Source organism: Monodon monoceros, unplaced genomic scaffold, assembly GCF_005190385.1.
Source record: "Monodon monoceros isolate NGI ecotype Baffin Bay Population unplaced genomic scaffold, NGI_Narwhal_1 Super_Scaffold_14, whole genome shotgun sequence".
In the NCBI taxonomy this organism is placed as follows: domain Eukaryota; kingdom Metazoa; phylum Chordata; class Mammalia; order Artiodactyla; family Monodontidae; genus Monodon; species Monodon monoceros.
In genome coordinates, this window is record NW_021703770.1 from 72890303 (window position 1) to 72962391 (window position 72089).

The 72089-nt window shown below is 44.4% G+C and overlaps 1 protein-coding gene, 1 long non-coding RNA gene and 1 pseudogene across 2 annotated transcripts; 2 read left to right on the plus strand and 1 right to left on the minus strand.

Annotated features, from left to right (window-relative positions):
- Window positions 1–396: 396 nt before the first annotated feature.
- Window positions 397–2780, minus strand: SOX17 (SRY-box 17). The gene is made up of 2 exons (XM_029222826.1): window positions 2278–2780; window positions 397–1700 (listed from the first exon to the last, which is right to left on the minus strand). Exons 1-2 carry the CDS (start codon window positions 2582–2584, stop codon window positions 781–783), a joined length of 1227 nt encoding a protein of 408 aa, XP_029078659.1. The 5' UTR covers window positions 2585–2780; the 3' UTR covers window positions 397–780.
- Window positions 2781–15313: 12533 nt separating this feature from the next.
- Window positions 15314–31854, plus strand: LOC114895218. Its single transcript, XR_003793455.1, has 4 exons — window positions 15314–15575; window positions 16555–16744; window positions 29812–29962; window positions 31631–31854. It is a non-coding gene; the product is annotated as an uncharacterized LOC114895218 (long non-coding RNA).
- Window positions 31855–54185: 22331 nt separating this feature from the next.
- On the plus strand, window positions 54186–54711 carry LOC114895623 (annotated as a pseudogene).
- The last annotated feature ends 17378 nt before the right edge of the window (window positions 54712–72089 follow it).

Here is a 72089-nt window from a genome sequence, read left to right on the forward strand (position 1 = left end):
AAAGACAATCCAAAAGCCTCTTTAGTCAGATCTCAAGATTCAACAAGAAAACCGAAATTACCTGGATGTTCTCCTCTGATTTAGAAAGTGATACACTAAAATTGAAAATATTTAGTGTTACGATTCACCATTACTTTGTAGAACTAGGGTCACTTGAAATGCACAGCAGGCTCATTCTGTGAGGGTTTTTTTCCCCTAGCAAAGACAACCTGGGACGCCCAAATGTTCATCTGAGGGCTTCTCCTTCAAGGCATTCAAGTCTACTATTACAGGAGAATGAGAAATTTACAGTGACTATATAGTGTCATCATTAAAATATTTCTAATTATATTAAATACTTAACAGTGATCTCAAAAATTGGCTTTTGTGACAGAGGCGCTAGCAGAGTGAAAAAGTAGGATTCCAGATTTTATTTATTTATTTATTTTTAAGATTGAAAAAACACACCCGGGATAAAATTTCTTAGATCAATAAAGCTTCGGGAAACGGAGCGAGCTGTTCCGGGACCCACTGAAAACTGGTGAACTTGAACTTGGAAGTGGGGTTTTGACAACGCAACTGTGGGAAACAAGTGTCTGAACCAATCTTCAAACACCACCTCAACATTTTTCTCCCCCCAAGTGTTCGAGTGGCAGACAAAATAAATTACCATAAATTATACGCCAAGGCAACTTCAAAACAACATGACACGACATGAGGCTGAGGATTTCCTTAGCCCCTCCAGGAAGTGTGTAACACTGTTTGTGCTTCTGGCCTGCAGGCTGGGTCGGAAGGGGCCCGTCAGACGTCGGGGTAGTTGCAGTAATACACCGCGGAGCTGGCGTCGGACACCACCGAGGAGATGGCCCCGTGGCTGTCCGCCAGATTCACGCCGGAGTCGTGTCCCTGGTAGGGGAGCCCCATCTCGGGCTTGCACACAAAGTGCAGGTACTGTTCGAATTCCGTGCGGTCCACCTCCCCGAGGAGCTCGGCCGGCTGGCCTGGGTCCGCGCCGTCCCGGCAGGGCAGCGCCTCGGGCGGCGGCGACGGCTGCCCCGGGCCCGGCGGGGGCGGCTGCGGTGGCATCTGGAAGCCGCGCCCGCCGCCCGCCGCCGCCGGCGAGCCCATCGCGCCGTAGTACATGTGTAGGGCGCTGGGGGGCGCCAGGAGGCCCGGCATCGCGGGGCCCGCGGGCTCCGGGCCGAGCCGGGCGTGCAGGGGCCCGGCGGCGGGCGGCTCCGGGGGCCCCGCGTAGTCCGCGGCCTGCGCGTAGCTGTAGGGCCCGGCGGCCGGACAGTCCCCAGGCAGCGGCGCGGCGAAGAAGGCGGGGTCGGGCTCAACGCCGTCCAGCGGGGACGTGTCTGGCGTGGGCAACGGGTAGCCGTCGAGCGGGGGCGCGCCCAGAGCCTGGCAGTCGCGGTAGTGGCCGCCCATGTGCGGGGGCAGCAGCGGCGGGCCCGCGGGGAAGCCCTGCTCGGGGAAGGGCAGGCCCAGGCCGTCCATGGCCACGCGGCCGCCCTCGGGGCCCAGCGCGGCCGCCGGCGTCTCGGCGAGGCCGTGCAGGAAGCCGCCCTCCACCCGCTTCAGCCGCTTCACCTGCTTGCGCCGCCGCGGCCGGTACTTGTAGTTCGGGTGGTCCTGCATGTGCTGCACGCGCAGCCGCTCGGCCTCCTCCACGAAGGGCCGCTTCTCCGCCAGCGTCAGCGCCTTCCATGACTTGCCTGCGGGAGGTGGAGAGGCGCGCGGGCTTAGGGTCGGAGCCCCGCTCCCGGGCCCCAGCTGGTCCCACCGCCCTCGCCTCCGACCTCGGATTGTGCAGCCCGGGCAGGGAGGGGAAGGGGTCCAGGTGAAGGTGAACGCTGGGCCCGCGGAGGCCGAGCACGCGAGGAAGACGCGAGGCCTCGGTGCCTTCCTGTGGCCTCCTGGAAGCGGCTTCCCGCTCAACCGCTCGCGGTCGTCCGAGGAACCGAGAGCGTCCCCACCCGGGCAAGGAGTCGGGGGGACGGGCGCGACCAAGCCAGCTCCGCGCCAGGGTACCCTCGCCGCCACTCCGACGCGCGGGGAAGCCGCCTCCCGGGGCCGCTGCACCCGCGCCCCGGCCACCCGGGGAAGCCGGGCGCCGAGGCCCAAAGCCGTTCGGAGACTCGGAGAGCGGGAAGCGGGAAGGGACCGAGGGCCCCAGGGAAGGACGTGGCGGCCGCGCACCCCCAGCCTCCTCCGGCGCGAGGCCCACACCCCGTGAGACTCAAGGAAGTGGCTCCACGATTCGCACTCTCTGGGTCCCGGCCTCGGACTCACCCAGCATCTTGCTCAGCTCGGCGTTGTGCAGGTCCGGGTTCTGCTGCGCCAGGCGCTTGCGTTCGTCCTTCGCCCACACCATGAAGGCGTTCATCGGCCGCCGGATGCGAGACTCGCCCTTGGCTCGACCCGCCGTCCCGGCCGGCGCCCCGCTGCTCGCCGCCGCCTCGCCCTTCATCTTCATGTCCCCGAGGGGACTCAGCGACTCGGCCCAGGGGCAGGGGCCCAGCCCGGCCATCACGGCGGGCAGCGCGCTCCGGGGCTGGCTCTGCTCGTCACTGGCGTACCCCGCATCCGGGCTGCTCATGGCGCTCCAGCCCTGCCCCGCGCCCCGCGCCCCTCCGCCGGACACGCCGCCTCCCCCGACCGGGGGGAGGGAGGGGGTGGGGAGCGAGATTGGGAGATGCCCCGCGGGCCGCTCGCGCCCCCCGGCCCGACCCCGCCGCCGGCGTCCCTGGCAGATCGCAGACCCGGCGCAGCTAGCGTCCCCGCCGGCCCAGTGACACTGCGGGCGCCCCTAGGCCGCGGGGCCTTTTCTGCACAGACGTGGCCAATAGAGCGACGGGGGCGGGCCGGGCCGGCGTCTCTAGGCCCACGCCCAGCTCGCCGCCCAAGTCCCAAGTCCCAGCTCAACCCCAAACCCGCCCTTTCCCCTCCCCCGCCCCGACCCCGCGCCCAGGGCTACACCTGCCCCTGGGAAAACTGGCTGGAGCCGGGCTTAGGCGCCACGTCCTCTCCTACCCGGGGAGAGGGACTTCTGAAAAACTTTCCCGGGTGCTGATCGCACTGCTGCACAGGAGCACTTGGTCCCGGCAGTTCGGATCAACACACGAAGCATCCACTAAACCAGGAGCTGAGGGTGTTTCAGCGGTGGGTGACCTAGCCTTCTTCCGAGAGACCTACGGACGTCTTAAAATTGCAAAATACTTTCTCTTCCCAAGGATTCAACGTGCTTGTTGTACTATACTCAAAATGCTATGTCCGAGGTAAATTCTACTTTCTAAAACAAGATTACAAACGTCATTCCGAAGAAATGAAAACGTTTACCCAAAAAAGACGAACCAACCCTTGACAATTTGTACGTGAAATGTACAGTAAACAAAGTTTTCTCATATGTGTTCAGTAAAAGAGGCAAGGCTTAGTTTTGATTTCTAAAATGTGGTAAAGACAGCAGTGATATTTATCTAAATGCCTGCCGATTAGAGGAAAGAAAGCAACTCCTGAGGAGCGAAATAACTGTAGCTTGGAGGGTCAGTTTGAGGTGGTGACCCTCACAGATGACTGGGGGATTCCTCTATGTTTCTCTAGACTGCAATGAAAATCTGAATGACCGTTAAACTTCTGTATCAATCTGAGAAACCTTCTGAGTGGGATTTGTAAACAAGCCCTTATATTGTTCTTATATACAGCACACCATCCCTCCAAACGTCAGCAAACTAGTTTATCCTTATAACCCTACGAGGTAGAGGCTATTATATCTTACAGGAGAGGAAACTGGGGCACGGAGAGGTTAAGGACCTTGTCCGAGATCACAGCAAGTGGAATTCATCTCCAGTAGTCTGCCCTCAGACTTGGAGCTCTTAACCTTTAAGCCAAGCTGTTGTATTCGTGTACTTGTTTGTGTGTTGCGTTGTTTTCTACAGCAACGAACACGGCCATTCCTGCATAATTAGATAACTTTGCAAAGAAACCAATATATCAATCTCTACAACAGACTTTGTTTACTGTGAAGGGGTGATGAAAAACTAGGGCTTACAGCCGGGATCTGGGAGGTAAGTGCTGCAGTTTCTAGTGTGATACGACAGGGACAAGTAATCTATCAAGTCCGCTTGTTAGTGGCATTCATAAAAACAAAGAAACAGAAGCTTTGAAAACACTTGGCCTTCGGTTTCTCTGACTTTGCTATTTCTCCAAAGAACTTCTGCACACTTGTTTTAAGCCAGCTTGAACTCCGTGAGGATCTGTGACGTTGGCTTCCCTCCCTCACCTTCAGCGGCCAGAAAGTGGTTCTAGTTCCTGGGTCGCTGAGGTTCAGACAAGAATTTAAAAAGTAATCTGCTTAAGGAAATAATAGAGAGGTGTTATTTTTAATTGGTGGTTTTGAAGCAGTTGATAATCTTAAACACATTTAACTGATTATGTACTTTTCCTTTAAGAGTTTATTTTTCTGAAAAAGAAAAATATGGGCTTGAAAATTAAGCAAGACTGCATTACAGCTGGTTATCTGATAAGGAAACTATAGAAGTAGAGAGAACAAGTTTATCACGCGGCGCCTGGCTCCTTGTTTTCTTGGTGATCTTCTCTAACTTTGCTGCAAAGTAATATCTTCTCAGAGATCTCAAAGCAGGACTTTCTATCAGCGTGAAAGTTTCTATGAACAAATGGGAGTTTTCTCAGAATAGAGATTGAAAACCAAACAAAAATAATCCCTGTTCGAGAATACATGTTATCTGTCTAGATGAATCTATATGACTAATTCCATAAAAACATAACATAGGGTGCAGGAAATACAATCCACGTGTGAGTCCAAAACATGTATATGCACGGATTTACCCTTGTACACTTTCTTCATCCTCGTGTACCTCCTCGGAACCTCATTGCAGAGAGAGGTGCCACAAGGGTCGAGAAAGTGACGGGGAAAAAAATGCGGGGGGGGGCAGTTTTCCCCATTATTATTTGCACTTGTTCTGGAGACTAACAACTGACTTTTCTTGGGTAAGATACTGAGAATTCAAGTGAGAGCACAGGATCCATAGGATGGAGCTGGAGCTACAGATTTTAGCGCCCCTCCCCCTACTGCTTATAACACCCTCCCTGGAAGTTATGAAGTAGCAATTTACTTCTATTTATAGGAAGGAATTGTGGTGCCTTTCCAAGACTAGGCCCTTCTATACTATACCGTTGCCTGTATCTAATCTCTTCTGATCCTTCACTTGTCATAGATTTGGGGGGAGCGTGTTGGGGCTGGTGGCGCCGCAGACCGGTCTGCGCAGTGTGTGGACTCTTCTATTTCGGTCCCTTTACTAAACGCGGTGTTGGAAGTCGAGCTCGGGCCGTTATCAGAGCCAGCCACAAATGCCACATGAAAAGCAGCAAACATCCGGAGTGGCTTCCTGCGAGCCTTGCTTTTCTCATCACGAGAGATTTACGCGGGGGGAGGGGGGCAAACAAGTGCGCGAGGAAGAGCCGTGTACACGCGGCCGGCCGGGCGCGCCCGCAGTGCACGGACCGAGATCTCTGGGCTCCTGGCTACTAATGGCACGCCCGGTCCCCAGGCCAGACCCGAGGCCCAAGGGCTGGGCGAGGACGCGACTAGCGCGGCACGAGGCCGTGCCCGTTGCCCCTCGGGGCCCGTGGCCGGCGGGCGCAGAAATGAACCCGGGTAGGTGGCGAGCCGCGGCTCGGACCCCTGAGTGACCAGGCACAGGCCGGGGGTTTCCGGCAGGCTTTTGTGTTTCGATGCTCGGGAAGCGGGAGCCGGACGAAGGACACTCCGGCGGCCGGGGAAGGCCGTGGGCACCGGGGCAGATCCGGGTCGCCTCCGGAGAGCTAGTGCGCGGGAGCGGGGAGGGAGCGCGCGCCGCCGACGCCGGGAACGGACAGACAATGGTATCCCCGGAACAGAGAACAATAATAAGGCCTTTGCGTTTGTAAGTCGCGCGCCCGCGTCGGCCTCCGGGAGCCGAGCGGAAGGCGGCGCGCGGCACGCAGCGCGCCCGGGGCTCCGCACCGCCCAGGTAGGGCCGCGGGCCGGCTCTGCGTACCTCGCGCGTTTCCTTCCCGTCCCCGCGCCGGTCCCCCGCGGGTCCGGGATGCGAGGTCCAAAGTCGCGGGCGGGATGGGAGAGGTGGGGAGGAAGGAGGGCCCGAGAGATGGCGGTCGCCGGCTCCGGCCCGGGAGGCCCCCGAGGGTCGGAGCCCCGCGGACCCCGCATCTGGCGTCCGACGCTGACCTTCGGGGCACCCGCCTCTCCCGCGGGGCCGAGAGTGTCTTTGGGGACGCTCGCTGGGCACGAGGATGGGAGGCGTGCGTTCTGCTCCCACGCCCTCCGCCTGCATCCCGCCCCGGCCTCTCGCCCTGGTCCGCGGACCCCCTCGAGGCCGCCCCGAACCCCGCCCTGGCAGCCGGCGACTCCTCGACCGTAACCCTGTTCCCGCTCGGCCCCGCCTGGGGTTTGCACAGGCGAAGCAGGAAATGCGCTGTTCCCGGTCCACTTTCCTGCTCAGAAACTAGTCCGCGGGGGTGTTTCTTATATTCTGCACCCGCCTCCCGCCCCAGCTCGGGTCCCGGGGTTGGAGTGTTGGCTCCTTCCCTTTATTCCCCGACGTAGGGAACCTCAGACTTCTGAGGTGAGAGGGCGTTGGGGGTTAAGGAAAGGCAGCCCAGCTCGTCCCCAGGACAGATTACAGCCACACACTGGCTTGCTCGTCCCCTCCATCTCGGCCTCTCAACTCTAAAGGGAATTTCAATAGCGGCTTCTGTGCACCCACTTCTTCCGACCTTCCCACCTTCCTCGCACCCAGAAGAGGCCAGGGCTTTCGTTGTAGAGTTGTGTCGTCAACTAAGCAGACAGTCTTATCAGCAACATGTCCATTGTGAGCCGAACACTTGCAGTCCCCCCCAGAGGGGAGCAGACACGGCCCCTGCGTCGGAGGGATGCACAGCGCGGTACCATTAGCCTTCCTCTCTGATTGATTCACGTCCAGCCGGGGGTTCTAGGCCTTCTGTACCGCAATCATTTGTTCCTGGCAAGTAAAGGTGATCCTGACATCAGTAGGCCAAGCGCTCTGAGATATTTTTTTCTAGTAGAAGTACTGTAATAGGTGGCCTTTCTACCCTGGAAACTCTGGCTTGCCAAGTTTCTCTTGTCAGCAGGGCTGGATTTTGCCAGGTGGTTGGTTAGGGCAAGGTGTGCATTCTGTGATCATGGAAATGATCAAAGTGAATAGGTCATAGGACAGGCCACTCCTGACACACTCATTATCCACCTTTCTGTGCAACTCGAACCACAAGCATATCAGATTTTGAAATGGTACCCTAGTTGGCTTCCAAGGTTTCTAAACAGGAGAGAACATATTAGGAATCCTTGCTGGATTCCTCTGCAGTCAGTATTTGGTTGTCCTCTGTTACCTGAATTTTCTTCTATGCCCATTTCTTAACCTTGCCAACAACTTTGTCAACACTCTTGAACAGCCTCTTTATTTTATTTATTTATTTTATTGAAATATAGTTGATTTACATGTTGTGTTAGTTTCTGCTGTACAGCAAACTGAATCAGTTATACACATACATATATCCACTCTTTTAGATTCTTTTCCCATATAGGTCATTACAGAGTACTGAGTAGCGTTCCCTGTGCTACACAGTAGGTCCTTGTTGATTATCTCTTCTATATACAGTAGTGTGTATATGTCAATCCCAATCTCCTGATTTATCTTTCCCCGCCCTTAACAGCCTCTCTATATCCTCGAGCACACACAGTCCATTGGCATGTAATAAATGCTCAGGGGTACTATGACGGCTGTCTTTTATCCGGTCATGGGGTCATCTTCTTTGGCGGCAAGGCGCTGAATTATCTCCATAAACCTCAGTAAAGACTGTTCTCATCTAAGATGCATCTGTGTAGACATGCGGTCATCAGACTTCAGACCCACCCTATTCTCCCTCATCCTCTCCTTCCCCAGAGGTCCAGTGTCCAGGCACTAAGCCCTGAAGTGTCTCCTCTTCTGAGGTTTAACTCGAGTCCTCTGGCTTTTCTGAACCCACTCAGCATGGAAGTCCACGCCAAGAACGCACATGGAAATTTTTTCTTGTGGCTATATGCGTAAATAAATTTCTATCTTTGGGGGACTTTTCAAAAACAAAACCTTTAGTATTAATTTGTTTGTACTCATAGATTACAGTTTACAAAGCAGTTTCATGTACGGTAACTCGTCAGAGCTTCAGGACAGCCCTGGTGGTAGGCAGGGCAGCTTTTGTTATTATCCCCATTTTTCAGAAGAGGAGATTGAAACAGAAATAATAGGTCACCTGCTTGAGGTCAGATGACCAGGATGCTTGCATCACCTGTTTGCCCTTGCTGTTAACACGGATGGGCCTTGTTCTGAATTTCTTTCCATGCCATGTCTGTAACCAGTGAAGGACCTGAAGGGGTTTGTAGGAACCCAATAAAGCCAGCAGGTAGGTAGGGATGGATTAAGGACTCTTGGCACAGAAACTTCCAGTGTGGTTCCTAACCAGGTCACAATAATTTTTTTTAGTAGCAGAGATACAGGGCTGTAACAAGAAAGCATTTTCATTTAGAAGATCTATAATTAGGTATTTTTATTAGATCACATAATCTAAGCCGTAGATGACATCTCATTTAATTTGAGTATTATTTTTTACAAATTCTAATTCAGCTGAAAAAATGAAAACAGTTCAAAGTTATATGGGGATAAAGTTCACATATAAGGAAGTTTGGGTCTCTGAAGCTCTGCCCCTGTACTTCATTCAGACTGAAAGAGATGTAGTTAATTACGCCAAGTTGTGTGGTCTTGTCACATGTTTAAGATCTATGCTGTTGGTCTCCTCCAGATGTACCGCTGACCAAGTCTTTGGGTGCATAAAAACATACACGTAGCAGCTAGGTAAGGTAAATTCCTCCATTCGTACTGTCGTTTGGGAGAGAAATGGATGGCAAATATTATCAATTCTATTTTATGAAATGGAAAATTGAGATACAGAGCAATTGTGTAATTTGATTAATGTTTTCAAATCAGTATAAGAGACAAGAGAATCATCTATTCATTTAACCAACAAATAACTCCCCAGCACCTGTAAGTCTGCGGCTCAGTACGGCATGGTATATTGGTTATGAGCACAGATTTGGGAGTCAAACTGCTGGGTATCGAATCATAGTTCTGCAGCTTACCAGCTATGCATCCTTGGACATATTGCTACACCTCTCTGTATCTCCTCTGTAAAGTGAAGGGTAATTATAGCAATGACCTCAGAGAGTTTTATGTGGATGAAACGAGTTAATTGCTAGGACCTGGCACATAGCAAGCATTACCCAGGTATTGAATAATAAAATAAAATTTAAATTAATGCATGTTAGCATATGAAGACATATTGGGAGAATAAATAAGAAAAGGCTACTGTGATACTGAAGGTTAATGCATTGTAACAGATAAACAAATGTTTTCAAGGAAAAAATTAATGGAATTTTTTAATGTTGTAACATCTATGATAACTAGTAATAACCAATGTCATCATGCTTTAATCAAAATTATCTGTTACACTGGCAAAAGCTTTTCAGAGGTCTATAAACTATTGTGCATTTTCTAATTACATTTGAATGTCAACATTACTTTGGTGGTGACGTAAAAATCTTTGTTTTGTGCATGTCAACCTTCTAAAACTCTGTGAAGACTGGCCAGGAAACAAATAAATAGAATTGTAAAGCATTCGGTATTCCATTAAAAGATCTTTGAAATACAAAGACACCTTGCGATGAGCATTTAACCTGGATCAGGCTAGGTTCTTCTCCTAAAGGCATAGAGACAAAGTCCAATCGTGATAACTATGGCCGGAACTCGTGTTTAGAGGAAGAATAACCCACAAATGTACAAACCTTGTCTAGATCTTTCATTGTGAAAAGATCCCAAATTCTAGTCTTGGTTGTTCAGTAACTTGCTGCCAGGTACATTGCCAGTCACTTAAACTGTCTCAGCCTCAGTTTGCTCAAAAAAGGAAGAAGAAAATGCCCGATCTCTTCCCAACTGTTCCAGATAAAGAAGAGAATAAATAATCACGAAGTTTTGCAAAGTAAAAGTGCTCAGTGAAACTGGGTTAGTGTGTGTGTCTGCAGATGTCTGGGTGTATATGTGTTTACAGAAGATTCTTTGTACAGAAAAAAAAATGGCAAATTGAGATAAAATGGAAATAGGGATTGTAAAGAAGACTACTTTTCTGGCTTATAATGGAATGCTGCTGCTTTGAGAGCAAAAACTTTTTAAAAAACTACTGCACAAAGGGCCCCACCTTTGATCCAGGGCAAACCAGATTCTGTTTTTATGAACTAAGGCTATAGATTTACTGAATAACCATTATTTTAGTAAATATAGATTATTTCAGTGGTTAATTTTTTTTTCTTTCTTTCTTTTCCCCAGTGGTTAATTTAAAACTGAAATTTGGAGACAAATAGACAACCCATTCTTTTGGACACTTTCTTATGATGTAACATTTCCTTGGAACTCACCTGACATGTATGGAATCTTAGGGTTGAAAAGAACTGCATAACCCATCCCTGCTTTTCAAGTTCTGTAAAATTATCCTAGTGAGAGTTTGGAAACATGGGAATGCCTTACACAGGAAATATTACATATTACACTAATATATGAAAGCATTTGTTACTCATACAGCTATGTAAATACACAGCATTCTTTTTAAATCATTTATTTTGAAATAATTTCAAACTTACAGAGAAGTTGCAAGAATAGTATAAAGAACTGTATCACCTTCAAGGAGACTCTTCAATTTCTTAGCATTTTACCGCTTTTGCTCCATCTCAATTTAAAAAAAAAAAATTCCCCACATTTTCTAAAAATATGTAAATGGATATAACAATATAAATATGTAATCATATTTATCATAGAACATATTAACATATACCGATATGTTGTAGACACTACATAAATATGTAATACATCATTATAATATGTTATATCTTATGCATTAAAACATGTGTATGGGGCTTCCCTGGTGGCGCAGTGGTTGAGAGGCCGCCTGCCGACGCAGGGGATGCGGGTTCGTGCCCCGGTCCGGGAGGATCCCACATGCCACGGATCGGCTGGGCCCGTGAGCCATGGCCGCTGAGCCTGCGCTTCCGGAGCCTGTGCTCCGCAACGGGAGAGGCCACAGCAGTGAGAGGCCCGCGTACCGCAAAACAACAACAACAACAACAAAAACATGTGTATGTATGTCTGTATGTGTGTCATTAGCCTTTTTCTGAACCATTTGAGAGCAGGCTGTGACATGGTGTCTCACTCACTCTAAATACGCCAGAGGACACTCTCCCATATAACCAGACATAAAATAACCAAACAAGTCAGGAAATTAACATTCCTACCATACATCACTACCAGCTGAGCCACTTGCCCAATTCAAAGTTTGCAAACTGCTCCCACAAAGACTGTTTCTTTCCGGTCCAGCATTCCATCCAAGATCACACATGGCCCTTAGATATCATGTCTCTTTCGGTTTGCATCTGAAACAGTTCCTTTATGGTTTTAAAGAGTGAGGGGCTTTCGTTCCAATGGGGTCCCAGGACCAGTCTGTCTGGTATGGGCTCCTGCATTCTTGGCAGGAAAACCACGGACATGGTGGTGTGCCCTTCCCAGGGCATGATAGCCGCATCATCACTGCTGAGCTCACCTTGACCCCCTGATCAGGTTGGTATCTGTCCAGTTTCTCCAGCTTCAAGCCACCATTTTCCCCTGTGCAATTGATAAATGTTTTCTGTAGGGAGAACTCTGCTCTATATTATGCTAATATCCTCATCAAGCCCCCACCCCCCTGCCTTAGCATCTGGTTGCGTGGGTGAGGAGTGGTGGTTTTGTATTCCCATCATTTCTCTGTATTTATGTGTTCCTTCTACTGTAAGGATGTTTTCCTTTCCTTTAGATTAGTATGGGCTCATGGATTCCTTCTTTATTCAGTGGTTTATCATCCATAACTAATATTATTTGTTTGGATGGTCTGCTTGTCACTGATTTGGCCAGTGGCGCAACTTTCAAGATGGCTCCTGTATCCTTTTGATACGTCCTTATCATCCTTTGACTATTTCCTTAGTTTTGGGCATAACAGGATATTCCAGGCTCATCTTTTATTTTTCCTGCCTCAACCCTGATTCAGTCATTTGTCCAAGGAGTCAAGAGCATCTTTTAGTGGAGGACGGCGTTTAGAAACCAAAATCTGGGTTCTCGTTGGTACTGGGGTATCATGGCTTCTAGATACTCTCAGCAAAGAGAGCTAGGAAACATATGCATACGTGTGCGTGCATACGCACATATATCTATAGTTATTTCTATATCTATTAAAACCATGAGTTAATTGAAGATACCTCCAATTCCAATCCAACATCTCAGAATTCTCGCTAGGCTGCTTCCTTTCCGTATTTTTAAATCCCTTTTCTGACAGTAAGGAACCGCCTCCCACTATTCTCAATGTATCTGTTATTTGCTGGCTGTAACCCGTCTCCCAGCTACCCCACCTGCTTGCTTGGTTTCCGGGCACACCAGCACCTCTGTGCAGATCTCCTGCAATGCTCCACTGTTTTCATGTTCAAAAGCAAAGCAAAGAAATAATAATTACTCATTTAAATTGATTGTAAAATTATTTTAAGTATAAAATGTGACCATAAACTATAGTATCAAAATTTCCTTCTTTACTATCTTTCCTTGCTGGCAAATTCCTCAGGAGTCAATTAAAGACAAAAAAAACCCAAGGCACTATTTTTGTTTGTTTGGGGTGGGGTCACCCACACTTTTGAAAGTACAAGATTGTACCAAGAAGTGTTTCTTGGGCTTTCAGTCATGGCTAGAGCAAAACTAGAGACTGGCTTGACCTAGCAGGTTTTCTTTTGCTAAAAACGATAAGGAAGAAAGGGGAGTAAGGATTAAATAATATTTTCCAGAAGTGTTCATAGAATTTGTGGCAGCTTTGAGGAAATACTTCGTAAGTACAGTGCCTCTCCCCTCTGTCAGCCACACCCACACACATTACTCTCCATGATCTTAGACGGAGAAAATCATGCATACCAAGTCAGATTTCATGACTTGCCCCAAGTTCAGAGGTTGGCCAATCTAATTTACACTGCTTCTATGCATGACTGAATTCCCATGAGTCATTTTCATCTTTGGCGTGAGAGAGAGTTCTGTGGAACTGTATTAATATGAAAACCAACCCCTGAGCCTCCAAGTCAGGCTCGGCACCCCCAAACACTGCCCCCTCCATGGCTGCTCTCTGTCTGCAGAGCCCAGGAGATGCACCCCTGGCAGCTCCTGAAACCCTGCCGGTGAGCAGGTCCAAGTTCAGCTGCAATGGACAGCCAAGGGCACCTACCAAGCTCCTCTCTCCTTGGCATGTCTTTCCTCCTTTTCCAAAACTAAAACAGGAAAATCTTACTGGGTCATTTCTACAGAAAGGGTGATGATAAAACATCCCAGAACTAGAAGGGGCAGCCTCTGGTTAGGCAAAGACTTGAAGCATGAATGCTTTAACAAACATTAATCATACGTGTGTGTATTAACTGGTTTGGGCATTGTATGTAGTGAGACTTACAAAACATACCTAATATACCAGTTCAGTTTCAGGATGGTTGTTCAGACTGAAGCTTTAATTCTTGAGCAGTTTAAGTCTTCAGTAGTTCAAGGACCTCTGCTAATTTGATTTTGCCAATACTTATTCAATTTAACAAATGAATTATAATAGGATATTTATAAAGATAATTAGTAAATACTTTCCAACTTTTGCCTGGCCTTTAATTTGGGTACACTTTAATAGTGAACATTTCCAGTGCACGTACATGACATATAATCACCAATGCCAGTTCAATCACGTGTAAATACCTGTCCATTATGGCGCAGCCCCTATACACCCCGCATACAATGGTTCTTTCCTACCTCTCTACTCTCACCTCTCACTGCTCTCTTCCACCTCTGCTATATTCTGGCCTCTGGCTGCTTCTAAAACATGCCAAGCTCTTTCTTTCCTATGTTCTCTTCCCTCTGCATGGAACCGAGTTCCCCCAGATCTTCCTATGGCTAGCTCCCTCATCCGAGGACACCTACTCTGGGAGACCATCCTACCTAAAATAGCCGGTGTCTGCCACCACCTCCACAAACTTCTCATACTCTCTTCTCCCACTTGGTTTATAATTTCCTAAAGCACTATTCTTAGCAGGCATCATATTGTATATCTATCTGTTTATTGTCTCTCCCTCTCCGCATTACAATGCTAGCTCCCTGAAACGTTACCTGTGTTGTGCACTGCTGGATCCCTTTGCCCAGAACATCATAGGGCCTCAACAAGGTTTGTTGAATGAATGAAAGATGGTCTGAGACAGCTCATCAGAGGATTCCCCCTGCCCTCAGTGGGACCAAAACTGTGGACGCTTGGACTGCTGGCTGGCCTTTGTGCATTGTCATGTCTTTTTTCTGGAGAACACGCTTTTCTCTTAGAGTTTATATTGCTTTTATTGAAGCCTCATCCTGTCACTTTAAGAAGAGGAATGTTCCCTCTGGACACATATTTCATTAACAGAGCATTATCTCCCAAAGTAACTAAGGACTTTCAAAAGAAGGGTGACGGTTATAAGAGCCTCTAGATAATTTGGATTGATTAGGTATCTTAATCCAGTTGCCAGTTAATTGTGTTTGTTTGTGATTAAGAATATGATTTTCACCTCCTCCCCCCTCCACGATCTCGCTGTGTTTGGAGAAGGCCAATCTTCGTATCTGCAGCCGGCTCTTTGAACGTGTTTGCTGAAGGGATGAGACCACTGGCTCACCTGGAGCCAGGAGCTGGGAGGAAGGAATCTCTGCGCAGCCACCTGCAGGTTCACTAAGAAAGATCCCACCGCCCACCGCAAACAGGCGGGAGATCTGAGCACCCGCGCCCGTTCCCCACCCCCTCCCATCACGCCCGGGGTCACTCTTCTACGGAGAAAATGACTCCGTAGTTGAAATGCTGATCAGAATGAACCGTTCTCCAAAGCAGGGCTTCTCAAATAGTCGTGCAGAAGGATCCGGTTTTCCCTTTATTTCCAATCTGTCACCCGTTGATATTTTTAAAATACAACTTTTAAAAAATCACTAGAAAAATAAATAACGAAGTCATGAAAAATACAAGCTCACACTTTTTATTATGCGGGTCCTCAGACATCAACCTATCCTCAAATTGCTCCCAAAGTTCGGAGCTGCTTCCCGCCAGGCAGGGTACCGCATCCGCATCCTGCATCCCAGCCCCGACCCCCCACTCCACCCCCCGGGCTGCAGACCTCAGCACCGCCGCCCCCCGCCCCGGGGGGGAACCGGCCTTAAACCCGCAGCCCCTTCCTCACTTAGCCGTTTTAGGTCCCCAGTTCTTTCTTTCTTTTTTTTTTAAAGGAGATACTCAATGGATTATAAGAGTGATATTAGATGAGAACTTCTCCCACTGATAAGCACCAAGTCAACAATGAGCCGTTTATTGACATTATTCGCTGCTGAACAACGGGCTTGTTTGCCTTGACAGTCAGACCTGCGGCCGGGGCGGTGAGTGGGGATGAAAGCTTTCGGCTTCGCTGCTGGGGACTAGTGTCTGGGCAGGAGGGGAAGCCTGGCGAGCGAACTGGGGGCAAAGAGGAAAGCACTGGACCTCTTAGGGTCACGTAACCTTACGGTGACCTGCTTCTAAGTCACCGATGTGAATTCTTTCTTCTGATGCCAGCTATATTATTAGCTGTAACTACTCCCACGCATCATGTAGATAACAGAATCTATGGGATATAATATTTGTGATACAGTATAATTTCTATACATACACACACACACACACACACACACACACACACACACACACACACAATGTTGTTGTTGTTTTACCCATGGAGAAACTGAAGTTTCTAATAGTCAGTTTGGGGCATCTGATACCAGGAGCCAAAGCTAAAGGCTGCAGTCCTTCACCTAAAGTGTTTGCAGCTATGACAACACACAGGCTGCAGAGTACTCTTCCTGTAGACGGTGTGGGCTCCCTCCCTGACTTGTGGGGCGCCCTTCGTCTTGTAACAGGATCAGGCTTTTGGGCCAAATTCTGCTCACCCCATCCCCCAACTCATTCTGACTTCTAACTTGACCAGTACGCTTGGAATTCTGGCTGTCACAAATCCCCTCAGTTCCCATCTTCCTTTTGTTCCCATCACTATCGACAAAGAGCTGTGATCACAAGTTTCCATGTATTGAAAATATTTCCATATAATAAAATATTGACTTTTTTGGTATCACATATATTATTACCATACTAAGGCCTTTGTTCAGACAGAGGGTTTTAAATCGTTAATTGATGGGAATTTGTATTTTCCAGGCAGATACTGTTTCCAAAATATTTTCCATTCTAAATTGCAATTAGCTGGGCTCTCAAAGGTGTTTGAATTGTCTAGTGGTATTCCCTCAGTTGTAAATTTTTTTATAAATAGCTTTCTTGAATTCAAATGATCTTCAAATTCTCTTATTTTACTGTTTCATGTATCTGTAGGTTTTCTCTAAACCAGGCATCTACAAATGTCTTCAAGTCTTTTAGAGCAAGAACTTTCTGTAAGGAGGAGACCTAAAATTGTGACACTATCAAAACTGCTACAACCTGGAGTAATACACCAAAAAGAAAAATTGTTTCTTCTGTAGATTTATTTTCAGATATAATGGACTTGCATAGTACATTTAAAGTGGTATGTTGGTTCCTTAAAAAAAAAAAAGTATTGCTTTTTAAAGGACATGAATGTGGAAAAGTGATTTGTTGTTTTACATAACATAATAATTAATATTTATACAGTACTTCGAAAAGTATTTTTATATACAAACTTCAATTTAATCTTCAAAATAACCCTACTATAATATTCTTACTTCTTTTTAAAAAAATTTTATTGGAGTATAGTTGATTTACAATGTTGTGTTAGTTTCTGCTGTACAGAAAAGTGAATCAGTTACACATATATATATATCCACTCTTTTATAGATTCTTTTCCCATGTAGGTCATTACAGAGTATTGAGTAGAGTTCCCTGTTCTATACAGTAAGTTCTTTTTAGTTACCTATTTTATATATAGTAGTGTGTATATGTCAATCCCGATCTCCCAATTTATCCCTTCCCTCCTTTTTCCCCTGGTAACCAGAAGTTTGTTTTCTACATCTGTGACTCTATTTCTGTTTTGTAAATAGGTTCATTTGTACCGTTTTTTTAGATTCCACATATAAGCAATATCATATGGTATTTGTCTTTCTCTGTCTGACTTACTTCACTCAGTATGATAATCTCTAGGTCCATCCATGTCGCTGCAAATGGCATTATTTTGTTCTTTTTCATGGCTGAGTAATATTCCATTGTATCTATGTACCACATCTTCTTTATCCGTTCCTCCATTGATGGACATTTAGGTTACTTCCATGTCCTAACTATTGTAAACTTCTTTCTTTTCTTTTATTTTTCACAAGAGGAAAATGAGGTTCAGGGAGACGAAATGATTCACGAGAGTCACAAATCTAGGAAGGACCGGATCCTTTGATTCCACAATTTATGCTTTTCCACCATTCCGCACTGTCCACACAGCTTCACACATGCACAAACGCCGCTCTACCATCTTCCTTTTAGCCACTGATGATTCCTGCACTGCTGGAAAGGCCTTCAATTCCCTTAGGTTACTAGAGCACTCAGCCTGCCTTGAAGACTTAGGACAACATGCTTTTTATTCAATATTTTTGCAGTAACACTTTCCATGTCCATAAACTAAGTTTTGGTAATGAACATAGTAACACAGTACTCTAAATTTAGCTTATCATCATAAACTCCTAGGGGAACATGTTCCAAACAGTTTCCCAGACTTCTCTCAACAGAGATTCTGTTCAACCTGGAGATGGCCCCAGGAATTTGTAGTACAAGCATCCTAGTGGTCCTGGGCTGGGAAACACTGGGGCCATTTCCAGGTCTGGGAAACATTGCTTTAACATATTAAAAGTAGTAAACTGTAAATGGTGTGCACTAGAATTGTTGCAACATAGAGGAAAGCTGTAATGTATGCTAGTTTACATTTAGGGTACCCTGAGTACTATTTTTCCTAAAACACAAACTAAAAAAGCTGCCTTAGGTTCTTAGCTCCCTGATTATTTGTAAAATAATGAAACTTCAGGGGAAAAGACCTACTTAACTTCATCTTATCACTTTTTCCATAAAAAGACGTAGCCTGGGCCATCTTTAATTGTCTCAAAGCTTTCTTGAGGTACATCCCCTTCTGTGATTCCTACAGCATCTTCCTCCCAGAAAGAATTAATTATTTATGCTTCCCATAGCTATTTTTCATAATTTTGTTAACAGAGTCCAGGCCACAGTATAGTGCAGTTGGTTATTTTTGTGAAAACTGACCACCTGGCTTCTTCCTCTTTATATCACTTTATACCACTTTGGGACACAAAATAAGATGCTTACTAGATGCTGATTGATTGTAAGTCCAATCTGATAAGAATGGTGGGAAGGGGCGTGGTATCTTCCTGGCCACCTGAAATCCTGTTTCTTGTGTGTTCACTTCAGTTCATTTCAGTTTCTAAAGTCTTACAATCTCACGTACCGCTGGGCACATAACAAAAATCGGTTGGCCTGTATCAAGCGCATGTCTACCACCCAGTTAGCCCCTGGGTTTCAAGTCATGTTAAGAAGGTTCAAAATGGCAATCCAAAGTATTTACAAGCATTCATTAAATAAATATAATTTTTTTAAAAAAGGTTTTATTGCTGTGGTAACAGACACATAAAGCCTTTGGACATCTGATTAACAATAGATGAATATGGAAAAGTGATTTATGGACCTTTTCTGTGCAATTTTTTAAAAATTTATTTTATTGAAGTATAGTTGATTTACACCATTGTGTTAATTTCTACTCTACAGCAAAGTGATTCAGTTATACATATAATTCTTTTTCATATTCTTTTCCATTATGGTTTATCACAGCATATTAAATATAGTTCCCTGTGCTACACAGTAGGACCTTGCTGTTTATCCATTCTATAGGTAATAGTTTGCATCCGCGAATCCCAAACTCCCAGTCCATCCCTCCCCCACTCCCTTCCCCCTTTTTTGTACAATTTTTGTTTTAGTAACTCTTCTGTAAGTTTGAAATTCTTCCCAAATGAAAGTTGGTTTTTTTAATTAGACATTAAACCTTGAAAACACATGATGCTGAGTGAAGAAGCCAGTCACAAAAGATCACATCCTGTGTGATTCCATTTATATGAAATGTCTAGAATAGGTAACTCCATAGACAGAAAATAGATTATCAGTTGCTTAGGGCTGGGGAGGGGGGAGTAATAAAGGAGCTGGAATGGGGTTTCTTCTTGGGGTGATGAAAATGTTATAAACTTGATTGTGGTGATGATTGCACAACTGAACTTACTAAAAACCACTGAATTGTACACTTTAAATGGGTGAATTGTATGGTATGTAAATTATATCTCCATAAAGCTCTTACTTAAAAAATTAGAATTCAGGGACTATCTGGAAAAGACTCAGATATTAAACGTTTTATTTGAAATTGAACACTGGTTGGAAGACACACCTAGTTAGACAACACCAATCGGGACGGTTTTCCTCCCCAGGCACATTTCCACTTGGCAATGCATGGATTAGTTTCTCTCCCAGGGCAGTTGATAGAAAAGGGCTCTACACATACACTAATTGACTTACGATTAGTCATAGGACAATGTTATCATCTGACAAGCTTGCTTTTAAACTTTACTATTTCATGTCTTATTTTAAGCTTGGATTCATTGGTACTTTGGAGCTTCCTTAAAGCATTCTATAAATCTACTTCAGAATTCTAAATGTTTCCTCTCCTCCCACCCTCCTGCCTGGAATGGGTAAAATGAGTTTTCACCCTCTCTTTTCAGTCTTACTAAGATTAAATGGCAGTGAGGTTTGGGAACACTGATGAACTTTAAAAAGAGAAAAAAGATAAGTTTACCTTAAGTTAATCAACTTAAAAATGACACTTGTCAAAAAAAAAAATGACACTTGTCACACTACTATATGTAAAATAGATGATCAACAAGGACCTACTGTACAGCACAGGGAACTCTACTCAATACTCTGTAATGACCTATATGGGAAAAGAATCTGAAAAAGAGTGGATATATGTATATGTATAACTGAATCACTTGCTGTACACCTGAAACTAACACAACATTGTAAATCAACTATCCTCCAATATAAAATAAAGATTAAATTTTTGAAAATGACACTTGTAATTGTAGGAATGGCAAGAAATTTTAACATACAACCTTCTTTCCCTTCCCTAATAAGTGCTGGTTAGTGATTTTCCCCAATCTCACTTGTTCATTTTGGGACTTGATGAAATATTTCAGAAAATTTTTGTTTAATGTTTAGTGATATTAAGGTTGGGGGGGTAAATGAGCTTGAAAAATATTTGTGTAGGAGGAAATTTTCATCAGTAGTCAATATTTTATCTTTTTACATGAGAAGTGAAATAATTTTACAAATGGATTTTAAAAGATCATGACCATGTTCTGGGTGAAAAAGCTTTCTTTAGGTGCCTGAGGACTCAAAATGACAAAGAGAATAATTATTTCTCTACAAATCGAGCTCTATACTAACCAGAGTGTTTTCAGATTTAAGCATGGGTGTCCGTGGCAATATGCCCTAACGTCGGAGTTTCTAGAGGGTTCTACTTGGGTGCAAGAACACTGCCGTTTCATTGTGAAGCGAGGCGTCTCAGGTGTGGGGAATGTCGGCCTCCTTCCTCCACACCGAGGGTCTTTACTGGCTGCTGTTTAAACATCATATTTGTCCTTCTTGCCTCAAAGAGAAATATTTTTCTAAAATTGATTGTGGTAAGTTTTCTGTTTGGGAACGCTCGTTAGAAGATAAAACAAGAGTTCTTCTATTGGTAAACAAACCAAAAGCTTACTATTCAGTTTTGAAATCTGTGGGGTTTTTTCCTACTGAAATAAGCAGTGTACTGTGGTCAGAATGAAAATTTTACTCATTTTTGGTTCTTTTATTACCCCACACTTTGGGGAACTTAGTCACTTTTATTTTTGGCCAGGAAAAAAGGGGGGGCTGCAGCCTTAAAAAGAATCAAGATTTCTCAATAACCGAGTGGATGATTTAACTTTACCCACTTTAATCTATTTTTCCTCTTCCCATAAAAATGGAATTCTCTACTTTTATAGAACCAGTTAATTCCTACCATAAACAGAAAAACATTATGAATAAAACTTAATATCCAAGAAAAGACATGTTCCTTTTATGGTGCTTAAACAAAACAAACAAACCAACAACAACAAAAAATCCACAGTGAAAAATCTGAGTTTGAAAATTAAGTTAGAAATTTGCTATCACATGTGCTTATCATATACAGTCTCTCCATTTCTGATTTCAGAATGTTAATTGGTGGAGGAAGGTTTAATAATTATTGCTCTCTATACTATTCCCATTATTCAGATTCTTTTTAAAGCTTATACCTAATCTGAGAAAACAAAGATAACATTTAATTCAAATAGGCTGAATATCAGAGCACAATTCTGTTCTACACTGTGAACGACACTAAATAATTCTGTGTTCTGGTTTAGTCTCAATTTGAATTTTGACTCATCAGAGGCAGAGACATTTTGTAGAAGAGCCGAGTCACTGAAGGTTACTTGGAATCTGCTCTGAACTTGGAGACACTCATTCATCCCACTAATCAATCACAAAGTATTCGTTAGCAGAGGGACCTTCAAAATATCTAACAAAAAATCATCTTCTACCAAATTCATTCATCCCATTTAAAATAAATGCATTTCTCTTAGCCAAAAAAAAAAAAAAAAAAAAAAAGAACTTTGAATTTTAGAATGTCATCGTTTTGACCTCCTTTTTACACTGGAATTACTTTATTAAGTTAGATCAACTAAATGGACGTGCTACGCTGGTTCCCAGGCTGATGTGTGGAACTCATTACGGACTCACAAAGTGTTCAAGGTTACTTTTCAATTTGTTTCAGCCAGAATCAATAAATCTCTCACCTGGTTCCTTTGCTGTACGTATTGTACTGGTTAATCATGTATACACACAGCACAGCACATTAGACTCGGAGAAAGAGTTTTCTGATGGCAGCCAAGTTTTAACTACCGTGCTGTTGAAGTTGGAAAACAAAGGGAAACTGCTCCTGTTTATTATTAAGGTGTGATGTGAACCAGGGGCCATAAATAATCTTGCTGGCCAACTTCCAGGGCAGAAGAAGGAAGGGAAGATGGAGGGAGAGGGAGAGAACCATCTTGTGAAATTGTTTTCTGGAGGAATCACACCTTGTAGAAAATCCTTCCTAAGGAGCCACCAGTGCCCAACTAGGAAAGGGGAAATAGTCAACTCTACCAACACAGATGTAAGCTTTCTCACTTACATGCACACATAATAATTGAGACAGCATGAAATGCTTTCTAAAAACTAAATATTAAACTGAGTGAATGTAAAAAAGGTGTGGTAGAGAAAATGTTAAAATATCATCTCTACAGAGACCACCCCCCCTTTCCTCACGCGATTTCCGTCCTCTTTTCTCTGGAGCTTCCTATTTGTATTCAGAGCTAAGATTCAGCGTCCCACCTGATGGGGGATGGAGGGAGCCTGTACTTCCGTGGAGCCCAGTCCAGCTACTTCCGCCCCAGCGGATCCAGGACGCTGCCGTAGCAGCAGAACACGCTCTGCCTGGTCCCGGTGGCGCCCCTATCTACCTAGCAGTGTGGCTTTGGGTTAATCATCTCATTTCTTCTTCCATAAAATGAGAGGGTTGCACAAGAGGGCTCCTGGGTGCCTCTCAGTTTTCACATTCTGGGGTTCTGTAGTTCTCCATACAGCAGTAAAACTTCAAAAGTCCCACGTCTCTGATGAAGTAGGGAAGTAGAATATTTCCAAATCTACACATTCTAGGATGCATAAAAATCACCTGGGCGTGTGGTAAGCTAGAGGTAACGTCCAAGAATCTGCATTTTTACCAAAGCAGCCGAGGAAATTCTCACCCAGATGGTTCTTGAGAAGCTTGCCCTAGGGATTCTTTCAGCTTCTATTGTGGAAGAAGGCTGTGAAAATCAAGACTTTTAAAATGAGCTTACCTAGGGGTATCTTTAACATTCTGAATGAAAATAACAGCTTGTGCATTTAGGAAATTAACATATATGAAAGACAATCCCAGGAAGAGGGGCTGTAGTCTTAGCTGGGGGGAAAGTTTCTAGATTTAAGCTCGGTCGTTGCCGGTTGCGAAGAATGAGTCTGGGAGATAAAGAGTGAGAAGAGCAATGTCTCTATTTTCAATTTTAGTGGGAATTATTTACCGTAACAAAATAAAGTTCAAACTATGAATCACCGTAAAACCTCACATTCATTAAATCTAAACTCTTCACTTTATATACCTTAATACCATTAAGGGTGTTCAGCATTTCTCTTTCTAATCTTACTCTTTCTAAACTAGTCAATGTTTAATGAGGCTGAATCCAGTATTGACCCATCCACTCCCTCTTTTTTAAATAACAGCTCTTTTTGAGGTATATTTCACGTGCCATACGATTCCCTCTTTAAAAGTGTCCAATTCAATGGTTTTTTGTATACTCACAGATATCTGCAACCTTAACCATAATCAATTTTCAAAGATTCATCACCCCGAAAAGACACATTTAGCAGTCACCCCTCCTTCTCCTCCGGACCTCCAGGGCCCCAGGAAATCACTAATGGACTTTCTGTGTCTGCAGTTTTGCCTATTTTGGGCATTTCGTAGAAATGGAGTCACACACTATGTGGTCTTTCGTTACCGGCTTCTCTTACTTGGCAAGATGTTTTCAAGGCTCCTTGGGGCGGCAGCTGCCAGGACTTCATTCCTCTCTCTGGCTGGCTAATATTCCATTGAAGGGATATGCCACATTTGATTTATCCGTTCATCGGTTGATAGGCATTTAGGTTGTTTCTACTTTGGGGCTATTATGAATAATGCTGCTATGAACATTTGTATATATACAAGTTTTTATACAGATTCACGTTTTCAGTTCTCTTGGGGTGAACCATACAGTAAATTTGTGTTTAACCATCTGAGGAACTACCAGACTGTTTTCCAAAGTGGCTGCCCCATTTTAAAGTCCTACCAGCAGGGCTTCCCTGGTGACGCAGTGGTTGAGAGTCCGCCTGCCGATGCAGAGGACCCCGGTTCGTGCCCCGGTCCGGGAGGATCCCACATGCCGCGGAGTGGCTGGGCCCATGAGCCATGGCCGCTGAGCCTGTGCGTCCGGAGCCTGTGCTCTGCAATGGGAGAGGCCACAACAGTGAGAGGCCCGCGTACCGCAAGAAAAATAAATAAAATAAAATAAAATAAAATCCTACCAGCAATATGTGAGGGTTCTGGGAATTCCAGTGGTTAGGACTCGGTGCTTTCACTGCTGTGGCCCTGGGTTCAGTCCCTGGTTGGGGAACTAGATCCCACAAGCTGCAGGGTGCGGCAAAAAAAAGTGAGGGCTCCAATTTCTCTGCATCCTCACCAATACTTGTTATTATCAATCTTTTTGACTATGGCCATCAGAGTGGGTATGAACAGGTATTCTCATTGTGGTTTTGATTTGCATTTCCCTAATGACTAATGATACTGAGCATCTTTTCTTGTGCTTATTGGTGATTCGTATAACTTGCTTGGAGAAAGAGTCCTATTCAGACTCAAGCTCATTTTGAAATTAACTCGTCTTTTATTATTGACTTGTAAGAATTCTCTGTATATTCTAGATCCAGGTTTCTTATCAGATATATGATTTAAAAATGTTTCCTCCCAGGTTGTCTTTCACTCACTTGGTGGAGTCCTTGAAAGCACAAAAATTATCAATTTTGATGACGTCCATTTTTGTCTGTTTTTCCGTTGGTTGCTTGTGCTTTTTGTATCATATCTAAGAAACTATTTCCTAATCCAAGATCATGAAGATTTATGCCTATGTTTTCTTTTATGAATTTTATAATTTTAGCTATTACATTTATGTTTGATCTATTTCTCAGAATTATATTTATTTTTAGTGATTAAAAAAAATAACGAAGTTTACCATTTTGACTATTTTTAAGTGTACAGTTCAGTACACTCGCACTGTTGTGCAATTAATATCCAGAACCCTTTTCATCTTTCAAAACAGAAATTCTGGGCTTCCCCGGTGGCGCAGTGGTTGAGAGTCCGCCTGCCGATGCAGGGGACACGGGTTCGTGCCCCGGTCCGGGAAGATCCCACGTGCCGCGGAGCGGCTGGGCCCGTGAGCCGTGGCCGCGGAGCCTGGGCTTCGCAACGGGAGAGGCCACAACAGTGAGAGGCCCGCGTATTGCAAAACAAAAAACTGAAATTCTATAGCAATTAAACAAGAGCCAACCCCCGAGATGAAAGATGCAACCATCTTTCTACTTTCTGTTCCGTGAATCTGACTACCTCCTAAGAGTAGAATATTTGTCTTTTGTGACTGCCTTATATCACTTAGCATAATGCTCTCAAAGTCTATCTGTGTCGTAGCGTGCGTTAGAATTTCCTCCCTTTTTAAGGCTGAACACTATTTTATTGTATGTATAGACCACATTTTGTTAAGTGTTCAATGGTTTTGAGTTCATTGTTGTTTATGGTGTGAAGTAGTCCAATTTTATTTATTCTTTTGTATGTGGAAATCCAGTTGTCTCGGCACTATTTGTGGCACATTTATTCTTAGCACAGATGAGTAATTGAATTTATTTTTTATTTTTTAAAAATAAATTTATTTTTGGCTGCGCTGGGTCTTCGCTGCTGCGCACGGGCTTTCTCTAGTTGCGGCGAGCGGGGGCTGCTCTTCGTTGCGGTGCGCGGGCTTCTCATTGCGGTGGCTTCTCTTGTTGCAGAGCACGGGCTCTAGGGGCATGGCCTTCAGTAGTTGTGGCTTGTGGGCTCAGTAGCTGTGGCTCGTGGGCTCAGTAGTTGTGGCTCGCGGGCTCTAGAGCACAGGCTCAGTAGTTGTGGCGCACGAGCTTAGTTGCTCCGTGGCATGTGGGATCTTCCTGGACCAGGGATCGAACCCGTGTCCCCTGCATTGGCAGGCGGATTCTTAACCGCTGCGCCCCCAGGAAAGCCCAGTAATTGAACTTAAATGACCATTTTTTCAAACTCTTAAATCTCGGGGGCGGGGTGGGGAGGTAGGGTGGGATATCCAAAGTCTGTTTTAAAAGAAATAGAGCATGATTAAGATACTTTGTGTTGTGAGTGATCATCTGTATTTCAAGACAAGTATTATATATATTTTTAATGTGAAAATGTCATGTTTTTGCTTCTTCCTTGTACTCCAGAATCTTTCTACCTTTTTCACTTTACTATTGCAAAGCAGACCATCACTGCATGTGCTGCTTTAAGAGAATTGTGAAACTGAATAATTCAAACCATAACTTTAAAGTATTCGATAATAATTATTATTACCACCAATACTTAAATATACTGGGTATCATAAAGTATGCATATGGACATAGACATTGGGAAAAAAAGAGTCAAAATCACCTCTACTTACTGTTTAAAGGGAATATCAATCACCAAGATTCAATGTATACTTGACTACCAATAGGTGGCGCTAGACATTTAGTCAGCATTACACTCATTTTTACATTGCCTATAATATAAATAACTATAAAGTCTTTCATCGGAAAAGAAACCATCTCTACAGGGAATATAAAACCACTGGGAGAAAATGGACTCTCTCCTTCATAGTCACATTCAATCTGACAGTAAGTGAAGGCAGCTTTCAATTAAAGTGGCCTCACAGGGACACGTTTACAGGTTTGAGTTGCCCCAGCATCCAGTAAGAAACGTCCTCCTTACCCCTATTCAGGCAGCTCTTCAGGTCAAAGATGCAATCAGTCCCTCTGGAACCCACCGAGAAGTAGCCAGGAAACTTTGGAGGTATTGTTCTTCATTTCTTTAAGTCTTGAAAGAAAAAATGCAACCACAGCAGAAAAGAATTTGACTCCAGGTAGACAGTTACAGAACCAAACAAATGATGGAGAAAAGAACAGAATTCAGTCTCTTGTGTGTATGTCCTTTATTATTACAATAGCTGTTAATTTGATCACTGGTAGATTAAATATTATAAATACGTGTGTGTCTATTTATACACACTCACACATATCCTATTGATGATTGTCACATTAATATTGAAAAATGGAAATAATAAAAAAACTGACTTTTTACATTAAAAATCTACACATTACAGCCAGATTATACATTGAACATAGTCTTCTGGATCAACCTCATTTTTGTTTCTTGTACCTCATGCCATTGAGGGATTGTACTTTTTTTTTAAACAATCATTTAACGTACTCTAGGAAACAGAAGTCTAACATAGAAGAGAAAGGCACAAAACAAGTAACCTGTACTCTCCAACCTATCCCTAGAGTATGTTCAACTCCTTCTGTAGATTGATTGGTTTTGGATAAACTTGGGACAATGTGAGGATCGTTCCAGAGTCCCGAACCAAATGCTGTACCTAAGGATCCTCCCAGCTCTTTAGTCCTAGGACCTCACCTTAGTCCTAGATTCATCCAGCTTTGCAGATGACCTAGTACAAGGTGAAACTTTTTGAGATGTCTCTAAAACAGTGAAAACGCTCTTCCTCTGTTTTTCAGCATTCTTGGTGAGTCCCTGCCTTCTTTATTTTGCCTTTCTGAAGTACAACATACTCCCCAGCGAGATATCTGCACCCTCCCACCCAGCACCCCTACACCATTTGGAATAATATCAAGTGTAGCATCCTATAGTGGAAAGTATCCACTATGCTTACTAACACCAAATGAAAGAAATATATGGAGAGGATGAGCAAAATATTTTTTAATAGTTCCAGATAATGCAACACATGAAGCTTCTTCACAAATTGTTTTCCTTCCTGTGATGAAAGCCAGGCATTTAAAATTTCATGTGAATTCAATTCCAATCAAAACCACTGAGATTTCTTGGTTCATCTAAAAATTTTTATTGGTTAATTTTTCATTTACTTCCACTCATCTTTAGCAATTTAGGTTTGGTAATTTATTTAGCATTTATAAGAAACTATTGCCCTTCCTGGCAGGACTCCATGGGGTACTGAGTATACTTACATATTTTTGTTTTGCTTAGTTTATTTACTTATTTTTGGCTGCGTTGGGTCTTTGTTGCTGTGCGCGGGCTTTCTCTAGTTGCAGCGAGCAGGGGCTACTCTTCATTGCGTTGCGCAGGCTTCTCATTGAAATGGCTTCTCTTGTTGCAGAGCATGGGCTCTAGGCGTGCGGGCTTCAGTAGTTGTGGCACGTGGGCTCAGTAGTTGTGGCTCACGGGCTCTAGAGCGCAGGCTCAGTAGTTGTAGCACACAGGCTTAGTTGCTCTGCAGCATGTGGGATCTTCCCAGACCAGGGCTCAAACCCGTGTACCCTGCATTGATTGGCAGGCGGATTCTTAACCACTATGCCACCAGGGAATTCCTTATACTTATATTTTTATCACACCCCAGGTAACTCCTTAAAGGCAGGAGAGCTTTTGGTAGACTGCGTAAATTCATATGCTTGTCTAGTGTTTTTCAGAGTAGGATCCATGGACCTTAGGAAATTCCAGACATTCTTGGGGATCTATGGAATTTAGTAGTTTTTGTTTTTTGATTGGTATATATATATATATATATATATATATATATATATATATATATATATTTTTTTTTTTCCCTGTGTCATGAAGATAACCAGCTTATAATCACTGACAGTTTCAATTGTCAGGTTGGATTGGTGTCTACCCACAGTGGCACCAAGCAATATGACTTTAATTGTTAGGAGAAAAAGAAACTTGGTAGGTGGGCAGGGAGTGCGGGGTACCTCTTAGTAATGCTTTGTTGCTGTTTGAAATTACACTCCTCTAAGTTTTCAAATAAAATTTGAATGATGTTTAGTGTTTTCTAAACACTGTTTAAAACTTTTCTGTTTTAAAATATGGCAGGTTTTTAATAAAATTTAAGATAATTAAATAGTTAACATTTCTTAAAATTTCAGGGTTAGCTAGCATTTCACTATCTGAATCAGAAACTTCACTGTTGAGATACAGACTATTATATATAAAATAGATAAACAACACAGTCCCACTGTAGAGCACAGGGAGCTATATTCAATACCCTATAATAAAGCATAATGGAAAAGAATACGGAAAAGAATATATACGTATGTATGTATGTATATATATGTAACTGAGTCACTTTGCTGTACACCAGAAACTAACACAACATCGTTAATCAACTCTACTTCAATAAAAAATTTAAAAAAGAATCTTCGTTGAAATAGCTAGCAGGCGGTATACTACTAATACCTGCGCTAAAAATGTGTTTGTTAATCGGAATAAAATGTACTAAATAATTTTTTTGTTGGTAAAAGTTGTAGCGACTCAAAGGATTATGGCTCTTTTGTTCTTGCATAAATGAATTACAGCATCTTAATCCCCTCTTCCAAGCCTTCGGGGCCAAGTCGAAAGAGAATATGATGCGTATTAATTAACAACCCGCAGAGGTATGGGACAGCACCCTGTAAGCACACTCAAATTTCAGCACAAAACAGGAACATTCACACTCGGTGGATAAATGAAATTAGAAAGAACCCTCGGCATCAATTCTTTTCTGCCAAATAAGCTGTACAATTTGGCAGAATTGTTGTACAAATACTTTTGATTGTACAAAAGTTGTACAAATACTTTTGATTCTCCATGTTTTTTTTTTGTTTCTTGATGTTTAGAATTTCAGATGAGAGGCTGTGGACCAGGCAAAAGCTCCACCCAGCCCAGGTGGCCTTACATCAGAGTAAAGTGGCAAACTGTCATGTGGGTGCTTTTTGGAGTGACCGAGGACAGACAGGAAAGATTTCTTTGGGTCTAAAAGATCAGGAGGTACGACTTTTTAAATTAATTGTTAAACATTTATGCATTTGGCAGGATTTGGCCCAAGGTTTGCAAGTCTCACGAGAGAGACTGTACAGCCCCAAGTACCTCAAGTTGCGGGAGGTTATGATATTCATCAACGGTGCTCGGCCACGTGGGTTTGGTCAGCGGGCTCATCAGAAGTGGTGAAGCCTTCAAGCCCATTAAAGTGGGGAAGAGCGTGGGTGTTTTTGTCTCACCTACTTGAATTTTACATTAAGTCCTGTAAAAACTGCACGTAACCCCCGCATAACTGAGACCGGGTCCTGTCGGGAGTTTTTAGAGCTGCTTGAACATGGGATACAGAATGATGGACTTGAACACATTCCACCACCTGAGCTTTACGTGATTTTGAGAGAGTTACTACTTGATGCCTCAGGATCGTAGTTTATAAATTGGGAAATGATTCGTCATGAGGACTAAACCAGCTGGGGTCAAGCACAAGGCCATGAATTTTAGAAGAATTCCGAAGATGTGGGTTCTCTGGAGCGCCAGCGCCAGCAGTCAGATCAGAAGGGCATGGCGTGGAGCGCTGTAGGTAAATGAGAAAACCTGAAGGACGAGCTGAACCTCCGGGAGGGGTAGGAGCAGAGGAAGTGGGGTTGATGTGGAGGATAGGCTCCCGTGATCCCCTGGGTGTGTTACTCCAGCTAAGCTGGGCTCTGGAGCAGCACCAAGGCGGGGGCGGGGGGGCAGCACCTGCGCTGGAGGTGGAATCAGGGGCTGTTTCCATCCCTCCGTCTTTAATTTCTATACCAAGACCATGTCCTGTAAGAAGCAGCTCAGTTCCTGTGCCTTCCAGCTGCAATAAATAATTCATCACAAACTCAGGGGAAATGAGGAATAGGTGTCATTTATATAACACAACGTTTTAGAGTCTAATTCAAATCTTGGCCCTGCCGTTTATGTGTGTGACGTTGTGCAAATCACTCTGAGCCCCCTGTCTTTACAGCAGGTTATAGTGGTGCCTGCGTCCCACGGCTGTGGTCAGTGAGATGCTGGCTTGATGCACTTACACTGACCTCAGTGTTAACCTTGGCAGATTTCAAACGAAACATCTAACCAAGCAGGGTACATTTTCATGCATTTCTGTTGTATCTGTAGCTACCCTTGGGAGGGAACGCAGTTCACAAAGGTAAACACAGCAACCAGGGAATGAATAGGTGCACATCAAAGCCGCTCCCAGGGAGGGGGTCTGTGACAGCGGCTGGTTAACGTGTCACTAGGGGCTCTCCCGGGGCACAGTTCGGTTTCATTCTTTCCTTTCTTCCTTCCTTCCTTCCTCCAGTCCACTCCACTGCCAAGGGCTGGGTGGGTCACCAATGCTGGGGACACTTGGGGCTTAGAAATAGGTTTCAGACATGTTTTAAGATAATGCTAACTGATTCCCTCCTTTTGAATATTACTTATCTCACCAAAATAAAATGACTTGGATAAAGACATATATTAAAATACCTGCTTCTATATATTAAAAAAAAAAAACTACACCACAGACAAAAAAGAAAAGGCATGTTCTAACATCACAGATTATGTCAGGAGAGCAGAGGCATATTTGAGGTGATGAGAATTATCAATAAGGAAATTCAGTCCCGCAGGTTCTCGGTAGACACTCCACAGTCTTTCCTTATCTCTCAAAAGGTGATACAAGTCAGGAGTTGGAGGGTATCAAATCTGATAAGTTTGGTGGATAAAGGAGTCTGGAAGAAGAAAGGAAGAAAATGCTGAATTCTCAAAGGGCAGAAATTCCCTCTGCTTCCAAGTGTCCCGGTGGCGGCCGGCATCAGTGGATGGACAGACCACCCAGACTGCGTTTTCTCCTTGCTGGACTCTGTCTGAAGTTGTAACGACCGGAATTCTCCTGTTCTCAGGGCAGAAGGTGGAGTGGGGTGGGGGTGGGGGTGGGGGTGGGGGTGGGGGTGCCTCCCGCCCCTGGAGGGGGCAGAGAAGTGACCCCGTGGGATAAACCTGCTGGGCCATGCCTGTGACTCAAACTGTGGAGTGGAGATCCGAGGTGCAAGTGTGCTAGAAAACATCCCTGGGGGGGGAGCTAGAGCACACTTAAGGGACACCCGCCGCTTCGTCACGGTGTTTACTATTTTCAGTGGTTTTCAGCCAAGAAGTCCTTAGTTAGGGGCAGCTATGGAATCTGGCATCTCTACTTCCACCCCGGAAGGATGGGTTTCTCCACTGCTATGTCATCTACTTTCTCTAAAACAAGCAGTCAGAGGTAATCCCCAACCCAACCCAGCCAAACTGCGCTCTTCAGCCTGCTTGATAAGAGATGAGCGAAAACAGACCTTCTCTGAACAATCAAAGTAAATCTGAGGAATGTTTACAGGTCCAAGAGGCATAAATGGTCAGGGTGGTGATGGGGCCGGTCACTAAGGGACTAAGGGGGTCACTAAGACTAAGAGATGACAGGCTGGGAACACTGAATAAAGCCACGGGGGCGTGGTAGGTGCCAGCAGCCAGGCGGGAGGGAGACGGAGGGACAGAGGGCAGAGACCGCAGTCCTGATGCTACGCAGGGAAAGGAGCCCCTCAGAGGGCCTGGCTTGACCCCTGTAGGGAGATGATGATGTCTGGGGTGGCAGCGGGGTGGGAAGCAGCTGAGCTGGGCGACTGTGCCGTGGCCTAGGAAGAGCCAGCCAGGGTGGGAGGAGGTGTCACCCAGAGCCCGCTCTGCTGATTTGCTCTAAGGCAGCCCAGGTAGAGAGAGACCCACCCAAGGATACTGATCACAGCCAGAAATAAACAGGAAATCTGGAAGCATGGGCCCGCCTCTTGCTGAGCCATGTCCCAAACTGCTAGAACGCTTGTGAAGGGTAACCTAAAAGCTCAAGAACATTTCCTCTTCTTCAAATTCGTCTGTAGGCGATGTCACCTCTTTAGAAATGCCCTCTGATGTGATCTGTGAGCATGGCAAGCGTGTTGCTGTCCTGTCCTGCCCGGCTTTGTTCTCGGTAATTCACTCGTGTGTGGACTCACCTCAGTTCAGCTCAAATATCCAGGGAGACGGGCCTGTTCTCTTCAATCTCGGTCGCCCGCTTGGCCAGAGCCTATGAAAGTAGGCCTTTAAGTACCTTCTAATTTCGATGTTTATTATAATAGTGTAAGATTCTGATTCTATTTTTGAAAGGAAAACCAATGTGATGGTCACTGAGCAGTTCAATAAAAGAATTCCTGATGTGAAAAGGAGGAGTTTAGGGTTCTGAGCTCACAGGGGCATGGCCACTTGGAGCGGGAGAAAAAGGCTTTAATTCCCCAAATCAGTTCTGTGTGTAGACCATGTTTTACTTCTAACAATACCTCAAAAAATATTTTCCTGTTTTGGAAAGATCTTCTTTAATGACGTTGAGAAGGAGAATGATATAATCTGCAACTTAAATTAAGGATTCAGAAGCAGTTAAGCCTCATCTAGTGAAAATTCAAACATGTCTTTTTTTTTCTTGGTTGAAACGCCACGGCATGCGGGATTCCCTGACCAGGGATCAAACCCATGCCCTCTGCAGTGGAAGCATGGAGTCTTAACCACTGGACCGCCAGGGAGGTCCCAAAACATGCCCTTTAAATCAATAGGAGACGAAGCACATGAAACATTTCAGTGAACATGAAGGTCTTAATATAGTTAAGTATCTTAATTATTTTTCTGAGGGATCTAGGAATTTTTCTTTCAATGTGACTGGCTCACGGTAGAAATAACTAAATTGGCTGTCATACAAGACAGCTCTTTCTAACGTGAACTCTCTAAATATTGTGCTTTGTACTTAAACACAGCTATATATATTCAGAGTTCAAATTCTCAGTGGATCTCCAGACCAAAAGCTTTGTAAGAAATCAAGGAAGAGGGTTACCATGTGTTATATCTATTTCCTTTTTAAAACAATTCCTAGATATTTGCTAAAGACCAAAGTTTCGAATCAAAATGTTTCTGTCGGTTTCCATGTGGACGCTGCCACAGGGCCCATCACACAACACACGCTACCTGGAACTCAGACCTGGAAGTTTGAAGAATCGTGTGGATAAACTGTTGGAGAATTCCCTGGCAACAGGGCCTTAGGTATCTACTAGCCAGTTGGTCCCATGAAAGAGATAAGCCATTTCAGCCACGCATGTCATTATCCAGCTTTGGAATGCATCCAAAGGAAACAAGAGAGGCTTCTGACATCAGAAAACACCTGTTGACTTTGGAGCATCTATATCAATGAAGGCAAAACACACAGCAGATGTCAGCCTGCTCTGCGGGAATAAAAGGAATGTCAAGTATGAAAAAATAAAATCAAGAGGAAATGGAGATAGACACTTTCAGATTCTTCTACCTCTTTGTAAATATGCCATTAACTAGGTTAATTTTTTTTTTTTAATTTGTCCTCAGAAACAATTCTAGGATGGTATTTTCAGTTTTCCATTGCCTTAAACAAAAGTCTGGTTATAGATTTTTTCTTTTTTGCGGTACGCGGGCCTCTCACTGCTGTGGCCTCTCCCATTGCGGAGCACAGGCTCCGGACGCGCAGGCTCGGCGGCCATGGCTCACGGGCCCAGCCGCTCTGCGGCATGTGGGATTTTCCCGGACCGGGGCACGAACCCGTGGCCCCTGCATCGGCAGGCGGACTCTCAACCACTGCGCCACCAGGGAAGCCCTGGTTATAGATATTTTTAAAGATCAATAGATAATATGACCTCAACCCCCCAGTTTGGCCTAAAATGGTCATAGTAACTATCGATAACGAATGATATTATGAGGAAGTAGAGTCAGTTTTCAAAAGGTTTAGTAATATTTATCTAGATATTTATATATATTATTTGAAAAAGAAAGTGTTGAGATAAAAGTTCTTATAAGTATTCTTTATCTGAATTCACCAGAATCAGGAGAAATAGATAAAAAGACTTCTAGAGAAAAAGACAGTTAAATTTCCAACGTGAATTGTTGGATAAAAATAAAATTAGTGGATTGTTTGTCAGAGTCCTCTTTCTCGGCCTGTTGGTGTTTCCTGACCGTCTGTCCCAGGCTTCTTCTCTTCCCACTGTACACGGCCTCCCTGTTCTATCTCTTCTTCTCCCATGAGTGCCGAGGACCCCCAGACACACCCCACACTCCTTCCTGAGCCCTGGACCTTTGCGTCCAACAGCATGCTCGACCCCTACAGTTTAATCTTTCAAAAACAGAACTAAAGCACGCAAAAAAGCATGAGAGCTAATAAATGAATTCAGCACCTTCCCTCAATTTTGGGCCGTGTCCCTTGAATATCCTGAGTCTGTCACATCCCCTCCATCCTCATGCCCACCTTTGTGGTTCATAATGCCATCATTTCTTGCCTAATGACCACAACTGGTCTCCATGTTTCCAAGCTTGCCCTCCTCCAGTTCATTCTCTATGATTTAGCCAAAGGCAATGATCTTTCTGAAATACATGATCCTGTTTTAAATTAAACCAAGATAATTTCTCTTTATCTCCCTTTGAACCTTTCATTTTTCTTTCATACATATGAGTAAATATATATGATTCTGGAGATACAACAATGAGAAGACAAGATCTCAGCCGAAGGAGCTTGTAGTCTAGAGGGAGTCCCCAAAGGTATACAGGCAATTGGGATGTATTACAGTGAGCGCTGGAGAGGGTCGTGATCAGGGAGCCTGGGTGCGTCAGGAGAGGATTCTCGGGAGTGGTGAAGCCTTGGCCGATTCTTGGAGAATGAATAGGAATTATTCAAGCAAAGAAAAGGAAGGGAAATTCCAGAAAAGGAGGTACCTTGTGCAAAAGTCTGGACGTAAGAGATTCCTTATGGAATCTTCAAAAGACAAGGAGAAGCCGATCACCAGGGTCTCATATGGCCATCTGTGGGAGTCAAGTCCCTTTAGTTAAAAAGAAAGATATCAGCTCAGATGGATTTAAACAAAAAAGGGCCTGTGTAACTGAACAGACCGGGGGTGACATGGCTCAGGCAAACCTGAGTCTCAGTGGCCGACGTGACAGAGGTGTGTGTGACCCAGGTTCTGCTCTGTTGGCCCATCTCTCTCGGCAGGTCCAGGGTCCATGTCCAGGTGGCCACCAGCAGCTCCAGGCTCAGGTCCCCCAGGGTGCACACCCAGCAGAAGGAGCTCTTCCTGAACAATAGTTCCAGAGACTGATTTTTCACCCGGCTGATGGAAACAAACGGCCAAGCCTGCATCAGCCACGGTGCCAGCGGGACCACATTCCCTCTGCCTGCCAGCCCTGGAGCTGGATTACCCGGAGGAGGTGGAGAGGCACGGCGGGGGATCAAAGCACAGGGAGGGATGGGCGCGGGAGGGTTCCCCAAGGAAAGTCAGACACTGTGACCAGAGGTAGGAGGAGGGAGTGACGGACAGGCTGAAACAGCTGCCACCTGTGAAACCAAACTAAGCCTGCTGGGTTCCTTCCAACGGGCATCGGGGTCCCCGACCCGCAGGCAAGAGACGAATCCCAGTGGGGACAGTGATGGAGGCGGCAGCATGGGAGACAAAGACCCCTACCTGGACGACGTTGTATTAATTCAGGTAACATACTACTGTTACTGAAATCAAAATAGTGTCGCTACAAATAAAGAACACGGTGAATTTGAACGATACCAAGATGGCAGAACTTAGGTAACTGGTTAAAGGTAGCAACTACGCAAGTGGAGGCTTCTATTCCGGGGCTGGAGTGGGGTTGAGAGTGACTCCCAGGTTAAAGCCTCGGGCCACTGAGCAGTGACCATTGCCTCGGGGCAGGGGCAGCAGCCGCTCTGCGAGGCACCAGAGCTCAGTGGCTGCAGTGCACCTGTGTGGCATCCGAGTGCCGCAGACACAGGTACCCAGGGCTCCTAGCCCCAAGCGCGGGGGAGGACCCAAGGGTTGTCCAGCTCCTACCACCCATTCATTCAGGGTGGAGAGTGGTGAAGAAGACCCATTTCCAGCTGTAAGTCCTCAGGGACGAGGGCCAAGTCCACAGTGATAGGCAGGGACGGTGCTGGTGGATGGAGACCCCCGCCCTGCCCTAGGAACCCTGGGAACCCAGGGAGGCGTTCTTAGCGATGAAACCTCAGGCATCATTCAGAGGCACAAAAGCTTCATGAGATGATGAGACGGAGAATAAATTAACTTACCAAATATGTCAATAAAATTTTAGAAAATAAAAATATAAAACAAGAAACAATAATAATAAAAAAAATTAATTAACTTACTAAGGCACACTGTGCTCCGGAAGTCTTTGTTGCCCCTAATACGTCGGCCCATATATCAAAACAGTCGACCGGCAGCTGGCCTCTCTCCTGGGGGTCCGGGAAGTAGGACCCGCCACGCAGGACTGGGCGTTTCCGGGCCACGGCCGGGGCTGCAGCAAGAACAGGGTTTGTGGCAGAGATACCTGGAGGTCTGGGCTCCCTGATGCCACGTTCTCGACAATTCTGTGCAAAGAGCCAGAGGCTGCTCTGCGGTCTCCCTTCCAGGACTAAGCCCCGAGCATCCCTGGGCAAAACGGCTCATGTGACCAAAGGCCCTGAGGATGAGCCAGAACTGCAAGGGTCAGCCTGACTTTCTCCTTCCAGATTCTTCCCCAAGGGTCGGGGAGAGACAGCCCAGTGAGCCCGAAAGCCAGTCCTGGTGGGCAGCAGAGAAGGGTCCGGAGGTCCTTGTGAAAGGGCAGGCGCACTGAGCTCTTGACTAACCCACAGCTCCGTGTCCCTCCCTCTCTGTGGTTTTCAGTCTCCAAAAAGGAGGCAGCCTGGGGTGTATGAGGTACTGCTTGCCACGGCCTAAGGAGAAGTGAAAACAACGTTGACTTCAGGTCAGAAAACTGTCGGGAAGACTGGAGAAGCGCTGTGTGTCACGGTGAGGAAACAGACCAGGAGGGAAACAGCTTCTGTGTTTCCACGGGTCATTATAACATCATTAAGGAAACAGGAGAAAGCCATTAGCGTGACATGAATGTGTCTGTTTTTAAGGGGCTCTCAAACAGGTGAAACCTCAATTGCACGTGGAAGTTTTCAAAGTGTCCATAAATGATGCTTTACTTTGGCTACTTCACTATTTATCGAAGTATGTGATGACCCTTAAATATTCCATTCCTAAATTACCTCTAAAATTAAGACTGAAACAATAAATGCCTGTAATACTGATACGGCAAGGAAAAGAGCTCTCCCGTAAAAATCATACAATGCTAAGCCCTCGTCAAAATCAGTACATGGTTCGTCAATATTTATTTGGACAGTCAAGTGTATGGAGGATGTGGGCTAACTTGTGAGCCTAGGGTGCTGGAAAAATAAGGAAGCACTGCGCTTCCTTCCTCGGGCAAGATCTCTACGTCTGTTATCTGTGGGGATCTCTCGACTGCAAAGCAAATCACAGTGTTCTATGTATAGCTTTGTTGATTGACGGGGTCTCTAAGGCACACACCCAGGGTTTGTTTCAAATGAATAATGTTAACAGACAAAATGTCTAATAAACCTGCAATGTTGTCTCAGGCGATGGAGAGAAAGGGAAGATCTTTGGATGATTTAGGTAGTTATTCTTCTTGACCTTGGGGTCCTTCTGTCTCAAAATGATATGAAGATTGGATTCTCCTTCATAGGTTCAACAAATGCAGGTGTGGAGTAGGGTTGGAATGAGGTACCTCTCGCTTCTACAGAGCGGTGGTGTCTTACCCTGGAGAGGGTCTGTGGGCCAGAGGAGCCGGCTTGTTTATTGCCCTACAGGATCACGGCTTTTATTCCCAAATGGATCCCTCGGGGTCACACTGAAAACTGCAGCTTAGCAGCACGTGAGGGACCCAGCTGGGATCTGCTGTGCGTGCAGCTTTGTAGAACCCCGCAGGGGGAAGGGCTGTTGGAAAGAGCGCAGGTCCCTGCAGGGGAGGGACTGTCCGGGGCACCTTCAGGTGCCATCAAATTGTTATGGGTGCCTCAAAATCAAAAACAGCTCCATCTAGCACTTTCTGTAACAGCTAACTGTGGCAGGCCTCGGTGTCAGTGCATCAGCTCCCTTAACCGTCCCAGAAGCCCCACGACAGGGGCCAGACAGACCCAGACACGGCTGGAGGAGGCGCCCGGGCCACGGAAGGCCAGCCTCTGCCGCTCCCTGCTTAGCCAGGCCTCCAGTGCGCTGTGTGTCAGACTACCCTGCGTGAGGCCCACCTGCCGTCTTCCTCTCTCTCTCATCATTTGCAAACATACACAAAAGATGGCTGACCAACCTCTTCCGACCTGGGGAGCCGACGCCAATGCTCTTCACCTGGCTTGGCTCATGGATCTGAAAATATGTCCTGGACTTTGGGAAATGCCCAAAGGACAGTCTTTTCAGGGAGCAGAGAAGCAGGTGATGTGATGTGGCAGAGGGTGTGCCGGAGTCGGGAAACCCAAGTTCCGATCCCGGCCTTTCTCCAGACCAGCTGAGTGACCGTGACCAGTCGCTGCCCCTCGGCCTTCAATGAGGCATCAAACGAGGAGCTGGCCCGGAAGATCGCTACACTCCCCTCAGGCTCAAACACTCTACAAGGCCACGGTAGGAGGTTTGAGAGATTTGACAGAGCGTTAAAGAAAGCAGGTGGCAGTTCAGGAAGAATGTTAACGAAACATGAAACTTGATAGAGCGCCATGTTTCTGCCTCTGCTCCCTGCTCGCAAATCCATCTTCCCTCGGATGGACAATCTTTGGGCTGAACTGGTGAAGTCTTATTTGAGTGATCGAACTTGTGACACTACTTGTTTCTAAATGCTCAGTTAATAGTTTGATGTTTGAAGAGGACTCAAAAAAAACCATGATATGTACAATGGAATACTACTCAGCCATAAAAAAGAATGAAATAAAGCCATTTGCAGCAACATGGGTGGACCCAGAGATGATCATACTAGGTGAAGTAAGTCAGACAGAGAAAGACAAATATTACATGATAGCACTTATATGTGGAATCTAAAGTATGACACAATGAACTTATCTACGAAACAGAAACAGACTCACAGACATAGAGAACAGACTTGTGGTTGCCAAGGGGGGGTGGGGAGGGATGGATTGGGAGTTTGGGATTAGCAGATGCAAACTATTACATAGAGAATGGATAAACAACAAGGTCCTACTGTGTAGCACAGGGAACTATAGTCAATATCCTGTGATAAACTATAATGGAAAGGAATATGAAAAAGAATATATAGATTATAACTGAATAATTTTGCTGCACAGCAGAAATTAACACAACATTGTAAGTCAACTATACTTTAACAAAAAGTTTTTAAAGAAAAATGAAGATTAATAATTCTGACATGAGGCTGTACACACGCAGGTTCTTCTGCATTCCTGAAGGATAGGTGGAGAATACTTTGAAAATGAAAATTATTGTAATCATATCTTTGCAAAACATTTGCTTTCTCATCTATTCTGCTGACTTTAAAATCACTAGATGTGATGTTGTCTTTCAAAAGCAGGCAAGTATTACTAGTGGGTTCAATAAGAAAGAACATTTTACTTTTAAAACATTATCACATAACACTTTTCTCAACTGTTGGATCGATTCCATTCAAATATGTAGTTTCTTATTAAACAAATAAAAGTTCCAGGTCCAGAGAAAGCCTTCATTTAAAAGAAAAATGAAGGATTTATAAGCTCAACCCTTATGCTCTGCTACAACTTTAAAATTGTGATTAAATTTATAGCTCTGTTGGCGAAGCAATCAACGGCTATAGCCCTGATCTCCTGTACATTTTGGAACAAGAGTTATTTCTGATTTGTGACATCAAACAGTATTAAATTTGGTATAGGATCTTAATAAAATGCTATTTAAACACACCAGAGGAAGAAATTGAAAATAATAATTGGGGTTCTATAGGCATCTCATTCATGTTAAACCAAACACAATTTTTGGAACTATTTCATCAAAGGACTGGAGCGTCAGCTGGTTTTGTCCTTATGGTGGCCCACGTCTCCAGAAAAGACAGTTCCCAGCTCCAACGTGGAGTTCTGGCCTTTTGACCCTGCAGTGCTTTTCAGAGAAAGCCTGTGTGGGTGCGGGGTCCGGGTGGACGCACACTTAGAGACAATATCAAGCGGCCGCGTGAGCTCCAGCTCTGAAAAGAATTGTGAAGCTGCATCCTGTCAGAGTTTCCTCTCATTCCTGTATTTCTTTTTCCCTGTAGCCCCTTATTGGCAGCAAATTGACTATTCTTTCGTACTGTTTCTGTACATTCTTTCCCACAATGCTTTCTCTTTTTCTTTTTCTATCTCCCTCATCCCCCTTTCAGGACCTCTCCCCCCATAAGTCACCTGGTTTTCCTTATCTTTCCCCTGAGTTCTTTCATCCCTGCATCCCTTTTTCTCTCCACATCCTTCTCCATGCTGCTAATCTCTGGGAAGAAGCAAACAAAAACTACAGGGAGAAGGAAACTTCATTTCTTCCTTAGCACCAGAGTTATTTATTTTGTGCTTATTTTCTCCAGGGCCAAGTGATTCAATAGTCACACCTTGATTGAACTATGAAGAGAAATGAGTTTCTCTGATGTTGGTTCACTGAGAAAACAAGAGAGCGCTGCTCTGACACGCCTTCCCACCCAAATAACCCCCAGCTACTTAGGGAGCTTGGATGGCTGCTGGGTGCAGAGGAGATGCAGCCCCCCCCTCACGGGGTGCTGGGGACACAGAGACTAGACAATTATCTACAACACAGCGTGACATGTAAAGGGCTGATTCAAATGCACTTCTGAACTCTCAAGATAAAGTAAGCAAATGTGCCTTGGGCTGAGAGAGAGGGACAGTCTCGGAGAGCACGTGACCTTTATGAAGAGACCTGGAAAAACCAGGAGACCCCCAGGCTGAGTTCTGCGGACAGAGAGGATGAGGCCACTCCTGACTGAGGGCACCCGCGAGCTGAGGCCCAGTGGCAGCGCAAAGCGTCACTCAGAAATAGGGCATATGTGGGGGGTGGCAGGAGACACCACTGGAAAGGTCACTAGAGCCAAATAACAAAGGACGCCGTGTGCCAGAGCCTGGTGAAGAATCACGAGCTCATCCTGCAGGTGAGGAGGAAGCATATGGAAGAACTTTGAAAACCAGAAGCGACAGTGGACACACGTGCGCGTTGAAGGCTAACTCTGAAAGATGAGGCTGGCCGACCAATAGGACAGTGGCAGGAGTTGAGGTAAAGGGTGATGTGAGCAGGAATAAGGGGAGGAAAGGCAAGGAATGGATATGAGGGCCATTTGGGGGCTAGGGTTGGATTTGAGGAGCTCCTGCCTAAGGTGGGGGGAGGTTAGGAAAAGGAGGGCTCAAAGATAACTTCACAAGTTTTTTAAAATTATTGTTTTGAGCTTCCTTTTTTATTGTTTCCAAATGAATGGATAATCATATTATTAACCCAAGTAAAAAGTTAGTTTGGGAAAGGGAAGTTGATGAGTTTCAGCTGGAATGTTCACTTGGAGATGCTCATGGGACATTAATATGCATTTGAAGGGGGGCCATCAAACCCAGGGAAGCAATGCAGATTTGGAAACTGCTGAGGTATTGCGGGAGACTGAAGTCAAGGATGTGAATGAGACACCCCAGGGAGAGCATTTAGAGAGTGAGAGAGAGAACCTAAGTTGGAAGCCTGAGAATAGCCAGTGAGTAAGGGCAAGGAGCACTGAAGGGGCGGGGAACAGCCGGAAGGTGGGAAGAGATAGTGAGAAGGTTAGTGTCGCAAACATCAAAGCGAGAAAGATTTTTCAGAAGGGAGAGGACACAATGTCAGAGGCTTAAGTGTGGTCAAATAAGATAAGAAACAAACACTGAATTGGATTTTGAAATTTAGGATTTATAGGTAATCTCACTGTGAAGGGCTTCGGAAAAGAAGTAAAAGAAAGCAATATTGCCAGAGGGCTAAGAAATGTGTGGAACTTGACAAGATCAAGATAATGGGTAGACAGACCAGCGTGTCTCAAACGTTTAGGTCTTGAGAACCCTTTATGCTGTATGAGTATTGAGAACCCCCAAAAGCTCTTGCTTATGTAGACGACATCTATCAGTAGAGGTTTAATATTAAACATTAAAACTGAGAACTTTTCAAAATAGTTATAAATTCATTAAAAATAACAAAAACTAACAAATCTACTGTAGGCAACATAAACAACATGCCTTTTTGTGAAAAATAATTATATTTTTCAAAACAGGTGCTTCTTTTGTGGTTAATGAAAATGTTCTAAAATGGACTGTGGTGAACATATAGCTCTGTGAATATACTAAAGACCATTGAATTGTACACTTTAAGTGGGTGAATTGTATGGTCTGTGAACTATATTTAATAAATAATAAAATGGTTAACAAACCAAAAGAGTGGACTTCCCTGGTGGCGCAGTGGTTAAGAATCCGCCTGCCAATGCAGGGGACACGGGTTCGAGCCCTGGTCCGGGAAGATCCCACATGCCGCGGAGCAACTAAGCCTCTGCGCCACAACTACTGAGCCTGTGCTCTAGAGCCCGCGAGCCACAACTACTGAGTCCTCACGCCACGACTACCGAAGCCCTCGTGCCTAGAGCCCGTGCTTCTCAACAAGAGAAGCCACTGCAATGAGAAGCCCGCGCACTGCAACTAGAAAAAGACCGCGTGCAGCAAGGAAGACCCAACGCAGCCAAAAATAAATAAATAAATAAATAAATTTATTTAAAAAAAAAACACCCAAAAGAGTGAGCACGGGGTGTTTAATATATATATTTATGGGATGATTATAGTAACAAGTTGTAAACGCTTATTGAATAATTTTAGTAACACTGATTACTTAATCTCACCCTCCTCTCAAACACACAAACAATACCAAAAAAAAATTTTTTGAGGCTATTCTTCTTGGGGTTAAGTGCAGGCCATTGGAAAAAGAAAGATGTCATACATTTCCTCATGGAAATAAAATAATAGTATAGGATTTTATTACCCTTTTCCCTCTCCTTTTTTAAAAACAAGTTCATTGAGGTATGAGTTACACACCATAAAATCCATCCATTTTACATCTACAATTCCATGATTTTGTGTAAGTTAAATACAGTTACTTAAGCACAGGGAACTCTACTCAGTGCTCTGTGGTGACCAAAATGGGAAGGAAATCCAAAAAAGAGGGGATGTATGTATACGTATAGCTGATTCACTTTGCTGTACAGCAGAAACTAACACAACATTGTAAAGGAACTACACTCCAATAAAAATTCTTTAAAAATACAGTTACTTAATTCCTCACAATTCAGTTTTAGAACATCTTCATCACCCCGAAATGTTCCCTGGTGACCACTTTCTGTCAGTCCCTCCTTCTATCCCAAACCCACTTAGCATTTCTTGTCTCTATGCTTCTGCTTTTTAAAAACATTTCATATAAATGTTATCAGACAATATAATATTTTCAGTCTGGCTTCTTTCACTTAGCATAACTTTTTGAGATTGATTCATGTTGTTGTATATATCAATAGTTCTTTCATTTTTATTGCTGAGTAACATTTCTTTGAATGAATATACACACTTCATTTATTTATTCATTAATAGATGGACATTTGCAGTGTGTCTAGGTTTTGGTTATTATGTTCTTTTTTTTTAATTGAAGTATAGTTGATTTACAATGTTGTGTTAGTTTCTGCTGTATAGCAAAGTAACTCAGTTACACATATATACATTCTTTTCTATATCCTTTGTCATTATTGTTTATCACAGGATACTGAATATAGTTCCCTGTGCTATACAGTAGGACCTTGTTGCTTATCCATTCTCTATGTAATAGTTTGCATCTGCTAATCCTAAACTCTCAGTGCATCCCTCCCCCAACCCCCCTTCCTCTTGGCAACCACAAGTCTGTTCTCAAGTTTTGGTTATTATGAATAAAACTGCTATGAACTTTTGTGTACAAGTCTGGGTGGAGGTATGTTTCTCATTTCTCTTGGGTTGAATTTCCAGGTTATAGGTATGCATGTGCTTGACTTTTTAAGAAACATCAACTGTTTCCCAAAGTGGCCGTACCTTTTTGCATTTCCACCAGCAATGTATGAAGGTTCCAGTTTCTCCACATCCTTGCCAACACTTGGTATTATCAATTTGTTTGATTTTAGCCATTCTAGTAGGTGTATAGTCATCTATTCTTATTCACCCTACCCCCTTCCCCAGCCCTAGGCAACCACTAACCTGTTATCTATCTCTGTCGATCTGCTTATGAGTATAAATGGAATTATAAAATATGTGGTCCTTTGCGATTGGCTTCTTACACTTAGCATCATGTTTTCAAGGTTCATTCGTGTTTTAGCATGAATCAGTACTTTATCTCTTTTTATTGCAGAATAATATCCCATTGTTTGTATACCACATTTTATGTATTCATGGACATTCGGGTTGTTTCCACTTAGTGGCTATTACAGTGCTGCTATAAGCATTCATGTACAAGGTCTGTGCAATGTCTGTTTTCATTTTTCTCTAGAGTGGAATTGCAGGGTCATTTGGTAATTCTATGTTTAATTGTTTGAGGAACTACCAAATTGTTTTCTGAAGTGGCAGCACCGTTTTATATTCTCACCAGCAGTGTATGAGGGTTTCAACTTCTCGGCATCCTCATCAACACTTATTATGTGTCTTCTTGATTATTCCTATCCTAGAAGCTGTGAAGAGGTATCTCACTGTAGTTTTGATTTGCATTTCCCTAATGACTAGTGATACTGAGCATCTTTTTATGTACTTGTTGGCCATCTGTATATCTTCTTTGGAGAAGGTTCTATTCAGATTCTTTGGCCATATTTTAATTGGGTTGTCTTTTTATTATTTTTTAAATTTATTCTTTTACCGTGATACAATATACATGACATAAAATTTACCATTTTAACCTTTTTAAACCATACAGTTCTGTGGCATTAAGTACAAAGGGTCGTGCAACCATCACCCTTAACCATCGCCAGAAATTTTTCATCTTCCCCAACTGAAACTCTATCCATTCAACAATAACTGCTCATTCTCCCCTTCCCCTCCCCGCTGGAAACCACAATTCTGCTTAAAGTCTTTATAAATTTGACTACTTTAGGTGCCTCATATAAGTGGAATCATTCAGTATTTGTCCTTTTTGTGACTGGCTTTCACTTAGCATAGTATCTTCAAGGTTCATTCATGTTGAAGCATCTATCAGAATTTTCTTTCTGAGGCTGAATAAAATTTCATTGTATGTATACGCCACATTTTGTTTCTCCACTCATCCGTCCATGGACACTTGGATTGCTTCCACTTTTTGGCTATTGTGAATAATGCTACTATGAACACGGTTGCACAAGTATCTCTTCAAGTCCCTGCTTTCAAGCCCCTGTTCTTTGGGGATATACCCACAAGTGGAATTGCTGAATCATATTGTAATTCTTTGTTTAATTTTTTGAGGAATCACCATGCCATTTTCCACAGTGGCTGCACCATTTTATACCCCCCCCCCAACAATGCACAAGTGTTCCAGTTTCTCCACATCCTCACCAACTCTTGTTATTTTCTCAGTTTGTTTTGTCTGATTGTTTTTTTATAATAGCCATCCTAATGAGTATGAATTGGTGTCTCATTATAGTTTTGATTTGCACTTCCTAATGATTAGTGATATTGAGCATCTTTTCCGTGCTTATCAGCCATTTGTGTATCATTTGTGTTTTTTTTAATATCTATTCAAATCCTTTGTTCCTGTTTAAAATTGGATCATTTGGGTTTCTTGCTACTTTCTTTTGATTATCGAGTTGTAAGAGTTCTTTAAATATTCTAGAGTCAAGTCCCTTATCAGATATATGATTTGCAAAAATTTTCTTCCATTCTTTTGGTTGCTTTTTACTATCTGGAGTCCTTTATTCAAAGTGTCCTGTGAAGTAAAAAAGAATTTAATTTTTATGAAGTCCAGTTTATCTTTTTTTCCATTGGCTGCTTGTGCTTTTGGTGCCATAGGTAAGAACTAGTGCAGAATCCAAGGTCACAAAGATTTATATCTACGTTTTCTTCTAATTGTTTATAGTTTCAGTTCTTACATTTAGGTCTTTGATCAATTTTGAATTTTTTTTTTATATGGCACGTGGTAAGGGTCCAACTTGATTCTTTGGCATGTGAATATCCAGTTTTCTCAACACCATTTGCTGAAAATACTATACTTCCCCACTGAAGTCCACTTGCACACTTGTCAAAAATCAGTTGACTATAAATATGAGGGCTTATTTCTGGACTCTCAATTTTATTCTGTTGATCGATTATGTCCAGCCTTATGCCAGTACCACACTACCTTGATTGCTGTTGTTCTGTAGTAAGTTTTGAAATTGGGAAGTGTGAATCCTCCAACTTTGTTCTTTTTCCAGGATTGTTTTGGTTTCTCTTGGTCCCTTGAATTTCCATATGAGTTTTAGGATCAGCTGATAATTATTTTCTAATAAGCCAGCTGGGATTTAATAGGAATTGAGTTGACTCTGTAGGTCAATTTGGGCAGTATTGCTATCTTAGCAACAGTAAGTCTTCCAATCCATGAACACGGGATATCTTTTCATTTATTTAAAACTTAAAAAAAATTTTAACAATGTTCTGTAGTCTTCAGGGTACAAGTTTTGCACTGCTTTCATTATTTCTAAATATTTTATTCCTTTTTTTGAAGCTATTCTAAATTGAATCATTTTCTTAATTCCAATTTTAATTCCATGCTACTCTTAACCACAGCAAACCCAATAACTGGGCTTCGTTCCTTGATTAAGAAAGAAAGTTTCAGATGAAGAATCTCAATTCATTCTGAAATGCTTATGTCTGGACCCAAGGATAAAGTTACAAATTGATTCAATGTGTTTTAAAGATCTCAGATGATAAGACTAAAACACATCTGGACACCCTAAGTACATGCATCTAATATGCAGATTGAGAAGGAACAGAAATAGGAATACACTAGCATGATGGTACAGCTTCCTGGAAGTGCAGCTGTAGTAGCTACAGAAATGAGAGAGGTCATGAGGTCACAGGGATGGCACAGCAGCCAGTAGCCTTTCCCACAGTGGTACCCCAGTGACCTTGGGCAAGGGCTTCACCTCTGTACCCCCTCAGTGTGCACATCTTTAAAATGGGAATAATAACACTGTTTGCAGAGTGGTCTTCAAATTGGGGTGTCCATACTCCATTAGTACACAAACTACCATCATGCAAAAAGGAAACATAAGAACTTCTATTTGTTTATTCACGTCACTCCTCTCATTTGTATTTTTATTTATGCTTTATAAGTGTACATAGTATAACGGGATGGTGGTGTATTTGCATATTTTACATTGAATTAGCAAACACTATTTGTTGGTTCATGCTCAAACAGTTTTTTACTGATGGAGACTCTTGACTTAAAGCCAGTGCTCAGCAAACGTTAGCTATCGTCAAAATAATATTTATAATTGTCATAATATCATTGTAAGTCTAAAAGGATTCATTATACTATTTTGATTTATTTTCTTGCCACCATTGATGAGATTGTGAAATGCACAAAAGTCAAAGATCAAAATTATCAGAATGAATTACACAGCAACTCAACCATGAATAAATAACTTTTTATTATTATAATTTAAAAGTATAGGAAAATATTAAGGTCAAGAAAGAAGGAAAATAGATTTTAATTTTCATGTCCTTCATGTGTAAACGGTAAGCCCCCTAAAAAATATTTCCTACTGGACTAGAGTTAGGGTGTGCAGAATCCTTTTTTTTTTTTTTTCCTGATTTTTAAATCTCTACTCATGTCAAACATAGGAGCCCCAAATTGTGGGAATTTCAGACATATCTCAGTTCTCCAAAGCAGCCAGGTCCAAGGTTTGGGCGTCTAATCTGGGAACGTCCTTCTCCAGCTGGGCCAGCTTCCCTGCCATTCTTCACAAGGACTGTGTGTATGGCACCAGACTTACTTTCCCAGAAGTGCTTCTGGGACCTCGGTCTGCACAAAGGGGCTGTTAAATGTGCTTCCCTCCTGCTGGCTCAGCTGACTCCCGTGCCTCAGGTCACACACAGCTCCTCGCTCCTATCAACTTTTCCCAAAGGAGCCCTGGGCTTCTGCAGGAGCCAGCACTTCCCTGGAACAGGAAGTTCTATTTACACTGTCTTGGAGCCCCATGCTCATCCATAAAAGGGAAAAGAGTCCTTTAGGAAAAGGGCAGGGTGCTTGGAAACTCTTTAAAAGTGAAAGCTTTGCAACCGGTTTCTGTTGTTTTACACTGTTGGTTGATACAATTTTTCAGAGTATAAAAATACGTGCTCTTTGGACTAGTTGAACCGTAAATCTGAAAGCTGACATGAAAAATAAACAAAAAATATGGGGAGAATGTCATGCGAACCCTCTAGAGTATACACCTAGAACAGTTATTTCTTTCTTTCTTTTTTTTAAAATTAATTTTTATTTTTGGCTGCGTTGGGCCTTCGTTGCTGCGTGTGGGCTTTCTCTAGTTGCGGCGAGCGGGGGCTACTCTTCATTGTGGTACGCGAGTTTCTCATTGCGGTGGCTTCTCTTGTTGCGGAGCACAGGCTTTAGGCGCGTGGGCTTAGTAGTTGTGGCTTGCGGGCTCTAGAACGCAGTCTCAGTAGTTGTGGCGCACGGGCTTAGTTGCTCCACGGCGTGTGGGATCTTTCCAGACCAGGGCTGGAAACTGTGTCCCCTGCATCGGCAGGTGTATTCTTAACCACTGTGCCACCAGGGAAGTCCCTAGAGCAGTTATTTCTTCCTTTAGCCTTCCAGAACATAATTCCAGTTTATATGTGAATGAATTATTCAATCATACTTTAAATGAGGAAGAAAGGCTACTAGACTTTGTTATGTCATGATGTTCAGTCTATGGATGGTCGTTACCAGTTTTCCATGCTTATGTCAAACATGTAAGTAGTCTTCCACCAGCTGATAGACACACTTAATGAGTGATCTGAATCCCCCAATTCAGCAAAAGGTATGCCAGGAAAAGAATGAATTGGGAGAGGGGGGCTTTAGGAATCAGAGCTCTTAGGGTATTTCATAATGGTCAATAATTATTTAATCACAATTTAAATTATTAAAAATAATTAACCAGACTAACTATTAATGGTAATTGTGAACAATTATTATGAATTGTTACAAAGCATTAAGTGCTTTACACATATAAACTCATTTAACCCTCATGATAACCTTGTGAATTATATACTATAAGAATTACAGCTAAGTAACTTGGTTAAAGTCATGGTACGTAGTGAAGCCAGGACATAAACCCTGGGTACCTAGTCCCATAGAGTGGTGCCCTAACCTTTACGCTCCACTGCCTCTTACACTCTGTGCCTGGCCGTGTTCTAAGCAATTTAGATACATTAGCACGTTCAATTTAAACGACACCAATAATGTGGTAGTTTCCATGCGAGAACATTCAGTCATTCTTCATTTATTCAGCACCTGCTAACACCTAGGACCACACCTAGATCGAATGCAGTGATTCTGATGTCCTTGGGGCTGGAGAAAGAGGCTAAGAGGCCAGCATCCTCTGTGTGAGTCCCTCTGCATTCCTGGTCAGAGATGTATCCATCTATCCACCTACCCATCTTTCCATCTTCCCATCTTTCCATCTATCCATCTAACCATCTATCCATCTAACCATCTGTCCATCTGTCCACCTTTCCATCTAACCATCTTTCCATCTATCCATCTAACCATCTGCCCATCTGTCCATCTTTCCATCTATCCATCTATCCATCTGTCCATCTTTCCATCTACCCATCTATCCATCTAATCATCTATCTGTCTATCCATCTATACATCTTTCCAGCCCCATCTCCCCCACCTCCATCATCACCTCCTCCCCAGGCTTCTGCACAAGGTTCCCTGCATGAATCTGGGCACATGTTTTCACTGGCTGGAACGTGCTCCTTGCCTTTCAGCCACTCCACTTCACCCCTCAAACCCCAGCTTGGGCATCGCCATTCCAGACCCCTGCAGAGAGGGTTCATCTTCCTTCTTCCCTTGTGCCCCCTGGGCCCTGCCGGCCTCACCAACTGCTGGTAGCGATGTATCACCATTGCCTTTTCACAGGGCCAACCTGCAGGCCTGGAGAACAGAGCTGGGTCTTATGGAACCATGAAGTTCCACTACTGAACCCAGCGCCTCGCACAGAGTATGCAGTCAGTAAATGTGGAGTTGGTCTGTTAAACTGATGCTATCATCTTTGGAAGTTACTTTCTCCAAACCTGCAGGACTCTGGAGAAATTGTACCATGAAGAGAAGCAACCAGTAGGCCAATAGCTGAGAGATGCAAGGCTGAAGGGCGGTTTCTGTTTCTTGCTTTTCTAGCTGCCGCTACTATTGTGTAGATGACACAGGTCGAGGGTGGAAGGGACTGGGTAGAGAGGAAGGAGGGGAGGATGAAGGCGATAGCTGAGAGCCTAAAGTTTGGGAGAAAACAGTAATTTCCTCCCTTTGTAATCAAGTTTCTCAAATGAGTTGTCTGTAGCTGTCTTGTTGTTTTCTTCACCTTCTAGCACCTTCCATGTGGCTTTCTCAGGGGTCACCAATGACCTCCACATGGCTGCCACCGTAAACCACTTCTCCGTATCTTCGGGACCAGAGCAGGATTAAAGTAATTCTTCTTTAGAGGAGGAACGGCCACTCGGTTGTATCAAGAGGAGAGGAAAACTAGGACAGGTGCAGGTGACGGTACAGATTTGGCAGCCCAAAATCCAAGAGATCTTGTCTGATATTTCTATGTTTTATGAAACAAAAATGAAAACCAAAGTCAATGAAGGAGAGGTGGGGCATATTTGAGGTTGAAGGAAATGATAGAAAATGTTTGAAAAGTTTTTCGGAGGCTGGAGTGTAAGCAGCCCACAGAAGCATGGTGAGATTGCCAGCAAAAGGGGCCCCCCTGAGGTTGGTGGTCCAGGGTGCGTAGTGATACCAGTGTGCGTGGCTGGGGACCTTTCCTCCAGCAGTGCCCAGCTGCCAGGTGCAAGGACAGATGGTGAGTATAGTCGGGTTCATCCCACCTCAACTTTGCCAGGCATGTGCAAGAAAAAATAGGGCACGTGAGCTTAGAGCCTGCAAGAAAGTGGTGGCTGGAGGAGCCACAGCATCCGACCTGAATTCTGGCAAAGTTAACAGAGGAGCGACCCACAAACAGGGAGATGGCGCAGAGCGTGGATGGCGCCCCGCGGTCGAAGGACGGTGCTGGCGGGAATCTCTGCCCGAGAAGAGGTAGGAACAGGCTTTGCGACCAGCAAGGAGGATGTCTGAATTCGTGATTTTGGAGGTGGAGCAGTTTCAAGAGATAATGTGGTTCAGACTTCACATTCTGCACCGTGAGAACAGGAAGCCGTGAATATTAGAGAATAAGGTCACTGGGTCACGGAGCTAAGAGGTCACGGGGTCAGATGTGTCAGAACGACGGCAAACGCCAGGAAGAGATGGAAGAATCAGGTTCTGAGTCTCTCCTGAAGGGCAGTGAGTGGCCAGGAGAGGTCTCAGCCGAGCCCTCCGTCCCAACGCTCAGTTGTTTGGGCAGTGGGGGCAGGTGCAGGCTGACCTTGACATTGCCTTGGTTGTCCATTTCCCTCTGAGAGCGCCTCTACGCATCCAAGGCGGTAGCCGAGCTCACCTCTTGCCTTCCACATGCAGGCTTTATCTACTCTTCTTTTTTTTTGTTTTTGTTTGTTTGTTTGTTTGTTTTTGCGGTACGGGGGCCTCTCACCGTTGTGGCCTCTCCTGTTGCGGAGCACAGGCTCCGGACGCGCAGGCTCAGCGGCCATGGCTCACGGGCCCAGCCGCTCCACGGCATGTGGGATCTTCGCGGACCGGGGCTCGAACCCGTGTCCCCTGCATCGGCAGGCGGACTCTCAACCACTGCACCACCAGGGAAGCCCTTTATCTACTCTTCTAATCTGCCTCTTGAAACCTTCTTAGCTATGAGAATCTGCTGCTCAAGTTAAAGGGAGGAATAAAAGTATAAAAAAAAATAATGTAAGTGGTGCAGCATTTCCTGTTTAAAATTAGAAAAGCCACTGCTTCTCAAACTAGATGTGTCTGCAGCCAAAAAAATGGGGTCATATAAATTTCGAAGAAAAATGGGCAGTGGAATTTGCTCGTGCGAGAGTGAGCTTGGTGGTGCAGGAGGAGAGGGGGAAGCTCCACGGGGAGGCGCATAAGACAGACTGCCCCCTCCTGAGCACACCGTGTCCTCTGGAAGCCCGGTGGAGTGATCAGGCTGCTCATGGCACTGTACCATTTCCTAGCCCACATCAAGCAAGCTGGAGTGAGTCCAGCTTGAACTGAGGAGGCTGAAGAACGTTTTTTATTTGATATCATATCACTTTAGGATCAGGCAACTCCCAAACAGATTTCCTCTGTGATGAAATATCTTTTTTCCTTTAAAAAGTTGCAATTTCTTAGTAAAGATTACTCAGCTAGTCCTTACCATAACCCATGAAGACAATATGTATTTTTAGTTTTTGTCTTAACAGCAAGGAAACTCACTCAAAGATGGAAAATGATTTCACTAAGGCCATCCAGTGAGTCAGGCCCAGCACTGAGCTGGACAAATTAGGCATCCCAGGTCTCAGCTATCAAACTTCTAGGTCCTGCTAATAATCTGAGACAAAAGAGAAGCACTCTTACGGCATCTTTGGAAAGTAATTTTTTTTTTTTTTTTTGCGGTACGCGGGCCTCTCACTGCTGTGGCCTCTCCCATTGCGGAGCACAGGCTCCGGATGCACAGGTCCAGCGGCCATGGCTCACGGGCCCAGCCGCTCCGCGGCATGTGGGATCCTCCCGGACCGGGGCACGAACCCGTTCCCCTGCATCGCGGCAGGCGGACTCTCAACCACTGCGCCACCAGGGAAGCCCTGGAAAGTAATTTTAATGCCAAGTTTTGTGATTAGACTACATGGCACCCTTTCCCATGGAAAAGCTCTACTCAGCACCCTGGTAAGGAGGACAGGACAGGAGGGGACAGGTGTGACGAACAGAGCACAACACACAGGATGCAGTAGCTGCTCAATAAAAAAAGGGCCCCTGGCAGTCCCGGCACCCATTTTCTAGACAACGGATGTGATTCTCGGCGTCCTCGTTTATCGAGCGCCTCACGAGGCCCGGCCCTGGGATGCAGCCCGGCAATGATCGGCTTAGTCTCTCCCCGATGTATCAGCTGACGATACCTCATCCTGATAAGGCCGCGACTCACCAAAGTTGTGACAGAGGCGCTCGTAGAATAGGGAGCTAGTCCTGGGTTCTGGGCGCGCTGAATCCTGCTTATCGATGAAATGCAGTAAACACATCAGCTGGACCTATTTCCCGAATACAGGGTGACGCTTCTGTTATTTAAAGATGTAAGAAATGCTGGAGACTTGAGAAAAGAGGCCATGGAAGGTGCCATTGATGGCTCATTAATAAATCCTACAGTGATTGTCGATGCATTTCAGATACCTGTGGCAGCAAACAAAGCAGTTCACCTCTACAAACTGGGAAGAATGAAGACAAGAACTCTATCTACTGAAATTATTTTCAATCTTTCCCCAAATAACAATATTTCAGAGGCCTTGAAAAAATGTGGTATCTCGGCAAATGACACTTCGTTTCTGATTGCTTATAGTGAAGAGGGAGAAAAACATAAATCATGAATACCTAATATCTCAGGTAGAAGGTCATCAAGTTTCTCTCAAAAATCTCCCTGAAACAACAAATATTACGGAAGTCAAAAAGATATATAAACTATCTTCACGAGAAGAAAGTATTGGGACATTATTGGATGGTATCGTTTGCAGAATGTCAACAAAAGATGCTTTGTGAAATGACAGAAATATTAAACTTTTTCAGCAATTATTAAAAAAAAAGGCCCCCTGCTGCTGCCCTGCCCACCAGTCTCTCTCCTCCCGTGGCATCCCCCGCAGCGAGGCTGGACTCCAGGGGTGACAGTCCTCCCCACCCAGTCTATCTTCAACACTGACCTGACCTCATCCTGGTCCAGCTCCTATGCAGCAACGAGCGAGCCAAGAATCCGGGCTGTGCTTTATCACTCTCCATGCTGAGGCTGCTACCCACATGTGTATTTTTCTCCTAACTACATGTGATGTGAGAATCTAGTTCTGCCTAAGGGGCTTAGTTATTAATTCACTCAGAAAAACAAAAACAAAAAACTACATTGTCAGCAGAGCACTCTTACATGAAGAGGCTGAATTCCCCAAGCTCTGCCCAAACCAGTAGCATCTCACACACAGCTAGAAAGTCTGCCTCAGATTAAATGTCACTGATCATCGCTGAAGGGATTCTAATCCTTCTCATTTCTTTTTTTAAATCCTTTTTTTTGGGGCCACGCAGCATGTGGGATCTTAATCCCCCAACCAGGGATCGAACCCGTGCCCCCTGGATTGGAAGCGTGGAGTCTTACCCACTGTACCGCCAGGGAAGTCCTGTAAATTCTATTTTAACGGCACACACATCTCTCTAGGTCAGACTCTTACAGATGCTATGACAATGGCAATATGTGTATAATGAAGATATTCCCCAAGTTATTTTATGGCCTATTTCTTTTAAATGAGGTAGTTCTTTCATTCTATGCCATGTTGTTTAGAAATAGGATTGTATCTGTGCCTCTTTTTAAAGTTCAGTAGGTCTCTTGCTTAGAAAAGAAGATATTACATAATCACTAAAAGAAGAAAGTTTAGTTCTTCAGTTCAGAATCCCTGAATTTTAATATAACAATAAGGTGAGTAGCTTCTCCCTTCTGAACAGAAGAGTAAAAAAACCTCTGTGGTACTTTTTAAAAAAATGGACATATTGCTTACTTTTAAAAAAGGCGCTCTGGTGTTTGAGGAAAATAATAGATTGTGAATTTCCCCATTTAATTTTAATACAGTTTCATAAACTAACGAAAAGCATTGCGATTAGTTTTAGAGCGAAACAGCACTAGGAGTGTACACTACAGGCCCAAGGTTAGAAAGTATTCTGCTAAAACAGCACCACGTGGGCCGCTAATATTACCAGCATGGCGTCCCGAACAGGCGCGGGTCTGAGCCTCACCAGCCTCCAGGGGACACAGAGCAATGAACAGCCACCCCCACCCCGAGGCGGCAGCGCGGGTCTTCAAGTAGGGGGGTGCCGCCCCCTGCCCCCCACCGCTGCCCCCCGCCGCTGCCCCTGGACCACAGCCCTCGCCTTCCCCTCGCTCACAGGCCATCGCTGGGGCTTGTGCAAACCCAGGCCTCCCAGGGGGCCGGGGAGGCGGGAAGCTCCTCCCCCAGGGCCCACCTGGACCCCACTGGCCCCTTGATCTCCCGCCTCTCGGAGGGGACTGGAGCTTCACCTCTGCTCACTCCTCGAGAGTTCGTCCCAGCGCAGTCCTGGGCCAGTTCCCACTCCGTAGCCCGTGCCTGCGCATCTGGGGCCCTACCAGAGCTGCCCTCGCTGCCCAGAGCGCACGCCCGTCCGTCTTCGTCGTCCCTCTCAGAGCCCTCTTAGCAAATGCAACACACCCCGAACCGGAGCCCACGTGCTCCCCCCTCCCAGCCTGCTCCTGCCGGGGTTGGGGGAGGCGCCTCATGCACCCCCAGGAAGAGCCGCTGGGAGAGGTGCCACCCGACACCATCCACGAGGTGCGGGCCTCCATCTCCGCCGAGGAGGCCGTCGGGATGCACATCAGGGTGGACGCCTGGGGACCACCCAACTCCTGACCTGCTTCCCTCCTGCGAGGCGCTCCTCCCTCTCCGTCCTCTTGCCTCCCCGCGGCCAGGGCGCAGCCTCAGGATAAAGTCCAACCCCTGACCACGGGGCCGGGGTCCACAGTCACTCTCCCCGCCGCCGGAGATGCTCACGCCGGGTCTCACCCTGTTTCATACCCTCGCCTGCCCCTCTTTCCTCCGGGACTTTCCCCTGCTGGTGCCATTCAGGATGGGCATCTCCTCTTCCAGCAAAATTTCTCTAACCCCGTTGCCCAAGCCCAGGCCCGGGCGAGGTGCCTTTCTGGGACCCACCACGCGACGCTTACCCGGTTACCCAGGTCGTAGCCGCCACCCTACCACACGAGACCCACTTTGTCATCATTCTCCTCCACTAGACTGTGGTGAAAAGTGGGTCTGAGTCCTGATCTGCTTGGCCCCTATTTCCCTTCTCTCCCCTGTACCTGCCTTTCTCCGGGGCATCTGCACATTTCCCATTTCTCCTGTGTCTGAGGAAGGACGAGCTAAGCCTGCTCGCGCCCTGCTATCTGCAAAGTAAACAGTAGGTGCCAATCAAGCCTGCACAGCGCCTCACTGCTCCGTTTCCACTGGCTCGACTCTTGCTTGCTGAGCGTGAATAAAATGAAATGGGTTCGTTTGCTTCTGGCACCCTCTCAAATGTTGTGGTGCCCTTATAAAAACAGCACATATTTAGCATTTAAAAAAAAATCTGACAAATGCAAGTGAGAAAACAAAAATCATCCACAATTCTAATTAAAAGTTGAAAATATTTTTATAGTTATTTTTCAAATTGTGAGTTTCTTTGCTTTTTATTATGGCTGTATGCTATGAGTACTCTGTTCAATATTCTTGCCTATTTATGTGCATTGACATCTTTTCTGTTGATTTCCAATCTGAGGCTAAAGAAAAGGCAGTCTTGAGGTCTTCCCTTGGCTGTGTGGAGAGCTCCTTACGTAACTAGGGGAAGACACTTCAGTAGTTGTGAGGGTACCATCAGAAAGTAACCGACTTCCTGGGCTTCCTTGGTGGTGCAGTGGTTGGGAATCCTCCTGCCAATGCAGGGGACATGGGTTCGAGCCCTGGTCCAGGAAGATCCCACATACCGCAGAGCAACTAAGCCCGTGTGCCACAACTACTGAGCCTGCGCTCTAGAGCCCACGAGGCACAACTACTGAGCCCGCGAGCCACAACTGCTGAAGCCCATGAACTCTAGGGCCCGCGTGCTACAACTACTGAAGCCCACACACTTAGAGCCCGTGCTCTGCAACAAGAGAAGCCACCGCAATGAGAAACCCGTGCACCACAATGAAGAGTAGACCCCGCTCGCTGCAACTAGAGAGAGCCCGCACCCAGCAACAAAGACCCAACGCAGCCAAAAATAAATAAACGTAAAAAAAAATGCTTAGAGATGAGCAGAAGATTTGTTAAAAGAAAGAAAGAAAGAAAGAAAATAACTGACTTCCAGACATTTGGGAAATTAGAAAAGGGAATCTTTTGCCTCCATTTACCACTGGCTTTTGTGTTTCAAGATTTTCTTGCAACCTTGACTAAAAGAATGCATAGTAAATACTCACAAATCAGAGAATGGCAGGAAATAAAGGTCAGACATATCAGGAATAAGAAGAATATGCTTTTACCTATTATTACTTACTCTTGCTTTGAAAAGAAAAACAGCTTCGCTTGTTTCTTTATAAATCTTCATGTAATACTGTATACTTTTTGTACAATTGAACTATGAGATCTTTTGTATCTAGATCAGGAAGTGTGATTTCATTCAAGTGAGATTTTAGAAAAATTCCTTTCGGGTAAATGAGAAGATAAAGTGTGCACACCACCTCTTAGGATGACGGTGTGATACTTCTGTTTAATCCAGAGTTGCCTCAGCATTTATTATAGAAACGCTTTGAGCCAGGTTCATATTTTGACACTTCTCTCATTTTGCCAGAATCCCAAAGAGAAGTTAAAAGATTTCTCCAAGGGCAAACAGCTTCAGAATTAGAAAGCTCATCTTGTTTTAAACTTTTTTTTTATTGTGGTAAAAACACATAACATAAAAATCATCTCAACCATTTTAAGTATACAGTTCTGTAGTGTTCAGTATATTCATATTGATGTGCAACAGTGCTTTTTCATCTTACAAAACTGAAGCTCTGTCCCCTCTAAGCAACCACTTGCATTTTCCTGCCCCAGAGCCCCTGGTACTCACCCTCTGCTTTCTGTTTCCATGTGTCTGACTAGCTTAGAAACCTCATATGACTGGAATCATACATGTTTGTGCTGTGTCTCGCTTATTTCACTTAGCATAATATCCTCAAGGTTCCTCCATGTTGTAGTGTGTGTCAGAATTTCTTTCTTTTTTTAAGGTCATAATACCCCATTGTATGGCCGGACCACATTTTGGCGGGAAGGCACCTAGAGCACTTAGAGAAGCCTTCCTGCAGGAGGTGCTACCTAAACAGAGTCTCAACATTGGGAGTTAGGCAGACGCAAGACCCTTCTCCAGACAATCTGGGACTGAAGTGAGAACATTTCCTAAACCAACACTTTCCAAGCTTTTCCTTGGCAGGTAGGCTAAAGCCCAGTGTATACAACAGATCAAATGTGCACAGTCTCTCCTGCGGGGAAAGAGAGAGGCAGAAACCTCAGCCTTGGCTTCTGCCTCCCCCTTTTCATTGACTACAGCCATGGTTAACCTCATGATGGCACGAGCGTGGTGGATGCTGACTTGCACATGGGGCACAAGGGGCTTCTCTGGTGCTTGATCTGATTACACAGACGTGTTCAATCTGGTGAAATTCATCAGGCTGCCCCAGAGGACATTATGCTCAATGAAGTAAGCCAGGTACAAAAGGACAAATACTGCATGATTCCACTGGTACGACTCATACCTAGGGTGGTCAGATTCAGAGAGACAAAGAAAGATGGTGGCTGCCCAGACCTGTGGCGGGGGAGGGGGACAGTGAGTGTTTCATGGTTGTGGGCTTTCATTTGGGGAAGATGAAAAGCTTCTGGAGGTGAATGGTGGTGTGGATGCAAAACCATGTGAACGTACTTAATGCCATCGAGATATTCACCCTAACATGGTTAAAATAGTACATTTTGTGCTATGTATACTTTTACCACAATTTTATTTGAAAAGAGAAAAATATTAATCAGGCTGTATATTTATGGTTTGCACACTTCTCTACCTACAAAAGTTGTTTTTAAAAAAACCTACCCAAAGCCTAGTTGTAATCACTCTCTGGAAACTTTCAAAGCACGGTGTTTTTCCATTCGTTGGACTGGCAAAATATTTCTATTTCGTGAAGGACTAAAGGAGAGTTCCTGCTTTTTCATCTTACCTCCAAAGTCAAAAAGAACCAAGATTTGACAACCTTGGTGACTCCCCCCCCGACTGCTATTTCCTGAAGTTTGTCAGAGGCTATTTCTGGTTCTGTTTAGATTTCCCTCCTCCAAAATGGCCCTTGCTGGCAGGCATGGCTCCAGTAATGAGGAGACTGTGCTCTCACCCTGGTTTCCTCTCTGTGAGGGACCCCGGGCTTACACCATCATGTAGTGATGTCCAGGGTCAAGCTTTCAAAGGTTCCGTGATTGTCAGGAAAACTTCTTCAGCTGAATGAGTTTTTTAAACTTCCCTGTCAGCAGAAAAAAATCCTTCTGAAATAAATTATTCACTTTGGGCATGGAAATCAAGGGAAAATGTTAGAAGATATTTATTTAAGATAATACTGCTGACTTATCATGATAATTGACTTAAGAAAACATTCATGAGCCACTTCTTGAAATGAAAAATCACTTGTTCTTGAACAATGTAAGTTTTGGTGAAGGTTCATAACTACGTAACAGTTACACTAATTATAAAGAACTATTTATTTGGAATTATTTAGATTGGCTACAATTATGATCCAAAATGGCACCATCCAAACAGATTTTAATTAGGGAGAGGATTTTGTGTGTGTATGTAGTCTTAATTCTCTTGGTTGATAAAAAGTAGGAAAAAATAATTGTGAGTTGTTTAAAACCCTATTTACTGAAATGCTGACTTGGATGTTTCTTAATTGTCTAAGTCAAAAAAATAGCCAGGGAGTTAAAAATCCAGACTGTTTTAAAGGCGAACTCCCTTTGTCGTCTGTATTCGGTAAAATAATATTTTTAATTTAATTTTTACGATATTTAAAAATATTTGCCATGTCGATATAGTATCATATGTGCTTTCTGAGTTTTTAGTATGAAAATGAATTCATAGGCTATTTCTGTGTCAATACATATGTCCTGAAACCATAAGAACTATTCAGATTTACAAGACCATCTACTAAAGCTACATTTTTACCAGGTGTGTAAAATTACTCTCCTTTATTTTTAAGTTCAAGTTGACCATGCATTGAGAAGACCTCCACTGATTCTGCATCTAGTTGAGTGCACTTAAATGATCTCTAAAAAGTTTGAAGGTTTATTAGCCAAACAATTTTTGGAGTACGTCAAGAGTTACTTTTATTTTCCTCTGACTTTATTGGGTGTATATATATATATATATATATATATATTTTGGCCACACAGCTGTGGGATCTTAGTTCCCTGACCAGGGATCGAACTCACGCCCATGGCAGTGAAAGCACAGAGTCTTAACCACTGTACCGCCAGCCAGGACATTCCCTACTGGGTGTTTCATTAATAGTAATACACTCAGATGTCAGTCAAATCTTTATGCTGTGCATCTTATACAGTGCTGTATGTCAATTATATCTCAATAAAACTGGAAGAAAATAATAATAATACAGAGTCCTATCTCACATTCATTGAGCATTTTCTATTTTCCAGGCACTATTCTTACACTTTACATTTACAATCTCATTTAATCCTCACGTTAGCCCTGGGGGATGATAGTACTATTATTATCCCTAATTTACAGAGGAGGGAACCAAAGCACAGAGAAGTTAAGTAGCACAGAGCTAACACGTGACATTAGCTACTTAACAAGAGGCAGAGAATTCCCAGCAGGGCTGGGAAGCAGGACATTTTCATCCTTAGTCTACTCGGGATCTGTTCTGCACGGTGTGAAGTTTCCACATCTGGTCCACAACTGGTCAACAGCACATCCACAGTCATTTTGATCCAAAGCCTGTGCAATCACTGGACGGGCACCGGCTTGGAGACAGGGGTCAGACCTCTCCTCTCCACACCCTACACCTCTCCGAGTATCCATGGGCAAGTTTCCACACACTCCAGAGAGATGAGAGAGTCTGGCCAAGAAAATCTGGTGGGAACTGGAGTGTACCCAATTTTCAATGAAAAATAACTTTTAGGCTGAACTTTAATCTTTCACCACTTCAGTGAAGTAGAATTTAGGTAGAACATGTCAGGATTTCCCGACCTTACCTTTACTCTGAAGGAGAACCCTCTCGGTACAGCTGAAAGGACCAAGTGCCTTTAATTAAACCCTTGAACTTTCTTGGCTTTGGAAAACTTACTGGAGGGAAATATCCAAAGACTCTAGAGTTTAGTTTATTTTCAGAGCCACAACTAATATCACCAACTAAATCTGTGGAAGATTCTGGCAAATGGCTGAAGCCGAGATGAGTGAGGTAGTGCCTGCCTTCTAGGTTTCCCAGGAGGAGTAAATGATATAATGAAGATATGAAAGGCTGAGCACAGCCTTTTAAGCTGTGTTTTAACCCGTCTGTTAAAATACACCTTAAAAAAGCATCCCACGTAAATTATGGAGTACAACGATTATGAAGCTTCCCCCACTAGAAAGTTCCTCCCTTTATTATTAGTTTTCCAGTAGCTTATTTTACTCTGTAGATTCTACCCATGTATATTAAAACTACAGATCAACACTCATACAAGAAACTCAGCAGAAAAATGTTATCTGCTGAAATTTTAGAGCTCTCAAAATTCAAACTGAAACTTCTTCTTTCCTGTGAATCAAATTCTAGTCAGGGAAAAAGAAACCTTTATTTGCCATTAAAAGTGTCTTCTTTGTCTAAATATTATATTACACTGATTTAAGTCTAACTTTGATGGAATATCTACAATACCTTCTATCTAATGAATTTCACGCCACTATACATCAGAGTGTCTCAGTTCTTTCCTCTTTGCCTTGAAAGCGGGGTTAATTTTGAAAGCTTTACAATCAAAGTTATGTGTGTATTAGTTACGTAGTACAGAAAAAAATCAACTTTTAAAAGACTAAAAATTGAACTACATGAGAAAATGCTGAAGGAATTGGAATGATTAGCAACAAGACTGGGGACCTAGAATGGAAATGAAACACGTCCAGCTTTTACAGGACTTCCAAAATGAATCTTCAAACAGCTTATACTAATAAATTCTAGAACTTTGTGCTAATCAGTAGCAAAAGTTCATATTGAAGATTTAAAATATGTTCCACACTATATACAGTCTACATAGTCAATGATGTAACATAGCTGGCTAGGAACCATACGAACATTCTGTACAGTTATTCATACTGATCTATTTATATCAGAGTCCCCAGAGCTATCAATACACAAGAACGTATTATTGCCACAATCTCTTAATTCTCTGTTACAAAGAATAAAACAGTGCCAGCAGCTAATCTGTCCCTCACAGGCCGCCATAGTTTGACAGAGAGTAAGGACGCATTTTAAAAATGACGAGATTCAATTTCAAACTCAATATCTACAACTTAACTGTCAAACAGTAGTAAGTATTAGCAAAGATGTTAACTGAGATCTCTAATACACTGCTGGTAAGAAAGAAAAATACTCTGACAATATCCAGCGAACCTGAAGACAGGCATTCAGACCCCAGGAACACCTGAGAAAGACCTGGCATCCAACTCGTAGGTGTTGCCCCAACAAACACTTGAAAGTGTGCCTCAGGAGACATGGACAAGAACATTCATGGTGGCATTAGGTCACAGCCAAATACTAGAAATGGCCCAAATTTCCATCGATGACAGAATGGATCGATAGTTTAACACACAATACCCATACTGTTGAGTACTATACAGAAGTTGAAATTGGTTAAAATTAATGTACTAGTGTTCCATGTTCTGATTGGATAATTGTTTTATCCATGTTTATTACCTCAAAGGTTTTCTGAGGGTTACGTATAGCAAACACCATCAAGAATGTGAAAAGACAGCCCACAGAATGGGAGAAAATATTTGTAAATCATATATCTGATAAAGGACTTATACCTATAATATCAATATATAAAGTGTTCTTATACATACCTTAAACATTAAAAAACCAAGTAATTAAATGTTTTAAACGGTCAAAGGATCTGAAGAAATATTTCACCAAAAAGGAAATACAAATAGCCAACAAGCACATGAAAAGGTACTCAATATCATTAGTCATTAAGGAAATGCAAATCAAAAGCACAACAAGATACCAGTTCACACCTACTAGCATGACATAGTAAAAACAGCAGACAATAAGTGTTGGCGAGGACATGGAGAAATTGGGACCCTCATACGACTGCTGGTGGGAATACGCAAAATGATGCAGCTTCTTTGGAAAACAGTCTAGCAGCTCCTCAAAAGATTAAACATAGACTTACCCTATGATCCATCAATTCCACTCAAGCTGTATACCCCCCCAAATGAAACATGTGTTCACACAAAAACTTGTACAGAAATATTCATAGCAGCATTATTTATCATAGCCAAATATCCATAAATAGATGAATAAATAAATAAAACATGATACTTCCATAGAATGGAATATTAGACAGTAAGAAAGAATGAAGTACCAATACATGCTACATCGTGGATGAACCATAAAAATGCTACATTAAGTGCAAGTCAGATGCAAAAGGTCACATGTTGTATGATTCCATCTCTATGAAATGACCACAATAGGCAATTCCACAGAGACAGAAAGCAAATTAGTGGTGGCCTTGGTCTGGCAGGTGACAGGAAGGGGCGTGTCTGCTGATCAGTAAAGGTGTTTTTGGAGGCGAGAATGAAAATGTTCTAAAATGAACTGTGGTGATGGTTGTACAGTTCTGTGACTATTTTAAAAACAATTGACTAGTACACTTTAAAGAGATGAATTGTATGGTGTGTGAACTATATCTCAATAAAGCTTATCGAAAAGGTTATATGCATTATAATACAACTTATATTCAAATTTTAAGACACGTGAAACATTGTATATTGTACATACACATACTTAGAAACATGCAGGCAAGGGTGGCATTCAAAAATATTGAAAAGCTTGTACTGACTCATCAGAGTCAATGCCAGCCTTTACACAGCAGTGAACACGTGGGAGAACATCCGTCCAGCAGGCGGGAAAGACAAACGCCAAAGTTCAGACCGCAATCACCTCTGTGCAGGGAGGGAGGGGAGGGGACCACGCTGTCCTCAACTGTTTCTTTAAAAGCAAACTGTCAAGTAAACATCACAAAATGTCCAGATTTCATCAAAGGTGGCTGGTGAGTACCGGAACATTTATTGTAAGATCCCCTGTATTTTTCTGTATGCTGCAAAGCTTTCGGAGTTGAAAAAATTCCACATTTCTAGGCCTGTCCCACTAAAGGCCATGACAAATGTCTGATCAGGGCTGTTTGTTGCTGGTTGTTAAACACAGGCCTGCATTCTGCTGAGTCCAGGCCAAAAAAAAGCCTGGTCATTTCCACAAAAGCGAGGACGGGAGGGATCTTCACGGGTCATAGTGAGGGAGAAAAGCCATCTAGGGAGCCGTCTAGGCATGCAGGGCAAACCAAGAGCCCCTCTGCCCAGGTCTCCTGAAATCAGGTTTGCACTACAAGAGCAGGAATTGTCACTGAGCACAAAGCCGACGGTTCGGCTCCCCTGAAACCAGTCTGGTCCAACAATCCTAAGGAGCAGAGTCCACGGCTGCCAGAAACTTCCTGACCCGGAAGCAGAAGGTTGAAGAGCATTTCTGGTAACTCTTGGATTAAACCCCTGATTTCTGGGAGCAGGTTGCTAAAGTTTCTGGCACAGGCATGTAGCTAGAAAGACTTCGTCTGTTGTTTAAGAATCTAATCACAATAGTCCAAAGCCAAGGATACCAGTAAAACAAAACAAAACAAAATCTAGTCTTTCTTGTCCTGTGCAACACATTGGTAGGACTGGGGTTTAAGGACTTTTACATTTTTTATAATTTAATCCAAGGGCTGTGTTTGAGAGTCCCTTAACAGTTTAGACGCTAAAGACTAGATGTGAAAAGCACGCCCCTCCAGCACCTTCGCCAGGTTTTCCTCTCCCGTGGCAGCCTCTGTGCTTTCCTGCCATCAGAGGAGCTCAGGGATTCAGGAGTCGGTGGGAGGATGCGATGATGGGCCCTCAGGAATAAATGGCGCTGGGTGCGGGGCTCAGGTCGCTTTGAAGACGTTTGTGTCTTCCCGGCGCTAAGAAGCCCCAGCGGTCGCCTGCATTACATAAACTGCTCGGCGAGTTCGTCCCTTCCCCCAGGTGACTCATGACCGCGCGTCCTTCCAGCGGGGATAAAAATACAATGCATGACAGCATCTCAGCGTCTGCAATTCCCAAGGAAGAAGTGGCTTTAGACGTTTCCCTACCGAGCTTGGCGACGGAGCGCCGGAGAGCGTGTCCGAAGGCGGTGGGCCCTGGGACAGTCTGTGCCGCGATGCGGGGGCAGGAAGCGGCGGGTCCCTGCAGCGCGCTGGCCCGAGATAATGCCATTGTGTGGCCGCCGGCGGCCGCTCCCACCGCGAGAGCCGGGCCTGGCGTCGGGCGCCCTGGCCTCGGGCCAGCCGGGCCTGCCGGCCCGAGGCGGGGTGCGCGGCCCCTCCCGGCGCTCGCACACAGTGCCGGCCACACCTCACCTTCCCGAGGAAATCTGGCCAGAAAGCCAGACTTCGTGACTTCGCCTCCTTCTCCTTTACGAGCTTGCCCGCCCCCAACCCGGCTTTTGTTTTCCACTTGGGCGCAGCGCTGGTATTCGCTCCGCGCTCTGGTTGGGATGCAAGGTCCCAGGCCGTACAGCAGCCGATGACAGGGGGATGGGGAAGACATTTAAGGTCCCAGGCCATACAGGAGCTGATGACAGGGCGGTGGCGAAGATGCTGTGTCCGCCAGGCCTCCCTGCTTCGGTCGGAATCAGACCCTCCCTCTTAGAGGGACCGTGGCTCTCCTCACTCCTCCAAGAGCGCTCACCAAGGACTATTTTAGCCGTATTTAGCAGCAATATTGTTTGATTTTAACCGGACATTGTTCTAAACACACAAAAGAGTTCAAGGATGTGGCCCGTTGCGTTTTGTTCTTCTGCCCCCTCCCCCTCCCCACGATGTCAGGTTTCTCTGGGAAAATGGGATGAAAATGTTTGGGGACATTTCCACAATAAAACACTCTAAAATATTTTTTTTTAAGATTTCCTTTCTAGTCATGTCCAGATTATAACTCAAATCTGCAGAAGTCAGGAAATTCCAAATTTATGTTGACACTTTCCCCTTAAAAGCCTCACCAGATGATAAAGAGTGTAAAAATCCTGTTCCACTCCAAATGCTCCAAAAATGACACAGGTTGCCAGATTCTTCTAGCAAAAAGATGCTTAAGGACAAGAAAGAATAGCCTTTTAAGAAGCAAATAGAATCTTTCAGGCAATAACTTTTCTAAATGATTTCTTAGTATAGATGGTGAAATAAGCGTTTCAGGAGGGTTGGCTCCTTGATTTAATTTTTACAGATTGAGAGGAATTATATTTACGGGTGGAAAGTGGTGGAATTTACCCACGAGGTCAGCAGTTCTCAAGGTGGGAATGAGTCCGTGGCATCATCCGGGGGACCTTTCTGGACCACTCTGTCAGGTCAGTCTCAAAGGTTCTGGCGGCCCCAAGCAGAACCCTCATGGGCAGTGGCCTGGCTTCCCACCTGGCGGGACAGGCTCGGCTCCAACCTCAGCCCTGCCAGCAGCCAGCGGTGGATGAGAGCATATTATTTCCACGTCTAAGGCCCAGTTTCCTCATCTACGAAACGGAGGATGATCATAGTATCTACCTCATGGGATATTTGAGATTAAATGAGATAATGCATGTTAGCATAAGAATGCATGTTAGCATAAGAATGCATGTTAGCATAAGAAAGCATGTCTAAAAATTCCTCCATGAACATTAGTGAAAATAACAATCATGTGACAGTATTCGTGGTGTTAAGGAAATAAGAGCACTGGCAGCATGAGAAAAGTGCATTTGAATACGTTTAAGATGTGGCAGGAAGAACCTGACAAAAAGAAAACCTCAGGGATAAAAGGTTTTCTTTTTGTTTCTTTATTGATGCATAGTTGATGTACAATAGTATAGAGGTTAAAGGTGTACAGTATAGTGATTCACAATTTTTAAAGGTTATACTACATTTATAGTTATTATAAAATGTTGGCTATATTCCCTGTGTTGTACAATATATCCTTGTAGCTTATTTTATACCTAATAGTTTGTAGCTCTTTCCCTCCTTCCCCTATATTGCCCCTCCCCTCTTCCTTCTCCCCACTGGTAATCACTAGTTTTTTCTCTATATCTGTGAGTCTGCTTCTTTTATGGTATGTAAAAGAACTAGTCTGTTGTATTTTTTAGATTCCACATCTAATCTATGTGATATCATACAGTACCTGTCTTTCTCAGTCTGACTTATTTCACTTAGCATAATGCCCTCCAAGTCCACTCATGTTGCTGCAAATGGCAAAATTCCATTCTTTTTTATGGCTGAGTAGTATTCCATTGTATATATGGACATCTTCTTTATCCATTCACCTGTTGATGGACACTTAGGTTGCTTCCATATCTTGGCTTAGGGATAAAGTTTTACAAGGAAAATGGGATGTACTCTTTCTTTTTAACATCTTTATTGGAGTATAGTTTCTTTACAATGGTGGGTTAGTTTCTGCTTTGTAACAAAGTGAATCAGCTATACATATACATATATCCCCATATCCCCTCCCTCTTGCATCTCCCTCCCACCCTCCTTATCCTACCCCTCTAGGTGGTCACAAAGCACCGAGCTGATCTCCCTGTGCTATGCGGCTGCTTCCCACTAGCTATCTACCTTACGTTTGGTAGTGTATATATGTCCATGCCTCTCTCTCACTTCATCCCAGCTTACCCTTCCCCCTCCCTGTGTCCTCAAGTCCACTCTCTACATCTGCGTCTTTATTCCTGTCCTGCCCCTAGTTTCTTCAGGACCTTTTTTTTTTTAGATTCCGTATATATATGTTAGCATATGGTATTTGTTTTTCACTTTCTGACTTACTTCACTCTGTATGACAGTCTCTAGGTCCATCCAGCTCACTACAAATAACTCAATTTCGTTTCTTTTTATGGCTGAGTAATATTCCATTGTATATATGTGCCACATCTTCTTTATCCTTCTTTATCTGTTGGTGGGCACTTACGTTGCTTCCATGTCCTGGCTATTGTAAATAGAGCTGCAATGAACATTTTGGTACATGACTCTTTTTGAATTATGGTTTTCTCTGGGTATATGCCCAGTAGTGGGATTGCTGAGTCATATAGTAGTTCTATTTTTAATTTTTAAGGAAACTCTATGCTGTTCTCCATAGTGGCTGTATCAATTTCTATTCCCACCAACAGTGCAAGAGGGTCCCCTTTTCTCCACACCCTCTCCAGCATTTAGTGTTTGTAGATTTTTTGATGATGGCCATTCTGACCAGTGTGAGGTGATACGTCAAGGAAAACAGGATGTACTCTTAACACACGTTTCTAGGGCCACAGAAATAACTAATTACACTGACAGAGAAGGGCAGTGACAATATCCACATAGCAGCCGGCTCTGTCCAGGGTCTGAAAGGCCCAATGGGCTGCAGATAAAGAAAATAAAAAGAAGCAGCATGCGGTTTCCAAGTCGTAGACAAAAACCTAACCACAAAAACAGATGGGCCTTCTGGGAGACACAAAAAGTCGTGGGGAAAAGAGCTCTAGATTATAGACAACCAGCAAGAAGGACCAGGAGAGGTGCAGGGGTCTGGCCCCTCCACACCCGCCTTTGTAAACCTGTGACCACTTGGCCATGGCCTGGGATTGCAGAGAAGGGGGGCCATGGTCCCGCAGCCCCGAGAGTGTTGACCCCATATCTCCCACTGACCTGACCAGGGGATGACCCAGGGAATTAAGTCACCTTTTTTTAGACTATGGTACGATAAGGAAGTCATGGAGGGCTGAAGAGGCAAATACATTGTCTCTCCTGTTGAAATAAAAAAAAACAACCAGTCTGGTCATGAAGTGGACAGATCAGCTTAATCTTCCTGTCTGGAAGGATATTATATTTAAAAGCTACCTATCAATACACACCAAGAAGACTGTGGGAAGAGGAAACCCTTTCAGACCAATTCCATTTCCGTCTGTGATGGACAGTGAGACCATGTAATAAAGGCAGAACAATGGATGTGGAATCGGAGGAAACGTGTCCCAGCATCTGCTGGCTGCGTGGCAGCCAGGCCCGCGGGCGCCCAGGCCACCTTCCTCCTCGGCCTCCCCAGACCCAGGGCCCGTCTCCCTGACCACCTGCCGGCCGGCTGCTTCTCCCGAGGCCCACTCACCACTGCTGTTTGCTTTTAGATTTGTTTCCAGCCCACGTCTGTTGTTTCCTGGGTTGAAGCGGCAGTAAAGGTTCTGCCGAGAAACAAGGGTGGGATTTGGAGTCAGAACAGGACAGTGACGGCTGCCTGGCCCCGCCGTTTACTTCTGTGGACTCAGGGGACCATAGAAGTGAGAGAGCCTCTCTCATCCAGTGGGGACCACCATACTATCGTTTCATGATTACGATGAGGATTAAAAATCAAGCACAGGGCTTTCCTGGTGGCGCAGTGGTTGAGACTCCGCCTGCCGATGCAGGGGACGCGGGTTCGTGCCCCGGTCCGGGAGGATCCCACATGCCGCGGAGCGGCTGGGCCCGTGAGCCATGGCCGCTGGGCCTGCGCGTCCGGAGCCTGTGCTCTGCAACAGGAGAGGCCGCAGCAGTGAGAGGCCCGCGTACCGCAAAAAAAAAAAAAAAAAAAAAAATCAAGGCCAACTGTAATGCTCGGTTCAATACATGTTTAATTCGCTCCTAACTGCTGACCTTACATCTCTCCCAGCTCTGGGCTTTACTTGGGTTCAAGATCCTTATTGAAAGGTATACTTATGCTTCCAAAAACAGTCTAAGAATTCACTTGGTTAGGTGTTAGCTTCTCTCCACGGGCCCCGCTATACCCACAGTTTAGTTTGCATCCGGAAAGCAGGCCACGGCCAGGGGCCGGGAATGTTAGAGAAGGAAGTGTGACCCTCACACAGACTGCAAGGACCTTCCTTCCTTTTCTCTCTCTGTCCTTCATCTCCTCTCGTCCTCTTTTTCCTTCTCTTCTCATTCCTAGGCCTTGATGCTGACAATGAGGAAACTCACAGAGTCTACCGACGTGTACCTGAGGCCAAGATTATTTTCAAGACGCTACCTGGGGGGGTCACATGACAACAGTATTTCGATGCTGATTTGAATAAATGTGGAGTCCCAGTGAGTTCAACCCGGGCGTCTGGGCCTCAGTGGACTGGAGCGCAGGTTCGTTGACATTGCTTCCTTCATGCTGTCCCCCTGGACATCTCGGAGCTGGTAAATATTTGCCCTGCAGTAGGAAGGATGGCAGGGGCTGCACAGGGAGGTGACAAGGCAGCTCATCCTCTGTGTCAATAGCGTGAAACAAACAGTGGCAACGTGCCAGGAGGGCACGCGTCAGTTGGGTTCAGAGCGGGGAGCCACAGATGGCTATGACCTCCAGATTGCATCTCAGGGCCCTTGGGAGCGGCCCTGAATGTCAGCTCTTACTCCCTGGAGGGGCTGAACTCAGAGATCCCTGCAGGGTTCTAGGATCAGATGAGTCCCTGGCTTTCTCATTATCCTCAGTCTGCTTGTTACTGTCAGCCCCTAACTCTCTGCTAAAAAGAAGAGAAGAGATGAATCAGTAAAGAAACAAATGTGCCCAGGAAGGAGCCGGACTGCACTGCCGGCAAAAGCAGAAGTGTGCAGTGCAAAGTTTAGCAAACTGCCCCAAATCGTATGTCTGGGACAGGTGAGGGCTTTGCTCCTGCAGGAAAAGGGAACCGGATGAACTACCCAGATTTCTGTCCCACTATCCCTTTCAGTTTGGATAAACAGTCTCAAAATACAAATGGAATTGACAAACTGAACTTTCCACCCCTTTCAGTCATACGAAGCTTTTCAGGATATCACAGTATTAGTCTATAGTAAGTGAATTCTGATGAAAAAGAAAAAACTAGTCAGCATTCCTAGGAATTGCTAGTGAAAATACGTTCTAACAATGCAAAAATAAAAAATAATACATAGCGATGCTTTGTCTCAACCCAAATGGTGCAATAGCATATGGATATGTTTATTTCATAATTAACAATATGTATGATGATCTTTTGAAATTTCAGCCTGAGGACTCAACATGCATTCTTGGAAGGTAGCATGCATGGCCTGGGGGAAGCTTTCAGAAGACTGATTACCATGGGCTGTGGCGTGAGACCGCCT

Excerpts from the sequence above, each read along its gene's own strand:
- SOX17 (XM_029222826.1), bottom strand. The coding sequence starts at position 2,584 with ATGAGCAGCCCGGATGCGGGGTACGCCAGTGACGAGCAGAGCCAGCCC. Across the intron at positions 1,701-2,277 it reads CGAGCTGAGCAAGATGCTGG|GCAAGTCATGGAAGGCGCTG; the intron begins GTGAGTCCGAGG and ends CACCTCCCGCAG.